The 72,089-nt window shown below is 45.9% G+C and overlaps 2 protein-coding genes and 1 pseudogene across 3 annotated transcripts; 2 read left to right on the top strand and 1 right to left on the bottom strand.

Moving 5' to 3' along the window:
* Positions 1-2,211: 2,211 nt before the first annotated feature.
* On the bottom strand, positions 2,212-6,503 carry LOC148518979 (GTP-binding protein RAD-like). Its single transcript, XM_088476786.1, has 5 exons — positions 6,365-6,503; positions 4,847-5,203; positions 4,136-4,209; positions 3,588-3,792; positions 2,212-3,016 (listed from the first exon to the last, which is right to left on the bottom strand). Exons 2-5 carry the CDS (start codon positions 5,199-5,201, stop codon positions 2,739-2,741), a joined length of 912 nt encoding a protein of 303 aa, XP_088332912.1. The 5' UTR covers positions 5,202-5,203; positions 6,365-6,503; the 3' UTR covers positions 2,212-2,738.
* Positions 6,504-13,072: 6,569 nt separating this feature from the next.
* On the top strand, positions 13,073-22,156 carry LOC148518978 (uncharacterized; annotated as a pseudogene).
* Positions 22,157-38,268: 16,112 nt separating this feature from the next.
* Positions 38,269-69,145, top strand: LOC148518977 (uncharacterized). Of its 2 annotated transcripts, XM_088476785.1 has the most exons (11): positions 38,269-39,367; positions 43,437-43,615; positions 45,052-45,270; positions 50,228-50,365; positions 51,377-51,621; positions 54,569-54,725; positions 58,750-58,897; positions 62,984-63,103; positions 67,616-67,686; positions 67,944-67,946; positions 68,999-69,145. In XM_088476785.1, the coding sequence occupies exons 1-11, from the start codon at positions 38,319-38,321 to the stop codon at positions 69,088-69,090; spliced, it is 2,421 nt and encodes an 806-aa protein (XP_088332911.1). In that variant the 5' UTR covers positions 38,269-38,318; the 3' UTR covers positions 69,091-69,145. The 2 variants fall into 2 exon arrangements, with proteins under 2 accessions (XP_088332911.1, XP_088332910.1); XM_088476784.1 differs by lacking the exon at positions 67,944-67,946.
* The last annotated feature ends 2,944 nt before the right edge of the window (positions 69,146-72,089 follow it).

Here is a 72,089-nt window from a genome sequence, read left to right as displayed (position 1 = left end):
GCTCGTCATCTGAATGAGCCCTCAGTAGGTAAAGTGGAAGACTGGCATCTTTACACCTTGGTGGCACATACAATAGTGGATGTTTGGGAAACTGCTCCTAACATCACAGTGCTCGTGGTCTGAATGAACCCTCGGTAGGTAAAGTGGAAGACTGGCATCTTTACACCTTGGTGGCATATACAATAGTGGATGGTTGGGAAACTGCTCCTACCATCACAGTGCTCGTCGTCTGAATGAGCCCTCAGTAGGTAAAGTGGAAGACTGGCATCTTTACACCTTGGTGGCATATACAATAGTGGATGGTTGGGAAACTGCTCCTACCATCACAGTGCTCATGGTCTGAATGAGCCCTCAGTAGGTAAAGTGGAAGACTGGCATCTTTACACCTTGGTGGCATATACAATAGTGGATGGTTGGGAAACTGCCCCTACCATCACAGTGCTCGTAGCCTGACTGAACCCTCAGTAGGTAAAGTGGAAGACTGGCATCTGTACACCTTGGTGGCACATACAATAGTGTATGGTTGGGAAACTGCCCCTACCGTCACAGTGCTCGTAGCCTGAATGAACCCTCGGTAGGTAAAGTGGAAGACTGGCACACCTTGGTGGCACATACAATAATGGGTGAATAGTGGACAGCACTAATCTGCTATACAGAAACTTGCAGCATTCTCGCTTTTTCCTAGATACAACTAAAAATTCCACAAACCAGAAAGGGAAAAAAAAGAATAAAATGAATTGCTTGGTGGTAATGTTATACACACAGACATCATCACTCCTACAAAGATGAATGTGCAGCATGGTGGCAAAGTAGTAAGTATTACTGCTTCACATCACTGTGGTCCTGAGTTCAATTCCCGCTCAGGTCCTGTCTACGTGGAGTTTGTATGTTCTCCGTGTTTGTGTGGGTCTACTCCCACACGCCCAAAACTGAATATATTTGGACTGTATTTTTAATTTATAAGTATGGGGGGGAAATGTATCAAGCCTTTGAGAGAGATAAAGTACCAACCAGTCAATCAGCTTCTTATTAATTTTTCAAACACAACCTGTAACATGACAGAAGCTGATTGGTTGGTACTTTATCTCTCTCCAAGCCTTGATAAATCTCCCCCAGGAGATAGAGCAGTTAGTGTTGAAGGTATTGTGCATATAACAAGGTCACGGGAGGCTTGCTGGAGTCCGCGGTTCAGATCCCTGATTCAGCTGGTTGTGACCTTGGAGAAGTCACTTTGGGAGAGATGAACAGTATGAAGCCTTCTAGAGCTTCAACCTATCATTTTACAGTATGTACTTGATTTTTGTTACATAAAATTGGATATAAAAAAAAAAAAAATCAAAAAAGGATTTATTTGATTTAAATCAGTTTTTTTTTTTATTTAAATAGGATTTTTTTAATTACATTTTTATTTCAATTAAAACGTTTTAAATTCTTAAACGTTTATTTAAAAAAAAAAATATTAAAAAACCTTTTTAAATCAAATCAGTTTTTAAAAAAAAAATTTAAAAAAAATCCAGTATTGTAGAACCCTGTGAAAATGCTAGTGAGAAGGTTCCTCTGGGCAACTTCTTCATTTGTCCACTCTTTACAAGGCCTGATACATCTCCCTCTTTGTCTCCCTGTGTGCCAGACACTTCACACAGGAATGTATATTTGCTTGTGCAGGAAAACGGTATCTCATCCACTGTATATACATATGTGTCTCGGGCAGGAATCTCCCAGAATTTCTTTACTTTTGACTTTTCTTCGAAACACAATATGGAAGAATTTCTTGCTTCCGCTGACACAAACAAAAGGCTACAAAATGTCTAAACAACACAAAGGGTTAGGCACTAGGGGGAGTATTAGGGTTAGGCACTAGGAAGGGAGGGTTAGGGTTAAGCACTAGTGGGAAGGATTAGGTTTAATCACTGGGGGGGGGTAGGTTAGGTTTAGGCTGTGGGGAGGCAGGCTTAGGTTTCGGGGTAGAAGAAGGATTAAGATAATTACCGACAACTGTCGGTATCTTAACCCTGTTGGGATGCTGGCGCAGGTATCCCATACCCAACCCAGCTAGACAACTACTGTATTAAAGCTGGTCTTAAAATTAAAATTGTTTGTAATAAAAAAGAGTAAATGTAATAACATTGGTAAGTATATGTTCTTACACACTGTGTAATATTCATTTATAATTTAAGAGCATTTTCTTAAGATACGAAACCGAGTTTAATAACAGTAAATAGTTTATTATAAAATCTGCATGTAAACAAATATTAAATCCATTTGATAATAATTCATTGAAGTGCAATACAGTTCAAAAATTTGAGTACCTTACATGTCAATACAGAGGTCTCTGTGCCAAGGTGATTTCATGTACATGGAACCTTTTAAGTAAAAAAAAATTGGGACGAGTGTACGAGCCTGCGTACAAATAATTTCAAGTTTCAACACAAAACAAAAATAATAGAAGATGATGTCTTTCCCGTCTTTTGTTAAAGTCCAAGCAAAACCAGTTTCCATGGGGCACAGTGGAGGCACAAAGTCACTCGCCGCAAATTAGTCCATGCGCAAATCCCTTCTATCGCCGATTTTACACATTCCGGTATCCTAATGCAACCCTCTAGTCCTGCTGATTAAGGCAAAAAATTTGAAATGAGAATCTGAGTTCTAGATTTGTATTAATCTATCACTGTGTACATCTCCATTTCATAAAGAGTCAAGTAGTTCCTCCAGGTAACACACAGCCTCTCAGCGGCTTTTCACAGCACCGATAAGTCATGACACGATTTGGACTTCTGCTTGAATGCCATTTTCTTATTATTTTTGGCTACAATCTTCCCAAGGAATCTCTTGGCTTTTTTCCCGATGCTCTCTCGCCTCTTGCTGCTGGCCATTCTCCTGGCGTTGTCCTCTTTGCTGTCTTTGCGGAGTCTGATCTGACGGACGATGCCTTCAAAGAGATCCTTGACGTTGTGGTGGAGAGAGGCAGAGGTCTCGATGAATTTGCAGTCAAATACTACAGCACAGGCTCGACCCTCTGGAAGGAGAATATGGGATGGGTTATTTATCTCAAGATGCAGATGTAGACATTAGTATCGTTAGTATATTAAAGATACATCCATTGTAGGAAACGATGGTCTCCACAACATATAAAAGGGGATGTGTTATTTTTGTTGGTGGTAGGAGACCCCATTGCTATCCCTAATAATTCCATGGAATAGAAGAGCTGAACTCCCACCCTGTTCTACTTCTGACCAATAAGACACGTTCAGCTCACTCCCTATTGGCTATAAAAGCACTGTGGATCTGCACAGTAATTGGATGCTGTGGACGCTGCACAGTAATTAGATGCTGCACATTAATAGTCACGTTTGTACAATATTGGGGTGCTCCTGTTTTTAGCTTTGCTAAATATTGACAGGTTTCCTTTTAAGAGAACAAGGATTCCAGATTAGTCCCCTCTACAAACTGATTATACAGACAAGAGTAAATATATTTTTTGTGTCATTTAATTTAATAGCCTGTATACTAATTGTATGTAATGAGGAGGTTTGTGGGAAGATTCCATCTATCACCACGATTCAAAATGAGCAGTAACCTCGTCTCACCTTCCACAGACACTTCCCGCGATCGGACCAGGTCACTCTTATTTCCCACTAGAATAATAGGGATGTCTTCGGTTTGGCGTGCCCTCCTCAGCTGAATTCTGAGTTCAGACGCCTTCTCAAAGCTGGCCTTGTCAGTCACCGAGTACACAATGACGTAGGCGTCCCCCATCTTCATGCATTGATTGTGGAGCCAGTGGGTGTCATCCTAGAAGCACAAACAAGTGAGAATGTTCATTTCGGGTTGAACTGCAGCGATGAGCGTATATCAATCACTTATAATCTATGGTGATTCTAATAATAGCTACATACATTGAAAGCACATTACAATTTATTTCCAAGGCATGTCTTTACGAGACAGTGTACGTCCTTACAGAAATGATAGGGATATTAGATGACGCATTAGAGCTTTATGCAGGTTATCGGAGTATGCAATGAGTTTTATACCTGCGTCAATTTCCAGCGGGGGCTTATTACTGTGTATAATACACATATTAGCAGCACTTGTACAGTATACAGATTAATAGTGTTTTATCAGGTTATTAGCATACCTGCTCCCAAATATCAAAGATGAGAAGGCTAGCTTCCTCTCCATCCACCACGATTGATCTGTCGTAAGTATTTCCTATGGAGGAAGATAAAAAAAAAGACAAAAACAGTTATGATTTGTGACACTTTTTAGGCCCCAGAATTAATACAGAAGTCAAAAGCTAAATGTTTTCCCTGAAAGGAATCTCGCAGCAAAATACGTTAACTCTCTGTATAATGGTTTCCAGTAACATTGGGATTACACTCTTCGGAGAGTTAAGCTGTCAGACAATGAGTAACAGCTCAGCGTTCACTTCAGTGTAACTAAATATAACCTGAATCAGGAACGATTGTGTCATCTGATTGCACTGAATGAACGGTGGGATAAAGCCTGCAGATATACCTGCAATGTATGCTGACAGTCGTCATGTAACCAGCTACATCAATGTGTCTTCCAGTAATGCTTCAACATACTGGAGATACAGCAGGCATCACCAGTTCACTAGCAGAAGAAAAAAGTACAACTATAGAGGAAGCATTTTAACAATGCATGCCACACTTCCTGCCAGGCAGCAGTGAGCTTTTAGGAACCTCCAGCGGATGACAACAGAGGACATACTCTATAAATCTGGGAGTGTGGTTAGAAGCTTTTTGGTTATTTAATCAAATTTAGTGACCTTTTCAGTGATGCTCCCTCAGTTCTACTGTTGCAAGCCCTCAGCATTGTGTCTTACCTGCTTCTTCTACATCCTGGAGGTCCTCCACGCCCCCGAAGATCCTGGCCAAGCTGGACTTCCCCACACCATGCTCCCCAAGGAGAATGACTTTAAACAGGTGATCTTCAGAGTCGCTTCCTGAGGAGATAACGGAGTCTGAGGAGTCGGAGGCCCAGCTCTCCCGGTGCTCGTCGGTGGGGTTGTACGAGGGACAGCGGAGAAGTTTGGAGAGCTCCCCAGCTGGGGAACTTCCATGCAATTCCTTGTCATCCACCGGCATGCTCCTCCGGTGGAGCTGCTGGTGGACCGCGAACGGCATGCTCCCCCTCCTCTTCTCCAGGCTCTTGATCCGGTCGCTGCGGTTCAGAGTCATATCTGAAAGAAGAGAGGAAAACGCAGCAGCCATTAATATCTGGAGCTCAGCAAGAACCTGTGAACAGAATGGTATTGTCCATGCCCATTGTCTTCTGTCCCTCTGGATGCCATAGTGGCATAAGATAACCTTATTGACCTTTATTTACTTGTGCGTGTGCTGGTTTACAGATTTACACATCTTAGTTCAGTTTCTGGAGTTGTAAACACATCTGCAAAACGATGCTGGGAAATCTTTCAAATACATTTCTATTTTGGAACACTGTACAGGCAATTATGTTTTTCTTTATCCTGGAGATAACTTGATAGAATGCATTAGAGGCAATCTGCATGTCAGGTATCGCTCATTATGAATGCATCAGTGTCATTCCACCGTTATTATCTCTGTCACTAATTTAGACGGCTAAGCTCTTTCAGGAGCATCATTACCCCTCATGGATCAAATTCAACCTCATGAATGAATCATGGTGCTCAGAGACCTCGCTCCCTTCTGTCCATTCAGTTACTCCCCTGTAAAACATTAGCATAACCGGGGCACGGTGATCTTCAGCGGACAGTTTTCTGGGATTTCCTGGGGAAGATGTTTAACCCATTGACTGCCAGAGGCTGCACGAGGAGCCCGCTCACCACAAAGCTATTTAAAATGAACTACTTGGCACCGATTTGGAGCTGCTGTTAATGTTTTAAAAGCAAAATGTATAGCTTGACTGACTGCTTTATTATACTGATTTGCATTTCCCAGCGGGGTATTATATTTGCACAATATTCCGGTTGATTTTTTTTTGTAAACATTAAACTGCTCAACCAAATTCATATAAATGTCACCGAATACTGGTAATTGAAGCTTATAAAGGTATAAAGAGAAATAAATGATGACAGCTTTAGGGTAACGAATTGTCGTTCTAGTCTGTACCACGGTACTGGGATAAACCCATCATTGTACAGCATTGCAGTATACGCAGGAGTGACAGAAATTTGACCCTAGTTACAGGTCTGATTTGGTACCTGCATCAAAATATTTGGACACTACTGCATGTGCTGCAAATGATTTTGATACAGCCAGGCTATGTATTAATACACATTGATAAGTCAAACCTATTTTAATAACATTAAATAAAAAAAAAAAAGAGAGATATCCAAAAAATACAGAAATAATAAACTTACTTCCTTGAAGTTTCTTAGCTGAGCTCTAGGATGCCAGGGAAAAAATAATGTCCAAATCCTTGCAGTAAAGCTTCTGTGCACTTGTCCTAGAGGCTGCGATCGGCTCTCTCTGGAGTTCCCTCTGTGTGGATCATGCTGTAAGCTGGTCCCCTTATGTATGCCTGGGGGGCTTGCACTCTGCGTGACGTTACAGTCAGCCCAGCATATGGTAGTTCAGGATCCTCCCCACTTCCATATCGGTGCAGAGCGTGACATCACAGGCTCCCCTTGCTTAGTCAGTCTCTGCTTCTGCTGCAGCAGCGCTTCCCCATCCAGCCTGATGGCACAAGAGGGTTGGCATTCCGGGGACCCTGGATATATGCCACCCTTTGCGAGCAGGCCTGGCATGAACTGCATCCATGCAGGGCACATGCCTTTATTCCTTCTTATAATTCCTTACCCCAGTGGGGCTTACAATCTAATTTCCCCTACCATATGCACACACACTCACACATACTGTATATACTAGGGTTATGTTTCTGGCAGTAGCCAATCAGCCTGCAGTATGTTTTTGCATTGTGGGATATAATATATATATATATATATATATACACACAGAGTATTATGTTTTATTTGACAATGTATTTTTTTACACAAGCAGAAAGGTGGATGGAGAGTACAGCTTGTGGCTTTGCACGTCCCTGCATTAATTTACTATGCATGAATTAACCTCTCCACAGGCATGACATGCACGGCTGGTTCCTATTAGTGGGTATGTGAGGGTTAATAGACGAGAGGTGCTGTAATGAATTGTCATTAGATTAATGGTGCTCTGGGCAGTGATTCATCTCATGTGATAATAACACTGAGCTCAGGGACTTCCCAGCCTGCAGAGCTTATAGTCACCCTATCTGCACAGGGCAGCTCTGTGTTGGGTGCTGAGCTGGGGTTGTTGGTGGTGTCGGTAGGGAGGGGTGGGTGGGGGGTTCCTGGACTCTATTACAGACAGTGACGTGAGCCCGGATTGGGTTGCAGCTGGGCCAAATGTAGAAGCTGGAAGTCATACAAATAGCAAGGTGACAGGGCAATCCCTTCCTATAGATTTATGTGGCATCCCCACAGACATCCCTGTGACGTGTCCCACGCAGGACAGGTGCCTGCATGTAAATGTCTAATAAAAGTTACTAACTCCCAGCATTTCTATGCGATTAATGTACCACCTCCACAGGGTGCCTGCCCTCAGCTCTGTAACGGTACCCGCCAGTGATACAGGGGCATGGTTTTATAACTACAACATTTGTAGGGGTTTTTGTATGGTGTACATTTTATATTATTTTTTTGCTAATAAATGAGTTTACTAAGCTCCCTGACCCGCGGCATTGCATCACTAACACTGCGTTACGCCTGGAAAATAAATAACCTGCAGAGCATCTCACAATCGCCCGAAAGTGGGTTTATTTTTACCCTCTTCTTCCTGAACATTTGCAGGTTAATCCCCTTCCAGCAACTTGTTTACTAGATGCGTCGTTCCCGCCTCTTGCCCGCATGGCAGACACCTTTCTGGGAAGAAATAGCAGCAGTCCTAGCTGATATGTTTCCATCCTATTAATAACATTGGCACTAAAGTCCCATCTTTACCGTCCAGGCCAATAAAATACTGTCCAGGTGGCAATCCCAGTTCCCTTTACTGGCACCATTAACATCAGCTGGCAAAATAAACCCGTTGCCAACTGTCACTAATACTCCGGGACAGTGTTCAGGTCTTAAAGTATTGTCCTGGGATTGTCCCTGATTTTTAGTGTTGGATAAGTGCACCTTATTCTGTATATTAATTCATATTATCTATTCAAATTCTATGGGCTTTACAAGTAATTAACATGCAAAAATATACATTATAACACATTTCCTTATACCTTCTGACCATTCCGCTTTTCGGGCACTTTTCCGCCTGCGTGCTGCAGTTTCCTGCGGGGAGGGGGCATGGTGGGGGAGCACTCCATCAGAGGGTGAAAACTGAATAGATGTTGTGCGCATACACATGGCATCTATACAGTGCGGACAGTGATCCTTGGGGCAGGCTAACTGCTTGCGGAACTGGGCACACCCTCGGAGTGAAGGAAAAAGGGGCGTCCTTTCCAGTTAGGTAACGCCTCCGTTTCGGGGATACATGCCTTCGGCGCACGCAGAGTCTTGATCTATAACTCTAAATGTTGGGAAGTAATCATTTCAGTAACACAGGGGTTCATGCAAACGATAGGTAGTAGATTTCTGACTATTGTTGAACTACAGCTCCCAGCATGACTTGTAGTTCCACAGCAGCTGAAGACTCTCAGCGAAACATAGACTCTGTTGCACATGATGTAGTGTCAGATTTCTGTAGATACAAGATGCATATTGTATGTTATCTGTCAGGATGCGGTCTGGGATCGGCCGCTACTCACCCCCGTGCCGGTGTCCTTGGGCTTAGGTGTTCAGTTGCTGGGAGTGGAGGTGAGTGGTGACTGAGTATTCTACCCAGAGTCTTCTAGTACTTCCGTGCATGCGTTTTTGTTCCCGGGGTGCCGGGCATGGGCGCAGCCATGTTGGTCACTCAGCTGATCCTCTGATCCAATGACCAGCTACCCAAGAGTATTTGGTCTGAGTCCTGGAACACGGAATTGCTGTTCAACTTTGCTGTTCCAGTGATTGTTTTGCTCTCCGGTGTTTACCACAAAGTATCTACAGTGTGTTGTTTCAGCTCTCATGCTGACCACCAGTGTTACTTGTATTCGCTCCCATGCTAATTCCCAGCGTGTTACTCCAGCTCTCACAAAACTCCAGTGTTTCTTGTAAATCCCTGTGTTGTCTTTTAGTGTGCTGCTCAGCTCTCTAACTGCCTCCCTGTGTTCCTGTGGTGTCAGCTTTCATGCTAATTACCAGTTAGATCTCAGCTGGATCTCTAGCAATCCCAGTACTTTCCTGTATCCACATTTCTCTGTGTTTCTCTGTGCAAGTCAGCACCTGCATCTCCTGTGTTCAAGTATTCAGTTCATTGCTGATCTCCTGTATTCAAATATTCAGTTCATTTGCTGATCTCCTGTATTCAGTTCATACCATGCTCTCCTGTGCTCAAGTATTCAGTTCATTTGCCGATCTCCTGTGTTCAAGTATTCAGTTCATATGCCGATTTCCTGTGTTCAAGTATTAAGTTCAACCCTGATCTCCTGTGCTCAAGTATTCAGTTCACTCTGATCTCCTGTGTTCAAGTATTCATTCTAATATAGTTCCGGTTTTCCTGCCACTCCCAGGTACCTGTCCAGAGGGCCGCGACCTGCTCACTTGGTGCAGCAAAATCCATTTCCCAACTGGAGGGGTCACTGGTGAAGACCACCAAGTGAGTTAGACTCCACGCCTCTGGGTAGGTCTAGCCAAACCTGTGTTTGGCTGCAATAGGGAGACCTAGCACTGTGATTCACCTGCTTGTTCCCTAGCCACCCTAATCCCCTGGCTTTTTCCCACACAGTTCCTGACCATCTTTTTAATTTCACTTGCAGTAGAACAGAAATGGAAAACGGGTGGCACTAGGGCCACTTTTGACTCTCTGAGCATTCTCCAGAATACCCAGCTCCTTCCTGCTGTATTGTCAGATTTGTGTGTTATGGTGTCTACCTTGAGTATAATGCCGGCTGACACTAGCTGGGATACCCGGCATTGTCCAGATTGAAGAATTGACATTGAAGTACATCTGCAGTCTTCATTTTTTACATTGCAGACCAACATTAGAGACCATGGCATATGTAAATGTTCTTGGAGGAAATGAGTAACTGTCAGTGCAGGTGCAGTGTGACAGTTGATCCTCTTACGCACTGCTCTTCTGTCAGCCTGTGCCTTCAGATCAGTGTAGTTTTAGGCACTATGGGGCCTATTCATCTACCGATAAATGGCCCGGTAACCATGAGGAAACGATAGTTTCCGCATATTTAAGTTACCGGGCCATTCATCATCAGGGGTCCCAAATGGACCCCCTGATATTCAGCAAACTCCGAAAACTTTCAGTTTTCGGAGTTTGCTGCCGAGAACAAGCACCATCTTCAGACGGCGCTTGTTCTCGGATCCCCGCACCTTCCTATGGGAAGGAGTTCCGGGGATGCACTGCCTCCTCACTACCTCCCCGGCCCTTATTAACTTCAAACGTAGCCAAAAACCTATTCCTGGTCATACTACACCACCATACCATATTTGGTGGAGCTAGGTACAATACTAGTTAGCAGCCCGTCAAAATGATAGGACACTGTCACGCGCGCGAAAAGTCCCGTTTCATTTCTGCACGGGGGCTGGGAGTAGATATGTCAGTGCCGGCGTTTGTACGCGCATGAACGGAGCAACAGTTGAATTGCTCCATCGGGCGCCACTTTAATTCCCCCCATTGAGGTGAGGAGCAGCGTTACCCTGAACATTGTCGCGGACGTGAAAAGTCACGTTTGAGCGCTCAAACGGGTCACTTTTCAGTCATTTCTGCTTGCCAGCTCGGGGGACTGCGGGTAGAAATGTCAGCACCGGCAGCTGTGCGCACCCGAACGGAGTAACAATTGAATTGCGCCATCTAATGGCAGCCTGATATATATATATATGTCTCATTAAATGTTTTATTTTAACTTTCTGCCGAGATTAAGGGTAATGTGAGGCTCTTTTATAGCCGCATAGGTCCCGATTTGTTAGAAGTATTTATCCTGCTACACGCGAGAGGAAAAATAATAAGCCACGTTCTTTCCAAACGTCTTTTGGGTAAAGATCCACCCATATCTGTGTAAATCCCTGCCCCTTTCCATATTCACAGTTGGGAGGTGTGCAGGTGCACTTTGTAATAAATACATTCAAACACACAAATGTGAGACCCCTCGGTCATGATCCGTTTACAACTTAGGTCCGGATTCAATCAGAGGCGAAAAGTGCCGTTTGGAGAAAAGCTTCCGCGGATTCGGACTTTCCGCCTGTTTTCAAAGTATCTCCATATTCAATTCCAGGATGATTTTGCGCAATCGGAAACTCAATGCAGTGTAATAGGCGGAAAAGTATCTCCTACGAATAGCAGGAGAAAAAAAGTGCAAAATCGTTATTTTGGGGTGCGAACGTGGGGAAACGACTCAGAACCCTTAGGACAGCTCCCTAAAGGACAAATCAACCAAAAAAATAAAACACATTTACCTCAGAACACACCGAAAAAGTACTTGCGTTTTGGGGATGAAAAAGTAAAAAGTGGGGGGACAACTATAAAAACTAGACTTCTTGGGGTGCTGTATGGAGGGCCCAAGTGTTTTGGGGATTGAAGGTTGCATGTATGAGGGTGGTTTTTCAAGTTTTTTTAAAAGTTCACTTTAGAGACATAAAAATATGCTAGCACCCATTTTCAAGTACCCTAAATTTGACTGTACTGCTTATTATCACCAAAAAATACAGCTTTATGCCATTCTTCACCACTTTTGCAAAGACGCTCTTAAGAAGCAATTTAACCTACTTAAGTACCCCAAACACTTTTATTAGGGCTATTAGTACACATCTACATTGATTCCCTATGTTAGTGCATCTTTATTTGGGATACAGAATGATTTCCCCAATTCTGACAGTACTTTCCACCTGTTCCGCATCCGCCGCTTTCCGTTTTCACGTGTTTAGGAATTGAATAGGGCGAAAAGCCTCTGAAACAGGCGAAAGAGGCGGAAAGTCGGACAGGCGAGACTTTTCCGACTTTTCGCCTCTAATTGAATACGGGCCATATTGTAGACCGCACAGCATTTAGGAGGAAAATTGAAGCATAAATTAAATGCCCATCCAGCTTTGGAGGCTTCCGATGTTGGGAGGTATGGGCAATCCTTAAATCAACACAAGGTGCCCATCCACTTGCAGTCATGAAAACAACTGTACGATTACGACATTGTAATCGTGCAGTCGTTTGTCTGTCTGTGATGAGCCTGCACTGAGCGAGCAGTCGTTCAGTGCAGGCTCATCAATCATCTGCAAACATGCTCAACCTGACGATATCGTCAAGTTGTCCAGCATGTTTGCACGATGATAGATGTCTAAACGACCAGCGGGCACGCGCATCACTGGTCGTTTTAGACATTTTTGCAAACGATTGAACGATCGTTATCGTTCAATCGCTCAACATAACCGTCTAGTGGATGGGCACCTACACAGCTTGACATGAACTTATGCTGAGAACGCCTATAGTTTTGTCTTAACATACTCCCAACTTCGGAAGCCACCAAAGCTGGACGGGGCAGTGGCTGCAGCACTTTGGGGGCCTGATTCTGAATAAACGAGGTCCATGTAGTTGAGCGATTTTTGGCAGCTGTGAATGCGCTAAAATTTCCGAAAAATCCTATGGCGCCTGCGCTACCCTGTGCTTTTGCGATCGTGACAGGTGACTACTAGTGCACGCAAAAAGGTTCGTTCAGTGGGTGTATGGAAGTGTCGCGAGTGCGTCAGTGAAAGCAGCTGCATTCTCAGACGCACAGCCGCTGATATAGGAGGCCATAGTCAGACGGGGAAACTGCCCCTGCCACAGGGCTGGTGCAAGTTTTGATGGCGCGACGGTGGCGTCTAACGTGGCACCAAACGATATTACAGGGTGTACTGGTACTAAAAGTGTGATTCGGAAACATGTCCTGAGGGTTTTTTTTTCATGAAATTTTTTATGCTGCACCCCATGGAGCCGCCTGAAGAGTCGCAACATGTCCCAACCCACTGAGGATGAACGTCCCATTCGTGGGACTGCGAGATCGTCCTCCAAAATCAGGACTAAAACCAGGACGGTTGGAAGGTATGTTTCATTCATTTTATACGAGCTATTAACGCTTCGCTATTTTTTTTTTTTTTTTACATATTTAGCAATACAAATACAATATATAAATATTTCCCTTGTGCTCATTGGTTTCCAACCTTTACATGAAAGGGGCCCCTTGTTGCTATGCTCACATTGTGATGGGGTCCATGGTAGTACTAGGCCTGAAAGCCGTCAGTGCCCTCACCACAGGAGCAGCTCCGGTTCTGGTTTCACGTAACCTGAGGTCTCCACAAACAATTCTTACTAATAGATTCCAACTTAGAGGTAACGTAATCCCAGCGGTGCCTGTCTGACACTATGGTGACAGTGGCTTCTGAGGTTACCATAATAAAAAGACTCGACTTAAAAAAAAACATAAAAACAAATATTTAAGACCGATAACTTACCGATAGCGTTGTAGGATGCAGACATCGGCTGTAAATGACTGAACTGTGAGGAAACACTGAATGGATGCTTTACTGTAAGTGATGAATATTATAACTCCCCAGGAGGGGTGGTGAACGCACGCTGTATGTACATATATACTGTATATGTACAGTATCGGCAATTCTAGCCAGATTCCGACCTGCTTAGGCCATAATGTCGCTGAAGTGCACATAAGGTTTGTCAAAAAATGCAGAAATCATTGATTAAAGTTTATCTAGGAAAGATGAGGTCTCGATTCAGAGGGGAAAGTATAGAGGTGAAATATTGAATTTATTTTAATGTACATGATACTGTAATACGATTTATTTTTTGCAATGCACTGTAAGTTGCATAAGTGTTACGAGCAGTTATTGCGTTGATGACATACAGATGTGTCCTCTTTCATCTTTGCCGCTTCGATAGCAAATGTGCGCACGCATCGCGACTTGTACGTGATACGCCAGGCCACAGCAGCGTTCGCACCATGAAATCCTATGGATCGCTGGTGGCGCGACTTGCCCCCGCCCCTAACCCTCCCTTAGGGGTGCCTAACCCCCCCCCCCCAGTGCCTAACCCTAATCCCCCCTCTAAGTGCCTAAACCTAACCCCACCGTCCCTGCTGCCTAAACCTAAGTCTTCCGGGGGGTTCCTAACCCTAACCTCCCCCCGGGGATGCCTAACCCTAAGACCCCCCCAGGATCCCTAAACCTAACCCTCCCAACCCCCCCGGCTGTCTGCGCCCGGCTTACCTTCGATCGGGGTGTCGGGCTCCCGGCATAGGTAAAATGACAGGCGTTGGGATTTCGACGCCTCTCATTTGTACCTTGCCGGGATTAGACAGTCGGGAAGCCGGCGGTCGGGATTGCGTCCGTCGGAGGCTGATGCAGCCTTAGTGGCAATATAGGAATCAATAAATTACTATTTAAACTAAAATGGGCAAACAAAAATAGCGTATTCCCTCCCATACGCAGAGCTCAAGATGTGTTCTGGTTGGCAACAATAGTATATGTGTCTGGTTTATGCCAAGCACACGTCCAAGACATGTATGTACCACGTCTTGTAAGCCATTTATTTTATACGCATCCAACGCATTTGACAAGTTCAATATAATTATTCGATAAGGAATTAAATTCACATTATTCTATGGAGCACTTCAGAATAGAAATGATATAGAGCTAGTTTTTGACAAACTAGCAGTTGTGGTGCAAGCAGTTTTTTTGTTGACCTAAGCAAACTTTGGGCCTGATTCAGAGCCGCTCGTAAGCTCCGAGCGATGTTCGCACAACTGCGCATGCATATGGGTCGTAATGCGCATGCGCAAACCAGTCACTGCGGTCAGAAATCGAGTGCTCGCAAAACAGCGAGGGGCTGCTAATTTGATTGACAGAATGTACCGTTTGTGGGTGGTAACGGGGAGGTGCTTGAAAACGGGGGAGTGAGGATCTGAACGCAGGCGCGCCAAACGGTAAAAAGGGCGTTTAATGGGAGTGCATAATTAGTAAAGCAGCGTCATCGACCACGTCACTTGGTTGTCTTTTAGCCTGAACTGCTCGCAGTGATAGCGGGAAGAAAATCCTACCACAAGCACTGCGAGCAGTTCAGATGCCTTTCGATGTACACGATTAATCAAATAAATACCGGAGATGACGTGTGATGCGAACGGCAAAGGGGCGTCTTTACAAAATAGCGAGCGCATTTTTCGTTCGCTCGGTCAGACATAGAGGCATCAACAAACCGCAATGAGCGAGCGCACAATTTAAATAGACGGTCCCTTGTTTTGAACGAACGTCCGCAAATAGCGTCCGTGTCTGAATCAGGCCCTTTGTGCGAATGCAGCCACCCGATTCACAGGGAGCACCACTGTGGCATGAGGCATTTTCGCTTTGTGCCTCATGCCTCAGTGATGTTCCTAGTGAATTGATAGTCTGGCTATTGTCTCAGCTTCTGAGCACTTTAATGGCGACTGGGCTTTTTAAAGTCACACCATCGTCTTCTGGCACATATATAATATGTCTTCCTGTCAGGAATATATCAAGGGAGCTTGAACACCGGGCTTCTTCCTACCCTTGTGGTGATTTCTGCAAAATGGTCCACGTGTGACAGACATTATTCATGGCAACTTTTCTCTTTGCAGCATAAAATGACACTGTCAAGGTAAAGCCGGGAGTTTAATACCCTGACAGAGCCCAACGTCAGCCATAACCGGAGCCGAGAACAGCACGGATGAGAAACCGTGTGTCTGGTGCAGTCTGAGATGTCAGGAGGATCAGCAGTTTCCAGGGCAAATCGTCACATTTCCATTTAAATGAGGTTTAGCTAGCGCTCCTGGTTTACTGACCGTACAATACTATGTACTAAAGAAAATTTGAACAAGAATTATTTTCTAGTCCGGGGCGGATTTAAGGCAAGAAGCAATGTAACATTGGCTGCAGCTTAAAGGCATTGGGATTTAATCATTTATTTTTTTAAAAATCTATTATATCATGCAGTTTTTATTAAAAATAAATAAATTATTGTAATTACTGGGGTAGACAAATTTGCCCTAATTCACAATGCGCTCATGAAAACAACCGCTTGTATTTACTAAGGCTGGGGAGCCTGGACAGAGCTTCCGCTATCACTTTGCTACTGTTACCACTTTGCTTCCAGAATCGGCATAGGCACGCATACTGTGCGTGCACGATCGTTGGCCGTCGCATGCGTCAGTGGGGCCGCCATCTTTGGATGCCTCTCCGGTAAATTTTGCGAAAATGTAGCCCATTCCCGAGCTTGGTAAATCCAACTTGCGTAGTAGCCCGAAAGGAGGGAACTGAAAGTCGACAAGCATGCATAGAGTTGGCGGGGCCGACGTGACCAGGGAGAAGAGAAGTGCAGATGCTCCAGGCAACGGTGCACACTGTAGCATGCCATTGTAGGTACCCTGCAAGTTAAATGCAGATGCCACGGAGCAACAATGGTGCCGGCCCCGCGCCCTGGGCGGCAGCCCCACTCGCCTATCCCTAATTATTTCCGTGCATCGGACCTTGCTGTGCATGGGGCAGGCCAGTCAGAGTGCCCATGCTAACCCCTGTCCTCCATATTAAGCTCCTACAATGGGCATGAGAGTGTCAGAACTGGGCTTGGATCGAAGGATCCCTTTGGGCCAGTGAATGAAGGTTTCTGCGGCACCATGTAGACATCATGTATGTGTGCGTCGTTTACCTGTGGAAGAGATGGCACCAGGATGCATTGTAGGAAGAAACCAAGACGATGGTGGGAGTATGATGAGCTGTTTCCACGGCACAAGGAGGAGCAACAGCATATTAGTGAGATGGTCATAATGTTTTGTCTCGTCTGTGTATATTACAATCTTTAAAGGCTAATAGTAACACTGACCTCTGCAGGCTAGGCGAAGGTATTATATTCTCCATATTCTATAATAGATTATTATTATACGTATTTTCGCCACCGATTTTGAAACTGTGAAGTGAAACAAGATGTCATACAGTACACTAACGCCAGCAAGGCAGATATATTCCTGTCTGCCAACAATGCAGGTATTGTCCATGAGGTTACAAATACGTATGCAAAAATCTTGCGACAGAACTGAGAGACTTATCCACATTGTATATAATAATTTGTCTGTTAACAATGAAAACGAAACATATATATTCAGAGATGGACGGATTTGCAGAGCCACACACAAGCGTCCATCTCTTACTGCATTTGCGACCCCAGCCTGGGATCACCATCGGAACCCTTTGTCCAGGCTGCGGTAGCTGACGCTTACCGCAACCTGACCAGCTCATGGCGGCTTGCGAGGCCAGAAAGTCTGCGTCCATGGACGCAGTTCCTGGCCCCAGCACCCCCAGAAAACAGGGTGACACGCCCCCGTTTCCAGGAACACAGGCCCTCCCCACTCCCCAAACACTTCTGCCTGTCAATCAGCCAAAGGCTTTCAGGAACTCCGTGCGGCATCGCAGGACCAGTTCTGCACATGCGGAGATCGGATCCTGGGCACGCACAGAGTAGGAAACATCAGGGTTGTGCGCTAACCATCGGGTTAGCGTATATCTCTGAATAAGGCCTACGGTTACTAATATTTCTGTGTAATTCAGCAGTTGAAGAGTATTATATTTGTAAAACACCTTTTTACAGCCTACAGGCACCCAGGATTATTGGCGTATATGGATCTTACTGTACAATCTATATTCCCTATCACATGGACACACATAAGCACTAGGGTATATTATTTTTTTTTACCAGAAGCCAAGTAACCTACGTACATCAATATTTTTGGAGTGTGGCAAAACCCACACAAACATAGGGAGCACATACAAACTCCACACAGATAGGGACTTGGTCAGGAATGGAACTCATGAGGCAGTAATGTTTACCACTATGCCACCCATGCCGGCACTTATATATAAAGTAATTGTAGGGTAAACAATGGTGATGCACTGCATTAAATTATTCGGGTGGGTGAACAATGAAATGCATGTAATAAAACACTATAGAACAGTCGGCTTACAACCGAACAGTTCTGCATAGTTATTTAAAAAATATATAATATATCGATCAATCGATACTGTAGTGGCCCAAGTGATGCCTCTTGTGGAGCAAGTTTGTAAGTACAGACAGCCTCATGCAGGCGAAGAAGGAGTTAATATAACTACATCCAGTTACAGAGAATTGGTCCCTTTCAATAATATATACAGTATGTGTCATCATTGCACAGCATTGCCATAAAAGTACAGGATTCTCTGTACACAGGGAACCCCTACTGCAAGAATATTTCATCTAATTATACCTGCATCTGTATGTGGGTGTTTTATATGCTAGCGCCTGTCTTTGGATGCTTGCAAAGCTTCACTGCAACAACTTGAAACATGAAAATGAGTTTGAGCTTAGAGAACATTTACTTTGTTCATAAATAGCACTGGCGCCACCCAGTGGCAGGTGAGTCTAACCATATACTGTACTATTACATCGCAAGCGTAAGATAGCATAAAGAGCCATGTTGTTATTCGGGCAATTTAAAAAAAAAGTTTTAATAAATTGGTACATAAAAAAAATACTCTCATTTTTATTTGAAATTACATAGGGAATGCTTTTGAAGCTTACAAGTTATTTTATACCCCTTTCACATTGCAAATGCCGGGTTGCACAAGGGATTTGTAGACGCGTCGATACCAGGTGAGACCCGGATTACACCCCTTTCAGACTGGTGGCCTGATCCGGCAATAATGCTGCGTTGATGACGTCACCGTCATCACTGCTGAGCCTGCGCTTGGAGATGAGATAATTTCCAAGTGCCGGCTCTTCCTTTGCAGTGAACGGGACCCAAGTCGCCTTGACCCGAGTTACCCGTTCACAGTCAGGTGGAGCAAGCTGTGGCTGTTTGACTCTGGCCGCGAACCAATCACGGCTCGCGGACCAGCCACTAGCAGGTGACCGTGGCGAGCCAATCACGGCTTTCCGTGTCATAGCCCCACCCACTCGCTGCATCTTATAATACACGCTGCAGTGTGGGAACAGGAGGTCCGGCAGCAGAGAGGGAGGAAAGAAGACCTCCCGAAGAGGAGGAGTGTCACGGCAAAAGTTCCGACGACCGTGGAAGAGGCCAGAAGATGTCGCGATCAAGAAAGATCGGCGGCACCGGCTGGCCAGGACGGGCCAGCGGCAGAAGAATGTGGCTGAGGACTGCGGGGGTTGAATGCAAAAGAGCTAACAAAGCTCCCCTCCAGCAGCCTCTCCCATCATACAGGTAGGCCCTCTGGAAGGCCTACCATTAACCCCTCCCTAGACCACCAAGGTGTCAGGCACTAGGCCCACGGGGGCACAGTCAGGCATTAGGCCTGTGGGCATATTGGTGGGCGCTAGGCCCGAGCACTGTAAGCGGGCATTAGGCCCTATAGAGATTAATTGCCCCGATAAGGTGCAAGTGACCTGGGTATTGGACCCAGGTCATTAATCAAGAAAGTAGGTGGGCACTACAGGAGGGCACCAGGCCTAATTGATTAAAAAAGAAGCCCCGTTGTTAGGCAAGCCCGTAGGCCTGAGCCCTCATTGAAGTGCTCTGAGCATTAGGCCCAGATCACTCAGTGTGTCCCCACCAGTAGGCAGGCTCAAAGGCCTGAGGCTGCATTTTAGAAAGGGACTCTGGGCATTAGGTAAAAGTCCTTTCTGTGCCATGCAGTAGACAGGCTAAAAGAGTGAGCCACTAGTAAGACCCTGGGCATTAGGTTCCGGGCACTGAGCCCTCGAGAGTGGCTGGGTAGTAGGCCCAGGTCACAATAATCATAACTTATAGGTGGGCCCCCCTACATAAATATATATAACAGGTGTGAGCAGTTGTGCGACCCTCACCCTCCAAAGTAACCCGTAGAGAGCTGTCAGGCTCCTGCCAAAATAATGTGTAATTCCCAGTCACCTAGAAGAGGAGGTGGCCAGCTCTAGCAAGGCAGGTAGCAAACATTTAAAGGGACGGTACCGTGTTGTACTCTTGTGTGATTACAGTCTGTAGTTGTTCTGTGCAGGGTAAAAGTTGAATGGTTTATTGTTATACATACCCCACTACACACACAGTAGGTTGAGGGCGATGTTGTAGCATGTGTAGTAGCGTGACACACTTAGGTTAGGTTTAGGCTCTGCACGGCTGTGGTGTTTGATTATCTCCTTACAGGGACCTGTAGACGAGTGAGCAGATGAAGAGCAAGAGTAGACACGGTCAGCAATATCTGTGTGCGTACTATCTCACTGTATGTTTGTCTCTGTCTATCTTCCTTCTGGGCAGACAGTGGACCACCCCGGTGCAAGTTCAAGTTTTCACCTGGTGCGCGAGTACCTATAGATAAAACTCGGGATCTGAGACCAAAAGAGCGCCGAGAGAAGGGACTCAAGAAAGTCGCTGTGACCCCCTGCAAGATGTGTCAGCGGCTGGGTCATTATGCCAGTGAATGTCCCTGGCATGAGGTTGTGAGAACAGAAGACAAAGAAATGTCCCCGTTGGAGATCACATGGTCTAGCAAGCGGTTCGAAGATACAGTCATAAGGACCATGTGAAGAGAGGACCCTGGTGTATGCTTTGTGGAACCTATGGGCATGACCATAATAGCTGTCCACGTGATGAAGAGTGGCACCAGAAGAATGGAGAGTTCCGGTGTGAAGGATGTAGAGATCTTGAGCATGAGCTCCCGAATTGTCCCTAGGCCAAAGAGCAGAAGGTGGAGTATCACAGAGAACTCTGACATAAGGTGGCTGAAGAGTCGGTGTGTGAGCTCTGTAAGGAGAAAGGACATGAGCTTCAAGACTGTCCATGGGATGAAGACCGGATGATTGCTGACGGCCGATCCCAGAAATGGCTGGAAGAAACCAGGAAAGTGGAGTGAAAGACCCTACTAGAAGAGAGTTCACAGGTGCCCACTGTTTCTGAGCAGGAGCCGAAGGGTAGAGATCCCTTTGTGAAAGAGGTGGCTACGGAACGCCCGTTAAGAAAAGTGGCAACAGCACCCCCATGCTGGAAGTGGCGGCGACAGGGACACTTGGCCCATGAGTGTCCCTGGGAAGATGCAGTGGCACTGTTATGCCCCAAGAAAGAAGCCCCAGTGGAGAAGAATCCTTGCCCGCAGAGTACAGATGTGGATGACTGAGAGGTGAAGATGCTGCTGTATAAGGAAGAGCGTGAAGACCTGGTGGCAAAGACCTCCAGGATCTCCCCATGCTAGAACAATCTGCGGCCTGCGTATAATGTGGAACAGGAGAAACCTGGAGATACCTGCGGAAGAGATGGAGTACGTTGAGGAAGAAAATTGTCACCTGGTGCAGGACTCTTTGGAGAAGAGTTCAAACTCATGGGAGACATCGGCCTTAACTGAAGACCCTGGTGAAGATAGTGCCCAAGAGTGTGAATGGCAGGATCTACTGGAGCTGTGCTCGCAGGCGATTGCCCTCTGTGAAGAGGGTGGAGAAGATCCAGGAAAGTGATGGCCTGCCATTAGTGATGGTCTGTACGGACAGGGAAGGAGATGATTGTGATGCAGTGGGAGGACCGGTTCCTGAAGAGGATGTGGGACCGATGAGGATGCCCCACAATGACATGCTGAAAATGTCGGCAGACACCCGGGAGGAAGAGGATGCCCCAGTAGAATCCACTGTTGGGTGGTGGTTAGTACCACACTCTGAAGACAGTGAAGACGCCCCAGAAGAGCTTTAAGACGAAGAGTGGGTGGCTGCTGCACCCTTAGAAGAAAGTTCCCCCTGGTGGCCCATCGTGAGTGGCCCTATCGAGTTGCCACTCCCACAGAGGATCAGCAGACCGAAGTCAGGAGGTACAAAGATGGGGAGCCCAGAGCCAATGAAGCAGGAATGTGGGGGTCACAGTCAGTCCCGGCTGAGCCATCGAACATGTCCTCGTTGGAGGGAACATAGAACACCCTGACCCGCAGACGATGAAGGTAGAAGAGGTCTTTGTAGGGACTACAAAGGAAAAGGGGGGGGAAATGAGTGAAAGCCGTGCTGGGATCAGGTGTCTGATACAAGCAACGGCACAGCAGCAGGGGCAAGCAGAGATGTGTCCTCAGTGGGAAATATACGTGGCCGGCTAGGGGACAGTGTGTTAGGTGAAACTCGGGATCTGAGGCCAAAGGTGCCAGTAATGATCTTCACTTAAAACCCAAATCAGGGTCTCGGTCCGGTAGTGTTGGTTGACGTTGAGGAAGGGCGGTTCTCACATCATCTCCTTGCTCCTAGGTCATTGTGTCCAAGTCCAGTCTGGTGTACCAGGACCGTCTGTTCATCATACGGCCTGAAGGTGAAAGGGTGCAACGCAAGGTAAGATAAGGAAGTACACCTGCACGGTAGCAGGCACCGCACCGCACCCCTCTTACATGTGCAGCAGGCCTTACACCAATTATCTCTATCTCTATCCCTTCCTCTTATCCTGATGCTATTCTCCCTTCTCTCCCTCCCCCTCTCTCCCTGGGGTATATTTACTAAATTGAGAGTTTTTAGTAGTGGAGATGTTGCCCATAGCAACCAATCAGATTCTACTTAACACGTAACTAGCACCTTCTAGAATAGGGATGGGCAATAAGCGGCCCCTCAGCTGTTGTGGAACTACCCATCCCAGCAGGCCCTGCCACAGTTTTGCTATTTGGCCATGCTAAAACTGTTGCAAGGCAAGCTGGGATTTGTAGTTCAATATCAGCTGGAGGGCCGCTTATTGCCCATTCCCTATTTTCTCTCTCCAGTGTTTCTCCATCAGTCTATTTTTCTTTCTATTCTCTTCCTCTCTTTCCATTACTCTCTGGGCAAAATTTACTACGTGGTGGTTTGACGGCGGTTTCTATTCTATTCTAAAATGTGTTTTGACTGTGGTTTGGCGGCGGTTTTGCTATCTGCAGATTTACTAAGGCCAAAACCGCTGCAAAACTGCCATCAAAACACATTTTAGAATAGAATAGGGCTGTCGTTTAGAAACCACTGCAAAACCGCCACCAAACCCCCGGGGTTTAGAATAGAATAGAAACCGCCAGCAAACTGCAGAGGTTTAGAATAGAATAGAAACCACCGTCAAACCGCCGCTTAGTAAATTTTGCCCTCTATCTTTCCTTTAGAGTCTTTTTTATTATTATTTGAACGTGAAACAAAGCAAGGAGTAGACATCTAAGATTCGCCTTCATCTCATCAGTCAGAGATCACTCATAGGAATGATCTAATGCCAGCTGGCACACTATGACAATTACTTCTTGCTACAAACACATGAGTGATTCCTAGGTGCATAACAGGCCTGATAATAACAGCAGCGATTCCTAGGTGCATGACAGGCCTGATAATACAAGCAGCGATTCCTAGGTGAATAACAGGTCTGATAATAACAGCAGCGATTCCTAGGTGCATAACAGGCCTGATAATAACAGCAACGATTCCTAGGTGCATGACAGGCCTGATAATAACAGCAGCGATTCCTAGGTGAATAACAGGCCTGATAATAACAGCAGCGATTCCTAGGTGAATAACAGGCCTGATAATAACAGCAGCGATTCCTAGGTGAATAACAGGCCTGATAATAACAGCAGCGATTCCTAGGTACATGACAGGCCTGATAATAACAGCAGCGATTCCTAGGTGCATGAAAGGCCTGATGATAACCGCAGCGATTCCTAGGTGCATACCAGGCCTGATAATAACAGCAGCAATTCCTAGGTGTATGACAGGCCTGATAATAACGGCAGCGATTCCTAGGTGCATGACAGGCCTGATAATAACAGCAGGGATTCCTAGGTGAATAACAGGTCTGATAATAACAGCAGCGATTCCTAGGTGCATAACAGGCCTGATAATAACAGCAGCGATTCCTAGGTGAATAACAGGCCTGATAATAACAGCAGCGATTCTGGAGAGTTTGTCCTCTCTCCATTAGGAAGCTGTGGGAGCCTGAAGAGGTTTTATTGTGAGGTCACCCTGACAGACATTAATCACCATGAGATTATAAGGACTTCCCACCACATATCACCTTCTCTTTACCAGGTTCATGTTAGACTCACTATTGCCATTATCTTTCCCATATGATTACGCTAATGTCTCTGTAAAGAAATATATTTATATAAAGTTTGTACAAAGGGCTGTGACTGTGCTGGCTGCATCCAGCGGTTGCACCGACCGTTCCAAGCGCATCCATTGTTCTACTTTTCTTTCCAGATATGTAAGCGGTCAAATTTCCTCTCCCCATTTATACTGCAAATATATATTTATCAGACATTTGCTTATAGGGGAGGAGGATGGGAGAGAGATGAGAATAGGAGAGAGAGCGGGATGTAGTTATGAGTGGGGTGAGGTTAGGTTTTGGCACCCCCTAGGGGGGAGGGTTAGGCATTAAGGGAGGAGGGTTAGGCACGAAGGCGGGAGGGTTAGGTTTAGGCACTAATGAGGGGGTGTTAGGGGGGGAGGGTAAGTATACTTACCCGACTTCTGTCTGGATACCAACCATCAGGATGCCGTTGATGGTATTTTGACAGGAGGCATTACATACCCATTCTGAGAGAGCAAGCGGAACCACTGAGGACCACTCATGGCGGTATGTATTCGGGAAACCGGCTGCCTTAATACCGACAGTCAGCTTCCTGGTTGCTTTATCCCGGCGTGGGATAAATGACCGGCATCTATATCTAGACGCTTGTCATTTACCCGACGCCAGGAGACTGGTGCCCGGCATCCCGATCGAAGGGATGCCGGGCGCCGTGAGCGGACAGCCGCGGGGGGAGGGTTAGGTTTTGGGCACCCAGGGGGGACTTAGGGTTAGGTACCCCCCCGGGAGGGTTAGGCACCCCCGGGGGTTAGGTTAGGGTTAGGCACCCCCGGGGGATTTAGGTTTAGGCAGCGGGGAAGGGGGGGGTTAGGGTTAGGCACTTAGAGGGGCGATTAGAGGGGTGGGGGGAGGTTAGGGTTAGGCACCCCTAAGGAGGGTTATGGGGTTAGGTTAGTTTATATTTACCTTAGGGATGATCGGGATTTCCAGCGCTGTCGGGCTTCCGCTGCCGAGCTCTGCTGATCTGTCGGGCTGCCGCTGCCGGGAATCGAACTGCTGGCCATGCGGCAGCCGGGATTCCATACCGATTCCCTCATGGCTACTCGCTTTGTACAATGCAAATAAAGATAACTTTACACTATAGTCCAGCGGTTCCAAATCTTTCTTGAATCGCGGCGCTCTAGAGTATCAGCATTTTGTTATATGGCGAAACGTTTCTTATTGAGAAATTCAGGAAAAATTGTTTCATTAAGTAAATTGCGCTCATATGTCATCCTTAGGGTCAGTTATGTGCTGGTAGCCAGGGCCGGGCTTCCGCTTGTCCACATATATTATGATTAGCATCCGCAAGCCCTGGTTGCCCATCACATGGAACATAAATAATTTGGTGGCCCTTTCAATATAAATCCAGTCGGCTTCGACATTTGCTTTTTTTCACATAGACGCTGCGTTCAAATTCATGGCTACCGCAGCGGGATTAGCATTCATCTCTAAATCCGGCCCATTGTCTGTCCTTCAATAGAATAAAAACCCCAATCTCATTGTTCTGCACTGAGGCTGCTACTGTGCTTAATGCTACTTTGAAGTAGTTTCATATTTCCATAGATGGTACCTGGGGGTACAGTGTACTAGCTACACTCCAAGGTACCTGTTAATCTCTGTACAGACATTTTTAATCCTAGTCAATTAACCGTAGATGTTTCCTTTGTACAGCCGCCAAAGCACATGAATGTAAGAGCTACAGGTTCTTAGGAGAATAGAGGAATAGTTGTCAAGCTCTTTATCACCTAGAAACTCTCCCTGCTATACCAGGAGGCATCGTGTATTTACAATACAGGCTATTCCTGCCCGTGGGTCCCATCCAGCGCCCGCGGCTGTGTCTTTTGGCGGTCGCACCGTCTGCGACTTTAAGCAACTGCCGCTACAAAGCCCCTTCCCCTGGTGTACATCCATGCATATGAATGTGCAAGGACTCACATGCCCACTTTCAGTGTCCTTAGATGCTGTTATACTGCCGTTCCCCTTTAGATGGCGCCATCGGTTGCACCAGCTCTATGGCAGTGGCATATTGTCCATCTGAATATGGCCTCCAGTGTGACCAATTGCGCCTTGAGTAATCAAACCCAACAACCCACCTACTACACTCTCATAAGACGGACCATCTGCGTGCACCACTGCCCAGGAACGCCCACCATTTTCCTGATACAGTGCGTCTCAATTGCATAGGGGCCTCTGGGGCTGATTTAGACCCTCTTGCAAGCGCTTGAGCACTCGCGAGCGGGTCGATGGTGTGCTCTGCGCATGTGCAGCAGCCGCACTGCGTGTGCGCAAGCCCCTGAGTGAGAAAGAAATTCTCTCGCTCCGTGGCTCACTACAAAAGGGGCGGCTGTCGATGTTGATCGCCAGCTCACCCCGTTTTGTAGGCATGGTGGGGGGGTGGCTTCACAAGCAGAGGCGTTCCCAAGCGAACGTCTGCCGTTTGTGGGCGGCCCCACTGACATCACCAGTGATGTCAGTGGGAGAGCTTCTGGCTCTATTAGAGCCAGTAGCTCTCTGGGCATACTTGCCGACAATCAGCTCCAGCCTTCCGGGAGGGAGCTGATTGTCGGCTAACAGCGGGGGGGGCGGGGGCGGTTATTGGGGGCGGAGCCGGGGCGGGCCAGCCAGAAGGTGGTATATTGGGGGTGGAGCCGCACGATCGCGTCATCGTGGCTCCGCCCCTCTTCACAATGCCGTTATTTTTGGCAGTGTGAAGCAGGGGGCGGGGCCGCGATGACGCGATTCAGCGCGAATCGCGTCACCGGCTCCCCCGCTGCGGGGGTTTCTAAACTTTTCAGGGGGGAAGACGGGAGGGTCGGAGGCTTCCGGGAGGCTTGCCTGCCTTTCCGGGGGGCCGGGAGCGGCACCCGAAAATCGGGAGGCTCCCGGCCAAATCGGGAGGGTAGGCAAGCCTGTCTCTGGGGCTTGCAGCCACGAGACCCTACCACAAGGGTCTCATCGCAAGCCTGATGGTCGTGATGGTCTTGACCATCGCGACCATCATCCTGGCCGCTCGCATAGCTGTGGGTGACTATTGTGGTCACCCACAGCTATGCGAACGGCCAGGAGGCCGCACAAAAAAAACCGCCCTGATTCAGAGCGAGCGCTCTTTCAGAGTGTCCGTCTCTGAATCGCCCTCTGTGCATACACTCTGTGTAACGCATGCACCATAGGAGTATTTAGGAATTTTTGCACACTTGCATAGCAAAAGATCGCTCAGCTCAATGAACATTGGCCTCGCGTGTGGCTCTGCAGTGAGGCCACCTGTGTTAATGATTGGTCCTTTTAGAACCATACTATAGTCTAGAACAAGCTGCATTAATGTACATAGAGAAAAACATTGCACTAAACAGGCGGATATACCATATCTGGGGGGACAATGCTGATAACTTGCGCACAGGTTACTGTGGCTGCTCTGATCAACTTAATGGTCTTTCACAGGTGCATGAAAGGAAGGGGTTTCATCTAGATTAGGAAAACAAATGTACCCCAGCAAACTGCAAATAGAAATCCAGAGATCTTTGTTGCATATATTTGCAAAGATATGTTTAGGCCATCCGGGCAGCATGAAGGCATCTCTGTACCGGTGGACCCTAACGCTACATGATAATAGCACCCACTTTGGGTCATATAATTGCATACCGTTATGCTACATGATAATAGCATATACATTAATATATCTAAGTTGAAAGCCAACTCACCTGAAGGTACCCCAGAATCCTCCAAATAGCACTAAGAGAGCCAGCACACCCCCCTAATGCTGGTCCCATCCATGCCTCTCAGAACAGTAATATAAAATCGTGGTTGCTAAGATCAACTTAATGGTCTTTCGCAGGTGCATGAAAGGGAGAGGTTTCATCTAGACTAGAAAGAAATGTCCCCCAGCAATAAGATTTGATTACTACGTAATAATAGAAATCCAGAGATGTGGAGTAACAAATCACTCTATGAAAAAGCCCCCATACTGCAGTGCGAAACGCGTCAGCCCGATATACTGGACCCACTGTGGATACTCGTTGAAACCTGTTATTTAGCTGTGGAGCCCTGGAGAGTTGGACGCTACATTACACAGCTGAACACGCTGTTGCTAAAAAGGTTGAGGCTGGGCTAGAATACGCGACTTACTGGACTGTGCACATCTGACAGGTAGCCGCTACCCGCTATCTCCGTCTGGAGAACTGCCTCCCTTTGTCTTTCCCTGTTTTCTACTGTGTGCATATTGCATGATATACGCTCTGGAAGCATCATCTTTATTGCGGAAATCCGCAGGACTATACAGATCCTATGATTGAGTTCTATTGTACAAGCTACGGGACTCCAATGAAATTGCATCTATTACAAGTGTAAACTACAATCCTCGAGTATCACATATAACTATTTTTTACTGATATTACCAGGTTTTTTAGGATCCACCTCCTTCAGGTTTAATATAGCTATTTTAGTGTAACACTATCGATCTATGTATCAAAGATATCTTTTTCTGTGCAGTATTGCTACATATGTGAGATGTTTAACTTTTTGACCGGTCTAATTGCTGTTTTAGGATATTACATTTATTTTTTGTGATACACTTTGATTATACGATTCTTTTCAACCAGGTCTCTTTTTCTTTTAAATTAGCGCAGAGATTAATATTAAAGTTTTATATTTCCAAAGATATGTTTAAGCACTGGGCTGTGTCAAGACGTCTCTGTACCGGTGGTCCCAACACCTTGGAGCTGGGATCTCATACTTCAAGAATAGACAAAAGGTTAATTCTATACTGACAGGTTACCTCTTATATAGGGAGAAAAACCCATGATTAAGCAGTTTAACAAGTACAAAGGTCATGTTAGGAAATATAAGTAAATGAAAGAGGAAAGAATAGACAGTAGGGAGCACTGTTGCCTCAATTAAGAAAGTTGGACATGTTGTAGACATGTGACTATGTTTATGACTTGTACTTAGCTTAACTGAAGGTAACACACTGTTGACGGAGGCTTGCATAATGTATGGTCACATCTCTGGAGACAATAAGACACTATTTGCTTAACTTAAACAACACAATAAGACACTAGTTGCTTAACTTAAACAGTGAACTTTGGCCCTCATTCAGAGCCGGACGCTCTGAGCAGAGCGCTCCCTCTGAATGAGGGCCGTCCTCCATAAAAATGGAGCGTCCTCCTGGACGCTCGTATAGCTGTGGGTCACCACCCACAGCACATACGAGCGTGCAGGATGATGGTCGCGATGGTCTTGACCATCGCGACCATCGCCAGTGCGACCAGAAGCCTGTGGTCGGGTTTTTCGACCACAAGCCCTGGAGTTATTTTGGCTCTATCAGAGCCAAAATCACTCCCACTGACATCACTAGTGATGTCAGTGGGCCGGCTTCTGACGGTAGGCGTTCCCTTGGGAACGCCCCCGTCTGGGAGGCACACCCCCGGCATGCCCACCAAAGGGGGCGTGCTGTCAATCAACATCGACAGCACGCCCCCTTTGATCAGACACAACGAGCGAAGGAAAGTCCTTCGCTCGTCGCGTCTCGCGCATGCGCACAACGGAGCTCCCTCCGTCGTGCGCATGCTCAGTGCACACCATCGACCCACTTGCGAGTGGACAGCCGCTCGCGAGTGGGTCTGAATCAGGCCCTTTGTCCTGTCCTTGGGTTCTTTCTGTCAAGAACCCCTTGTACAATGTATATACGTATACATTTCAACATAACTATCCCTTCTAATGTCTGACACAGATATCTATTACCTTTATACATTTAAAATATCACACAACAATATGGCTTCCAGCAGCCATATTCTGTATTCCTACCACAACATTATATATATATATATTATATATGTATTGTGGCAAAGACGGTACTTTGCCACCTTCTGATGTCCAGTACAGTACTCTTTGCCCGGGAAAAGGGGCAGATAGGGTTAAGAATCCTGCTGTCTTCTACAACATAGGTCTTGCATACACACGGTCAGATTTGTCAGACTTGTCAGATTTGTCAGATGAACGATTGAACGATTAAACGATCTGAACGATTTGAACGATTTTACCAAAGTTTTGAACGATTTGAACGATTTGAACGATTGAACGATTTGAACGATTGAACGATTTTTGACTGCATTAAAATGAATGGAATCGTCCAAGTCTGACTGCAAACCCATCAGATGTCAGATATCGTTATCTGACAAACGGGAACGCGCATCGTTGATCGTCCATCGTTCAGGCATGTCAGATATGAACGATTTTCCTTCAGATATGAACGACTGAACGATTTTTAAATCGTTATCGTTCATATCTGAAGGAAAAATCTGATCGTGTGTATGCACCATTACACACAGCTGCACTACCTGTGTGTGTGAAGGTATAAAGGATTGTGGGATCCAGTGGGCGGGGCTTCCGACAGTGATGAGCAGACAGACGATAGAGTAGGGCTGTTGTGTATAGCTAGTGTCAGGAAGCCATCTCATGTGACAACATTTGTGAAGAAGTAAAAGAAGCCACCTGTCTGTGTCAAGAGTCGTTCCAGTGCATGCAACTGTTAGGGACCGTGGCCTGGCAGCCATTACTGATGGACGAATTTCTCTGTGACAGAGTGCTTCCTTCACCAGCACCATTGGTCTGGGTAATCTGTGCCCACTCCCCTTCATTTTCTGCGCCCCTGCTGACCCCCACCCATGTAACATGTATTGTAAGTGTCTAGTGCTATTTTTAAAAAATTCTATTTTATATCTTGTTAATTTCTTTCAGTGTAAAATATAACGTGTCCTGGTTTTTTGTTCTGTAAAAACAGGAATGCCCGGCCTACCAAAATTCACTTCCTTTCCTGAGTGGTCCAAAATAATAGTTCAATACCTGATGTAGACTATTGGCATTGGGTAGCATGTTGCTAATGAATTAATTTAAAGCTGACAGTTTCACTGGAGTGACTGGCTGTTTGAGCATGCTGGTATTTATAGTTCCGCAGTTGCGAGACTGCCTACCTGTGGAGTGAGTGCACTCTCCCGCTGTCATGGAAGCAATCTGCACATGTTGAGTTGCTAAGTGCCAGCAGTGTCATTAATCACTGCACTATGCACACAGGATCACAAGCCGTACAGCCCAGTAAGGAACGTCCTCTGCTCTGAGCTGCTCCAGCTCAGCAGTCACTGTACAGGATCCTCTGACTTTCTCCTATGATACAGCACATCCCGGGGATAACAGCTGCATGCAGGTGAGAAGCAGGATTAATTTATATTACAGCACATGACGGGGATAACAGCTGCATGCAGGTGAGAAGCAGGATTAATTTATATTACAGCACATGACGGGGATAACAGCTGCATACAGGTGAGAAGCAGGATTCATTTATATTACAGCACATGACGGGGATAACAGCTGCATACAGGTGAGAAGCAGGATTAATTTATATTACAGCACATCCCGGGGATAACAGCTGCATGCAGGAGAGAAGCATGATTAATTTATATTACAGCACATCCCGGGGATAACAGCTGCATGCAGGTGAGAAGCAGGATTAATTTATATTACAGCACATGACGGGGATAACAGCTGCATGCAGGTGAAAAGCAGGATTAATTTATATTACAGCACATGACGAGGATAACAGCTGCATACAGGTGAGAAGCAGGATTCATTTATATTACAGCACATGACAGGGATAACAGCTGCATACAGGTGAGAAGCAGGATTAATTTATATTACAGCACATCCCGGGGATAACAGCTGCATGCAGGAGAGAAGCATGATTAATTTATATTACAGCACATGACGGGGATAACAGCTGCATGCAGGTGAGAAGCAGGATTAATTTATATTACAGCACATGACGGGGATAACAGCTGCATGCAGGTGAAAAGCAGGATTAATTTATATTACAGCACATGACGGGGATAACAGCTGCATGCAGGTGAGAAGCAGGATTAATTTATATTACAGCACATGACGGGGATAACAGCTGCATGCAGGTGAGAAGCAGGATTAATTTATATTACAGCACATGACGGGGATAACAGCTGCATGCAGGTGAGAAGCAGGATTAATTTATATTACAGCACATGACGGGGATAACAGCTGCATGCAGGTGAGAAGCAGGATTAATTTATATTACAGCACATGATGGGGATAACAGCTGTATGCAGGTGAGAAGCAGGATTAATTTATATTACAGCACATGACGGGGATAACAGCTGCATACAGGTGAGAAGCAGGATTAATTTGTATTACAGCACATGACGGGGATAACAGCTGCATGCAGGTGAGAAGCAGGATTAATTTATATTACAGCACATGATGGGGATAACAGCTGTATGCAGGTGAGAAGCAGGATTAATTTATATTACAGCACATGACGGGGATAACAGCTGCATGCAGGTGAGAAGCAGGATTCATTTATATTACAGCACATGACGGGGATAACAGCTGCATACAGGTGAGAAGCAGGATTAATTTATATTACAGCACATGACGGGGATAACAGCTGCATGCAGGTGAGAAGCAGGATTCATTTATATTACAGCACATGACGGGGATAACAGCTGCATACAGGTGAGAAGCAGGATTAATTTATATAACAGCACATGACGGGGATAACAGCTGCATGCAGGTGAGAAGCAGGATTAATTTATATTACAGCACATGACGGGGATAACAGCTGCATACAGCTGAGAAGCAGGATTAATTTATATTACAGCACATGACGGGGATAACAGCTGCATGCAGGTGAGAAGCAGGATTAATTTATATTACAGCACATGACGGGGATAACAGCTGCATACAGGTGAGAAGCAGGATTAATTTATATTACAGCACATGACGGGGATAACAGCTGCATACAGGTGAGAAGCAGGATTCATTTATATTACAGCACATGATGGGGATAACAGTTGCATACAGGTGAGAAGCAGGATTCATTTATATTACAGCACATGATGGGGATAACAGCTGCATACAGGTGAGAAGCATGATTATTTTATATTGCAGCACATGACGGGGATAACAGCTGCATGCAGGTGAGAAGCAGGATTCATTTATATTACAGCACATGATGGGGATAACAGCTGCATGCAGGTGAGAAGCAGGATTAATTTGTATTACAGCACATGACGGGGATAACAGCTGCATGCAGGTGAGAAGCAGGATTAATTTATATTACAGCACATGACGGGGATAACAGCTGCATGCAGGTGAGAAGCAGGATTAATTTATATTACAGCACATGACGGGGATAACAGCTGCATACAGGTGAGAAGCAGGATTAATTTATATTACAGCACATGACGGGGATAACAGCTGCATACAGGTGAGAAGTGAGATGAACTTACATGCACCAAATCTTATAATACTGTTATTCATTAAGTAAATCAATGCGGATATGAATCTGTTAATATTCTATATCAGCCTTCCAGCTTCTCGTCATCCCATTTCTTCTTTCTATATTTCTCCGTCACTTTCTTTTATGTGTTGATAATAAGACAAATGGACAGAGAAGTGTATTTCTGCTGAGAACATGAGCAGATAATATGAGGGATAAGGGAGCAGGGTGTTATCAGGAGCTGTTATTACCAATTTATTGCCCAGCTACATACTGTGAGCTGCCTGTAACGTGTATTTCTTTCTGGTTATGTGAATCAAGTCGGCTTGTAAAAAAAAAGTAAGAGAATCCTAGCATTGTGCTGTCTCACTGTTACCAGGTGCATGTATTAGCCTGTACTATTATGCCTACTCTCCAGGACTGTCTGGGAGACTTCAGAATCTTCCCGGCTCCCAAGAGAGTAAGGCCCTGATTCAGACCCACTCGCAAGCGGCTGTCTGCTCGCAAGTGGGTCGATGGTCTGCACTGAGCATGCGCATGACGGAGGGAGCTCCGTCGTGCGCATGTGCCAGACGCGACGAGCGAAGGAAAGTCCTTCGCTCGTTGTGTCTGATCAAAGGGGGCGTGCTGTCGATGTTGATTGACAGCACGCCCCCTTTGGTGGGCGTGCCGTGGGCGTGCCTCCCTGACGGGGGCGTTCCCAAGGGAACGCCTACCGTCAGAAGCCGGCCCACTGACATCACTAGTGATGTCAGTGGGAGTGATTTTTAGCTCTGATAGAGCCAAAATCACTCCGGGCCTTGCGGTTGAAAACCTCAACCGCAGGCTCCGGCTCGCAGTTTCGATGGTCGCGATGGTCACGACCATCGCGGCCATCAAACTGCACGCTCGTATAGACTGTGGGTGGTGACCCACAGCTATACGAGCGTCCAGGAGGACGCTCCAGAATTATGGAGGGCGGCCCTCATTCAGAGCATGCGCTCTGCTCAGAGCGTACGGCTCTGAATGAGGGCCTAAGTCAGGCTCCTGGATTCACTCTAGGATTCCCCAGTGAAGTGGACAATAGGGTGGCTGGATGTCATAATTCGACATCCCCTCCCCCCCTCATGTACCTCCCACCCTTTCCTGTCCTGTGGTATCTCCCAGGCCTATTTTTTTAATATTGGCAACTATACTTCAATGCACAGTGCTGCGCTACATGTCTGAGCTTTATAAATACAGGATAATGGCAGTTATTAGTTACATGGCAAAATCTACGACCACACACAAGTCCTTACTATGGGAACCAAGCCCCCATCTCTGTTATAGACAGAGGGCCTGATTCAGACCAGGACGCTATTTGCGGCTGCTCGCTGGCTTAAAGGGTCCGGCTATTTAAATCATGTGCTCGCACTGTGTCGCTTAAAGCCGCCCACTAAGTAATTGCGAGCGGCCGCACTATGCGCTCGCACCTGTATAAAGACGCCCCTTTGCCACTCGCAACACACGTCATCTCCGGCAGTTGTAGGATTAATCGGGAACATGGAGAGCCATCGGAGCTGCTCGCAGCGCTTGTGGTAGCCTTTTCCCACCACAACAATGCGAGCAGTTCTGGCTAAAATACAACCCAGTCCCGTGTGTAATGACGCTACTTTGCTAATTATGCACACCCATTAAGCGCACATCCACACCCCCATTTACAAGCACCTTCCCCTGTTACCACCCACAAACGGCACTATCTGTCACTCAAAATAGCGGCCCGACTGCGGGCTACGGGCGAGCACTTTCCCATCGCAATGACTGGTTCGCGCATTGCGACTCATCCGCATGCGCAGATTGCGAAAAATCGCTCAATGCGAGCAAGCGCAGCATAGCGTCCGGGTTTGAATCAGGCCCACAGTCCCAGCCTCAGTACACATGTGAGACATGGGGGAAGGGATTAGAGGTTCCCCACCACAGCACCCCCTTAAAACTGGGCACCCACTGACTGCAGCGGTGGTAAAGCGTTGAGCAATGCTGTCAATTAAGTTTCATATGACCTATAGAGAGAGTCGTTGTGCTGCTATTTTTGGTGTATTTTATTTTGATACTTCTCAGAGCACCAAGTTGCCTCATAGATCCCTCCTATCACTAATCGGGCATTGTGCGCCCACCTCTAGAATGAATCATTTCCAAACCAGTTTTTTTTTTTTTTTTAGTTAATTCAGAAAGCTTTGAATGTACGTACGCTGGAAAAGGAAATGTTACACTTATTTTTCTGTGGACACAGTTCAAGGATTCCTGCCTCGCTTAGTGTATAATAGGCACTCATCCCATACATGCGTGCTGATCACCAGTCACATGCAACACGTGACAGGCATGAATAGTGCAGGTCAGGAATGCTGCTTCATGTCTGCAAGGACAGTATCATCGCAGCAGCAGCACCAGACGCATCGCTCTCCAGTTCCCCATCAAGGCGTTCACTGGTTCTGTCCATAATAGTTACCGTCAGTTGTGATGTAACAGCGGAATGTCAGTGAGCTTCTGCAGACATTATATACTGAGTTGGAGGTACATCGGGGATGTTTCTAAGCCCTGGGGGGGTACCTGGGGTCTAAGAGGCTGAAGCAGGGTTGTCCGCAAGAGCTATGGAGGAACAATGAGAGATATGAAGGGGCTGTGAGAGGCATGGAGGGAGGGGTCAATGTGAGAGACCCCTGAACACTAATGCTTTCCGTTGCTTAGTGACCAGAGGAGATGGCTTATGTATTATGTAAGAAGACAAATGTGTCAGAAAAAAAAAAAAAAAAACCTGTTATTCCGATGTGTCAGGGTATTATCACGTCTAACAGGGTCAGCTCAGCAATACGTATCCTGCTGACTATCATAGAGGGTGTGATATGTCTTCTGCCTAACCAAATGCCAGCGAGTTCCTTTGCAAAATGTTCCACTTTTTGGACTCAAAGTTCTGTCTTTCTCTCCTGAATTGCCCCTCTTGTGTTTGTCACATAATAATATACAATGTATGATATTGGGACTCTTCAATGTCTAGTGTTAGCAGCTTACTGTATCACAAAACCTGCAAGTACAAGATTCAGGGGTCTATTTACTAAGCAGTGTTAGGAGACAGAGTGAAAAGTGATAAGGTACCAGCCAATCAGCTCCCAACTGTCATTTTTCAAACACAGCCTGTGAGATGACAGTTGGGAGCTGATTGGCTGGCACCTTATCACTTTTCACTCTGTCTCCTAACACTGCTTAGTAAATAGACCCCACAGTGTCACTTGGTACTAGTGTGAAATACTCGTATGACCATTTGGCACTTCCCTGGTTCTGTTAGATGAGGGAGAATGAGTAGGGGCAGTGGTGGCAGGCACTAGTGGTGGCTTGGGGCGAAAACCTAGCTTTGCCCACGTGCTTCTTCCCTCCTCAACATGTTCCTCCAGGTGTATCAGACTGCAAATCTACAAAGGTGCATATGCGTACGGCGTCTTATCTCTGAATGCGCAGAGCGATTTTATGTATTTTACACTATGCAAATCAGCGTAAGCCTCACTCTGCCTCAGCGCCCCAGGCTCATTGTTAAAACCAATTTGTATTAGTGTAATTGGATTAATAGCAACTTATTTGATGTACTTTAACACCAGCAGGCACAGTGGTTAGCATCGCTGCCTCCGGTTTCCTCCTACAGTCCGAAATCACACTGGTAGATTGGCTTCTGGTACAATGAGTCCCTGTTTGTGTACGTGTGGAGCTGGGAGTTTAGACTATAAGCTCTGGTGGTGCAGGGACTGTGCTGTACAGTATGGTGACACTAAGCAAGTAAACAGTAACAATAATATGTTTATACCATTGGCATATGCGTGGTAGATTTATTAAGAATATGGATATTGTTGCTGTTTTCCTTTATTATAATGTGCTATGCAAGGAACAAGATCATGATACAAATAAAGGACATTAAATGATGTAAAACAACATATAGATGATCTGCCCAAATGAGCTTACAATCTAATAGGTGTGGATTTGCTGCTAAGGCCCGTATTCAATTAGAGGCGAAAAGTGGGAAAGTTTCACCTGTCCGACTTTCCGCCTCCTTCGCCTGCTTCAGAGACGAAAATTTTTTCGTGCACGTCCCCGCTTTTCGCCCTATTCAATTCCTAAACACGTGAAAACGGAAAGCGGCGGATGCGGAACAGGTGGAAAGTACTGTCAGAATTGGGGAAATCATTCTGTATCCCAAATAAAGATGCACTAACATAGGGAATCAATGTAGATGTGTACTAATAGCCCTAATAAAAGTGTTTGGGGTACTTAAGTAGGTTAAATTGCTTCTTAAGAGCGTCTTTGCAAAAGTAGTGAAGAATGGCCTAAAGCTGTATTTTTTTGTGAAAATAAATAGTCCAGTAAAATTTGGGGTACTTGAAAATGGGCGCTAGCATATTTTTATGTCTGTAAAGTGAACTTTTTTAAAAAAGTGAAAAACCACCCTCATACATGCACCTGCAATCCCAAAAACACTTGAGCCCTCCATACAGCACCCCAAAAAGTCTATTTCGCTAGTTTTTATAGTTGCCCCCCCACTTTTAACTTTTTTGCCCCCAAAACGAAAGTACTTTTTTGGGGTGTTCTGAGGTCATTTTTTAACATTTTTTGTTGATTTGTCCTTTAGGGAGCTGTCCCAAGAGTCGTTTCCTCACGTTTGCACCCCAAAATAATGATTTTGCACTTTTTTTCTCCTCTTATTCATAGGAGATACTTATCTGCCTATTACAATGTATTGGCATTCCTCTTAGGCGAAATAGTCCTGGAATTGAATATGGCGATACTTTGAAAACAGGCAGAAAGTCCGAATCCGCGGAAACTTTTCTCCAAACGGCACTTTTCGCCTCTAATTGAATCCGGCCCTAAGTCTAAATATACTGTATTGCAGATAAGTACAAATGACATGGATCCAGTATCTGACAATGGATGGTTTCCAGTTCACCATGCAGCATATAAAAACCACCTTTATGTGGTGGAAGAAGTCATTGAGTCTTCAGGAAAGGAAAGCCTCGAGACCAAGACAGATGACTCTGTTCAAAACACACCATTGTTGTTGGCCATCAGAAGTGGTAGTCTGCCGATGGTGCTTTTATTGGTCAAGCTTGGTGCCGATGTTACATATCTGAACCGTCACAGGCAGGGAGTGATAGAGATTTCGGCTCTTTACGGTCATCTCGATCTCCTCAAATACTTTATTAGTCTGGACCATCAAAACTTAAATGTATATAAGAAACTTGTCACTATGCTGGACTGTGACACAGACGATGAGGTCCTTGGCGCTTGCTCATCCATTTCACAGTTGACCAGTCCGTCTAACGATGGGTCATGTTGCCATTTGAACAGCTTTGTAGATAAAGGTCTGGTATCTGGGTTGATTGAAGTGCTTTGCAAGAACTTGATTGACGATTTGAAGACCCCGGCCTTAAACTTACTGAAGTGTGTCCTGAGAGCTGAAAAGGCCAAGAGAAAGATGATAGAGAACAATGAGATTGAAGTGCTCTTGTCGCTGGTCTTCACCGGATCCAGACTGCTGCTTACCGACGTGATGGACTCAATATGCGAGCTAGCTACCGAGAAGGACTTTGCCGAGGAATTCTCAGCCACTCTCATACCAGCCTTCAGAAAAGTGGTTTCCAGCTTAGAACAGGAGGACCAAGAGGATATTATAAAACCAACTTTAAAAGCCTTGGGCGTACTGGCTGCTAGATCATCGGTGTTTAAGGACACTGTTGGGAAACAATCAGGTCTTCTTGCCATTGTGGTAAAACTTTTCCAGGTTTGTCAGCCCAAAGCCTTACTTCTTGTTTGGAGTGATGCGGTAGGAAGGATTGCGGAGGAGAACATAAGTAACCAGAATATTTTCCTGGAGGAGAACATCGGCTCATGCCTTCTTCAGATGTTAAAGTCCAAAACCAAAGAGGTCCAGATGTCTGCAGTAAAAACCATATACAGGTAATAATTCTGATACCGAAGTGTGCAAGGTTTTTGTTTCTTTCTTTCTTTAACCGTAGCTTACCTCTTGAGTTCAATCGTAGTGTCTTACCTACTTGACCGACCTGTCACCTCCAGGACTAGTTAAGCTCTGAGCAGACGGGATTCTTGCCACGTTTTCCGCAGCGTAAGCACAGACTATAAAGGTGTATGGCTCTATGAAGTGGGCGAGTCACTCCAGGAACACTGCCAGGGTGTTTAATAAAATATTTAAACTTTATTAACATTGTCTTTCGTCTGTCACAATAGCAGGTGCTGAATTCAGTGCACATCCCTTAGCATCACTCATGTGGGTTTTAAATTAACCCTCTTACAAACACAATGTATATTTGAAAAGCTTAGACCCTAAGGCTCATTTATATGAAAGAATAACCACCTTTGCTCAAAACCTTTATAAAAGAAAAAAGTTAGACTTGTGCCAGGCTGCTTATAATGCTGCACATTTTCCCTGCAGGAAACAAAAACACAAAACATAACTACACCGGTGGTTCCCAAACTTTCTGAGTTCGAGGCACCCCTAAGCCAAAATAATTACCGAGCAGTCCTGTTTTTTAAGTAGTTGGGTGAAAATAACATAATAAGTAGTTACGAAAGAAAGCAAAAAACAAAAGAGAAAAACTGCTATTCTTACACATTGCCCCTTCCGTCTCTCTCCCATTGCCCCCTCCGTCTCTCTCCCATTGACCCCTGTCTCTCTCACTTTGCCCCTTCCGTCTCTCTCCCATTGCCCCCTCCGTCTCTCTCCCATTGACCCCTGTCTCTCTCACTTTGCCCCCTCCGTGTCTCTCCCTTTGCCCCCTCCATGTCTCTACCATTGCCCCTCCATGTCTCTTCCTTTGACCCCCATGTTTCTTCTTTTGACCCCCCATGACTCTCCATGTGTTCCCTCCATTTCTCTCCCTTTGCCCCCTCCATGTCTCTCCCTTTGCCCCCTCCATGTCTCTCCCTTTGACTCCTCCATGTCTCTTTATTTGTCCCCTCCATGTCTCCCTTTGCTCCCCTCCATGTCTCTCCATTTGCCTCTTCCATGACTATTTCTTTGCCCCTCCATGTCTCTCCCTTTGACCGTTCTGTCTCTCCCTTTGCCCCTTCCATGTCTTTCCATTTTCCCCCTCCATATTTCTTCCTTTGTCCCTTCCATATCTCTACATTTGCCCCCTCCATGTCTCTCCCTTTGCCCTCTCCATGTCTCTCCCTTTGCCCCCTCCATGTCTTTCCCTTTGCCCCCTCCATGTCTCTCCCTTTGCCCCCTCCATGTCTTTCCCTTTGCCCCCTCCTTGTCTCTCCCTTTGCCCCCTCCATATTTCTCCCTTTTCCCCCTCCATGTCTCTCCTTTTGCCCCTTCCATGTCTCTCCCTTTACCCCCTCCATGTCTCTCCCTTTTCCCCCTCCATGTCTCTCCTTTACCCCCTCCATGTCTCTCCCTTTACCCCTTGATATCTCTCCCTTTGACCCCTCCATGTCTCTCCCTTTGCCCCCTCCATGTCTCTCCCTTTGACACTTCCATGTCTCTCCCTATTCCCCCTCCATGTCTCTCCCTTTACCCCTTGATATCTCTCCCTTTGACCCCTCCATCTCTCCCTTTGCCCCCTCCATGTCTCTCCCTTTGCCCCCTCCATGTCTCTCCCTTTGCCCCCTCCATGTCTCTCCCTTTACCCCCTCCATGTCTCTCCCTTTACCCCTTGATATCTCTCCCTTTGACCCCTCCATGTCTCTCCCTTTGCCCCCTCCATGTCTCTCCCTTTACCCAATCCATGTCTCTCCCTTTTCCCCCTCCATGTCTCTCCCTTTACCCCCTCCATGTCCCTTACTTATCTTTAGTTGTGATCGCCAGCACTGTTCTGCAGCATCGCTTCTCAGATCAAATCAGACACTTCTTATCTGATCTTCCACAACACACGGCATTGTAGGACCCCATTCTGCAACAGGCAGCCTCAGGATTCACTGTCTGTTGCTTTACAGTTCGGGGGCAGCGCTGTTACTGTAAAGCAACAGGCAGTGAGTCCTGAGGGTCATTGCAACCACCCCCTCCCCACACACTGCTACGCTCCACTTCACGCCGCCAACCCCTCTCCCACCTGTGCATTAAAAAAAAGTTATAAAAAGAATACACTAGCCAGCATCTTTAGGCCACTGGCCGCCGCACACCACAGTGACAGCGCCACAAGGCCACGGCTCACTGTTTGGGAACCACTGCCGTAAAAAATGAGCCTGATTCAGAGCTGTAAGCAAAACCAACAACTTTGATGGTTGCCGATCGGCACATGCGCAGGATCTGTACAGCGCATGTGCGTGTCTGTGACAATGGTCGTAGTGCTAACAAATGGATTTCTACAGATGTGTCCACATACATCTATCCTCCATGCGCTACAAGTCGCGCCACACATAACACGGGAGCTCTGTGTGCCTTGGTAGAGCTGAGCGTCTTTCATGCAATGTTTTACCTTCCAATGCATCTTATTCACACAGTGATGTGAATAGATAGCACAAGCAGCTTCTGCTGATTAAAATGATATGCAGCATGCCTATGTTCTCTGTGTGTCTGCGGGTCTATCTGCATGTGAAATGCTACGTTACAGTGTCAGCGGCTATAACACTGTAACGTAGCGTTTCGCATGTAGATAGACCCGCAGTCTCACACAGAACATAGGCATGCCGCATATCATTTTAATCAGCAGAAGCTGCTTGTGCTAACTATTTGCATCACTGTGTGAATAAGACGCATTTGAACGTAAAAAGTCGCACAAAAAGACGCTCGGCGCTACCGAGTCACGACACTGCATGGAGCGATTAGAAGGGCTGTTTAACGCGCAAGGAGGCTAGATGTATGAGGACTCATCTGTAAATAGTAAGGAATCAAATGCTGTTATTGTATCTTATTTTATATTAATTAGTAAAAAAATTGGATAATTTAAACCTCGGTCCTTATATTTTGTAGAGTTTATTATGTTAAGATAGATGTTATTGGTGCGTCCGGTAGAGAACCGATGGTGCTTCTAAAGATGCAACATGATGGATTTGCACCGCAGCAAGATACTAGTAAGATACTACTTAACATTTAACTAGCACCTTCTAGAAGATAATAGCTAGAATCTGATTGGTTGCTATGGGCAACATCTCTTCTAAAACTCACTTCTAAAAACTCTCACTTTACTAAATTTACCCCTAGATGTCTGAGTATTGAAGAAATCTCCTGCTGCATTTGAATAAAGATACAGTTGCGGCAGGGTCCTCGTGCAGCTCAGAATCAAGCCCAATGTGTGGAAGCCCTTACAAATATAGGGCCTGATTCAGAGCCGGACGCAATTAGCGGTCGCTCGTCCAGAAAATAGGGGTGGCTATTCAAATGAACCGTTCGCTCTTTGCGGTCTGTTCACGCCTCTAGGTCTGAACGAGCGAACAAAACTTGCGGTCGTTTTTTGAAAAATACGCCCCCTGGCCGCTCGCATCCTACGTCATGTCCGCTATTTATTAGATTAATCGAGTACATCGACCAGGGTATGAACTGCTCGCTATTCTTGGGGTTGGTTTTTGCTACCACAATTTTGCGAGCAGTTCTGGCTATAAAATAACCCAGTGACGTGGTCAATGACGCTGCTGTTTTAATTATGCACACCCATAAAACGCTCGTTTTGACCTTTAAGCACGCCTGCGTTCGGATCTCCACTCCCCGTTTTCAAGCACCTTCCCACGTTACCACCCACATACGCCTCATTCTGTCACTCAAATTATCAGGCATTCGCTATTTTGCGAGCACATGAATTTCGACCGCACTGACTGGTTCGCGCATGCGTATAACGATCCGTACGCATGCGCAGTTGGGCAAACATCGCTCTGAGCGAACGAGCGGCCGCTTACGAGCGGCTCTGAATCAGGCCCATAATACTGAACAATACAAGAAATAATTTTTGTATATTTGCAGTTTTCCTTTTTTTTACATAGAAAACAGTTATATTTCAGCATTTACAGGGTAGAGTAGGTAAAGTCACAAACAGATAGAGGATCGGTGACCCATCTGATTATTTCCTAGACTTGTAGAAGGAAATTCTCATGCACAGAAGAGGATAATAGAGTCGAAAAGCTTCTCTCCCCTCGTACACCTGCTTAAAAGAAGCAAATCGCAGCTCACACAGGAAACCGTTGGCACAGCAGTGTGGGTCCTGGCTGGATCGGATACAGAGACCCAGAGAACGGTGGCAGCCAGAATAGGTCGGTATCAGGTGACCGATTTGTCTGTAGAACTTGTATTTGTCTCATTGCTGGGCGCCAAGGGTCTGAGTATTACATTTCTGCTCCAAGAATGGGGTATTAAGTACAGAATTGCAATAAGAAGAACTTTGAGCTTCTCTGTGGTGTCACCTGTCACGTAGTGTAAGAATTACAAAACACTTACAGTAATTACATATACTTGTAATGTTGGCGTCAGAGATATGCAGTACATTGTTTTCATTGTTATCTTTTAAATAGCAGTGAATTGTATGAACATATGTACTACATGGAGAAAATAAGCTGTTATCTAATTTAGTGATAAGTATTGGTAGAAACCTCTGTAATTGCCCTTATCAGAGATAATGATCCTTCTGCTATATAACTCTTATGGGTCACATATATCAGCAATCAATTGGGACAATTCCCCATTTTGCTGATGATTGTGTAAAAATATCTGCAATGTTTGGGGTTCACCGTTGCCGATCCTGACCAAAAAGTGATCAGAATCAGTCATTCAGGTTGTCCAATATGTTGGATTTCACCGACCAATCGGGGCTATAGACTGCTAGTGTATAGTAATGATCAGCCAATTTGCCGACCATTATTAATAATATGATGGTCCTTTCATGATTGGCAAATCTGTTATTTATTGTATGGGTGGTCAAACCATTGATGGTCATCCTTTGCATAGTTGGTAGTCATCGATGTCTACTTGCTATTTTGCCATTGATGGTTCCTATTGGTTTCTTTGCAACTGAGCATAGATCTATGCAATGTAAAGAGAAGGGGGAGAATGGGCTAATGGGGCAGGAGTGGCAGGGATAGGGCATCCGCCACATCTTATGGGCTGGCACACTCTACACTGTACTACTCTTGTAGACTCATATATCCAGCAACCACGGACGTGCAGTCAGGGGAGGCAGAGTCATATTCCTAAGAGTTGATATAAAAATGATTAGAATAATACAAATAAGATATTAACACTCACCAGCTTTGTGGAGCTCCCTGGGACTGCAGGGAGATGAGGCAGCAGCAGCTCAGCCTCGCTTCTGTATAGTCAGGCACTGCTTGCAGAGCTGGGGGCGGGGTCACACCACAGGCAGTAAGCTGCACAGAAAGAGATCTAATAGAGGCATGCCTCTGAGCATGGGGGGTGTGCCCTTGAGCACTGATGGACACCTTGGATGTGTCATGTGACCAGGAAGTGCACTGCGGTGTTTAGAGAAATAGCTCAATCAGCAGCAGCAAGAGAAGACACAGTGATGCAGGTAGGAGAATAAATGGACACTCTAGCTTAGTGTAGTGAGGGGAGGGTTACAGTGAGGAGGGGGTGAGACAGGCTTCCAGCACTCAGACCCATCTCCATGTGTGCCTCACCATCACTGCCAGCAACAGCTAGCAGTTATGGCCAGAAAATCATCATATTGTTTTCCCAGGTATAACTTTGCTGGTTGAGTTTCTCTCCTCCCCGTCTTACGTACTAAATCTGATTGGAGCCAGAGGTCTGACCGTTCTAGTACAAGGACCCTACAACCTGAGGAATGCTGTGATGTCCGCTAATGGAGCCCTCCATCTTGTACGCCTCCTGAGAGGTCACCGGGAGGATGTGGTGCTGGGTGCAATCCAAGCTCTTCAGCACATCTGTCTGGGAGTCGGTATGTGAACTCCATATAATAAGTGTTTATTTGTGATGTACTGAATGCACCAATTCTCCTCACAGTAACAAATGTAGGGACATCATAGAACACAGCCTTATACTGGAGGTTATTCACAAGTACAAATGTGTAGCAACCACTCAAAGATTTGGGGGCGGATATATTATTTGCAGGCTGCCCCCAAAAATAGCGATCCCTTATCACCGCAATTTGCAGCCATAAGGAATCTTTATTTGCTAGGACATACCATTCGTGAGTAACCGGGACAGGAGCCCATCCCGGCGATTACCAAGAAGTAGTGTGACCGCATTGCCCTGTCAACTGCGCTACGGACCTGCAAAAAAACCTGCAAAGGGAAGCTCATAGGCGATTCTAGGCTAACGCTATGAGAAATGGTGTCAGCAGCACGGGCCAAGCACTGGAAGGCATTGCATGCCGGAGCTTTGTACATTTGGTAGCGCATCAGCCCCCATAGAGACCTATCAGGGCGGCGGCTGATGCAGGAAACGGAGGGATAGCAGCAGATATTATTATCATTTATATGGCGCCACAAGTGTTCCGCAGCGACTTACAAAATATATAAACAATTATGTGACCAAAGACCTATAGTATAATACAATAGAATACAGGACCAGGACATGGATAATATACATTGCTACATTAGCAACCACAACACCCACATAAGCAGCCGAGCATAAGCCACCAAGTGTTAGGTGCCCTAGTGGGGAGTAAGAAGTAGATGAAAGTAAAGTAGGGAGAAGCACAAGAGGGTAGAGGGCCCTGCTCCTAAGAGCTTACATTCTAAAGGGGAAGGGCAGACAAAAAGGGGGGATGACACAGAGTGGTAGATGGGGAGGAAGGAGCATATAGCAGCAAGTTAGGATGAGAGCTGAAAGGCTTTAATGAAGTAGTGGGTCTTGAGAGCCCGTTTGAATGGGAAGCCGACTGCCTATATACCGGCAGCTAGCTTCCCGACTGTCTTATCTCGGCATGGGTGAAATGCCGGTTGTCTAGATGTAGACGCCAGCATTTCCCCGACGCCGGGAGACCGGCGCCCGGCATCACGATCGTAGTGATGCCGGGCGCCGCGGGGGGGGAGGGTTAGGTTTAGGGCTTCCGGGGGGGACTTAGGGTTAGGCACCCCCCCGGGAGGGTTAGGCTAGGGGGAGGGAGGGTTAGGCACCCCCGGGGGGGACTTAGGTTTAGGTAGCGGGGAAGGGGGTGGTTAGGGTTAGGCACTTAGAGGGGGGATTAGGGTTAGGCACTTGGGGGGAAGTTAGGGTTAGGCACACCTAAGGAGGGTTAGGGTTAGGGGGGTTAGGTTAGTGGATACTTACCTATCCACGATCGGGATTTCCAGCGCTGTCGGGCTTCCGCTGCGTCGCACTCTGCTCCTGTCGGGCTGCCGCTGACGGGAGCATTATTTCATACCCATTCCGTTTGAATGATTGTAGAGAGGTATTGGAAATATCTACTGCAGTCCCTCATTGTTATGTCTTAGGGATATTGCGGGTATCCCCCGAAAAAGTATGTATTCAGGGAATCTGCTGCAAATATACTGTGATACATAGGCCCCTAAGTGTCATTGTCTACCATACACCATACTGATCAAGTCTTAGTGGCCTGTTTATCTCAGTATTTGTAGCATATACCCTGAACACATGCATTTTCAGGGGATACCCGCAAATATTAAGTATCACCCGAATGTAACCTGGAGGAGCAGTCCCCCCATTACTGACAGCAGCCGCAGCCCATATCGGTTTCTATGGGTACTGACCATAGGCGTGCGCAGACTCCGGCACAGGGGGTGCCCCTCCACCAGGTCATGGACAACCCCATCCACACCTCTCAATGGGACATAGACTTCTCGATGGATGGCCAGGTGAATCCAAGTGAGAAATGTATGCCCCGGTGTGAGGGGGGGGGGTAGTCCATGACCCGGCAGAGGGGGAACCTCCTGTGCCAGTACTTGCGCACGCCTATGGTGCTGACACAGAATCAGGCACTATATATGTAAGCTAGGAAGGAGGCAGAGGGTCAGGTGCCAGGCACGGTCTGCAATGACTTGCATCGGCACATGCGCAGTGTGCTGATAATGGCGAGAGGCGCCCACTTGTGGACTTGTGTCCGGCTCAGGTACAGGTGCTATATATGTAAGCTAGGAAGGAGGCAGAGGGTCAGGTGCCAGGCACGGTCTGTGATGACTTTCACCAGCGCAGTGTGCTGATAATGGCGAGAGGCGCCCACTTGTGGACTTGTGTCCGGCTCAGGTACAGTTGGTAGATATGTAAGCTAGGAAGGAGGCAGAGGGTCAGGTGCCAGGCACGGTCTGCGATGACTTTCACCAGCGCAGTGTGCTGATAATGGCGAGAGGCGCCCACTTGTGGACTTGTGTCCGGCTCAGGTACAGGTGCTATATATGTAAGCTAGGAAGGAGGCAGAGGGTCAGGTGCCAGGCACGGTCTGCGATGACTTTCACCAGCGCAGTGTGCTGATAATGGCGAGAGGCGCCCACTTGTGGACTTGTGTCCGGCTCAGGTACAGGTGCTATATATGTAAGCTAGGAAGGAGGCAGAGGGTCAGGTGTCAGGCACGGTCTGCGATGACTTTCACCAGCGCAGTGTGCTGATAATGGCGAGAGGCGCCCACTTGTGGACTTGTGTCCGGCTCAGGTACAGGTGCTATATATGTAAGCTAGGAAGGAGGCAGAGGGTCAGGTGCCAGGCACGGTCTGCGATGACTTTCACCAGCGCAGTGTGCTGATAATGGCGAGAGGCGCCCACTTGTGGACTTGTGTCCGGCTCAGGTACAGTTGGTAGATATGTAAGCTAGGAAGGAGGCAGAGGGTCAGGTGCCAGGCACGGTCTGTGATGACTTTCACCAGCGCAGTGTGCTGATAATGGCGAGAGGCGCCCACTTGTGGACTTGTGTCCGGCTCAGGTACAGGTGCTATATATGTAAGCTAGGAAGGAGGCAGAGGGTCAGGTGCCAGGCACGGTCTGCGATGACTTTCACCAGCGCTGTCTGCTGATAATGGCGAGAGGCGCCCACTTGTGGACTTGTGTCCGGCTCAGGTACAGGTGCTATATATGTAAGCTAGGAAGGAGGCAGAGGGTCAGGTGCCAGGCACGGTCTACGATGACTTTCACCAGCGCAGTGTGCTGATAATGGCGAGAGGCGCCCACTTGTGGACTTGTGTCCGGCTCAGGTACAGGTGCTATATATGTAAGCTAGGAAGGAGGCAGAGGGTCAGGTGCCAGGCACGGTCTGCGATGACTTTCACCAGCGCAGTGTGCTGATAATGGCGAGAGGCGCCCACTTGTGGACTTGTGTCCGGCTCAGGTACAGTTGGTAGATATGTAAGCTAGGAAGGAGGCAGAGGGTCAGGTGTCAGGCACGGTCTGCGATGACTTCCACCAGCGCAGTGTGCTGATAATGGCGAGAGGCGCCCACTTGTGGACTTGTGTCCGGCTCAGGTACAGTTGGTAGATATGTAAGCTAGGAAGGAGACAGAGGGTCAGGTGCCAGGCACGGTCTGTGATGACTTTCACCAGCGCAGTGTGCTGATAATGGCGAGAGGCGCCCACTTGTGGACTTGTGTCCGGCTCAGGTACAGGTGCTAGATATGTAAGTTAGGAAGGAGGCAGAGGGTCAGGTGCCAGGCACGGTCTACGATGACTTTCACCAGCGCAGTGTGCTGATAATGGCGAGAGGCGCCCACTTGTGGACTTGTGTCCGGCTCAGGTACAGTTGGTAGATATGTAAGCTAGGAAGGAGGCAGAGGGTCAGGTGTCAGGCACGGTCTGCGATGACTTTCACCAGCGCAGTGTGCTGATAATGGCGAGAGGCGCCCACTTGTGGACTTGTGTCCGGCTCAGGTACAGGTGCTATATATGTAAGCTAGGAAGGAGGCAGAGGGTCAGGTGCCAGTGAAATGTTTCCAGCGCACTTTCAGCTGCTGTGTGTGATACGCGATTGGCTGCCGGCCAGTATTTGTGTACAATCCTCTTGTTTGCATACTTGTCCCTTTATTGCATTGTGAGTGTGTGACTGATGCTGTTTACACTCACAAAGCTGAGCTTTATTAATGGGAATCTATCAACGGACACTGTTACTGTGTCACAACTCCTTAATGTATAACGTTATGTCGTTAGATTGTAAGCTCTCATGAGCAGAGCCGGCCTGTCCGCCTGTGATCTTGCCTGCTCCCACCTCGGCCACCTGTGGGGATTGGAGGAATTGGGGGGGGGGGACACTACAAATGAGTAGTAACCTGGACTATACATGAACAATTAAGGGCATATGTATCAATTATTGTGTTTTAGACCTGATAATTGTAATTTCTTATCGCTGCTATTCGCGTCATCAATAAATTATGTACCGCCCGAATGTATCAATAATCACATCTAGGGACAGAGGCTCCTTGTCATGTGTAAAGCTGGGTACACACTAGACGATATGTCGCCCAATCCGGCCATATCCTCCACATCGGCCACCGTGTACCCATTATGTCGCTGACGATGCGCGCTCGCCAGTGACATCCCACGTCGGACCTGCATGCCGATCCGACGGGCGACACCGTTAGCGGGGGGCCATGCGGCCGAATGCAGCATGGCCCCCCGACTTCGTTTCGTCGCTGCCGGCATCTGCAAGTGTGTATGCACTTGCTGATGCCGGCAACCCCGCGGTTACTTCACTTCTATATCGGGATCCCGCAGCGCATGTGCAGTCCGCTGTACCCTCTTCTGGAAATTTTTGGGAAATGGAGCCCATAGGACACAGCGGCTAACGCCATCTTTATTCTGGGGCTTGGTAAAGCTGTACTGAAAATACTCCAAAAAAAAAGTGGATTTGAAAGTGACTTAGTGATAGGAGACACAACCCCCGCAGCAGCACGCCTACAGTACATACTCCTCAGTGCTATATATACGCAACCGAATATCTGATATCTTTTTAGGTTTTATGCCACATGCCAAAAACCAGAGCGCCGTGGCTACGTCTCACGGGCTGAAGTTCCTGGTAGCGCTAATGAGACACGCTCAGTCTGAGCGCATACAGGTAGAGGCGGCGCTGACAATCGCAGCATCCGTTCTAGGTAAGGTCTCTAAGGACACAACCTTCATATGATAGAGCATTTCTGAAGTTTTGCTCCGTACATGTAAAGACAATCAGACCAATACCATTGTAACCACAGGCAGTCCTTGTCTAGTTTGGGACATTTCATATATATACAGTATATGAGGCACATCTAATTTAGGGGACTATTTATCATTACTGTGAAATATCCCCCCATTAATTATAAACCCTCCCCCTCCACCCCAGCATGGTTTTACCAAGGTGCATAGTTACTTGTTTGTTTGACTTTGTTCCCAACTGGGAATCAGCGCCCGTGTCCTCTGAAACTACAGAGCAGCAAACACCATCTACAGTCTGACGTAAATACATCTGACTGTAGTCCCTATTGAGAATTAGAGGGACTGTGGTCTGCAGCATTATTCATCCTAAGGCCGGGATGTACTAAAAGGGAAAATGCAGTAAAACCCCTGAAATTTTACCGCATTTTCCATATGTACTAAGCACCAGAATGCAAAGCATTCAGGGCCTGATTCAGAGTTGGGAATAGAGTGAGAATTAGCACTTAACTGTGTACCTGGACAAACCATGTTGCAATGCAAGGGGTGTAAATACATATTTTTTATTTTTTTTGCATGTAGGGTAAATACTGACTGCTTTTACATGTAGCCCACAAATACTGCAAAGCTTTATTATTACTCTACATTTTAGATGTCAGTTTGGAAACTCCTCCCAAATCTAAATCTCTCTGCACATTTTAAATCTGCTCCACCTGCAGTGCAGCATGGTGTCACCAAGATGATCAGTTGAGAGAGATATCTCACTCTATTCCCAAGTCTGAATCAGGCCCTCAGTCCCCACCAGAATGTCAACATGGTCTGAATGTCGACATTTCCAAACTTGGACATAATGTTGATATTGTGAATATAGAATGTAAATATTTGTACTCGTATTTTTAAACGCGGATCTGAGTCTCTTGTGTTTGTGCGAGTTGGCTGCAGCATGTAATTACCATCTTCTGTACATTGAACAGGGCATAGTGGAAACCTGGAGCTGCTTGGCAGGAACTCAGAGTTCAGGTACGGGCACATCCTCCTCTTGTTGCATTCGTCCAATGAAGAGGTTCGTCTGACCGCAGGATCCGCCCTGGCCACCTTCGCCTTCAACAGCACAAGCCAGCAATCGGAAATTGCCCAGCGTGGAGGAGTGACATGGGGTGACTTTGGCCCATTCCTACAATCCGCCAATCAGAATCACAGGGCTCTTGCGGCATTTCAGGTACAGGAGATAAGCACCGGAATATCACCGGTGTGTTTTGTCCCACGGTCCTACCTGAACACTTGTTAGAGCTGATGATTTTTTTCGGGGCTGCAGAGCGCCTGTATCACTGCAGAAAGGGGAATGAAGGGAGAGTCTAATAAATCCTGTAGACTAACCTACACAGATCCCATGTCACAAAAGTCTGTGCACCCCTGGTGTAAAGCACAATTAGGGGTAAATTTACTACAGTGAGAGTTTTCAGAAGTTAGTTTTAAAAGTGATGTTGCCCATAGCAACCAATCAGACTCTAGCTATTATCTTCTAGAAGATGCTAGTTAAATGTTAAGTAGAATCTGATTGGTTGCTATGGGCAACATCACTTTTAATGCTCACTTCTAAAAACTCTCACTTTAGTACATTTACCCCCTAGTCTGAGTGATTGGGCTGCAGTATCTGTACAACACAGAAATGCTTTGTATAGATTGGCAAGTCCACACTGATCAATCCATGTCTGGATGAAAGTAACTGACTTGCAATGCTTTGCTTCTTGCGATTTTTGCCTCATTAATCAGCCTTCTAGATATGGGCAGGAATCTGTGATGTGTGTTTGCTGTTTAAAACGGAATCGGTATGATTTACCGCCGGACCCATGCCCGGCGGTTGGAATCCCGACAGCGGCATCCCAGCAGAGGAGGAAATCCTGATCGTCCAAGGTAAGTATTCTCTAATCTAATTCTACCCCCTAACCCTCCCTTAGGGGGGTGCCTAACCTTAACCTTCCACCCAGTGCCTAACCCTCCCGGGGGGGTGCCTAACCCTAAGTCCCCCCCGGGTACCCTAAACCTAACCCTCCCCTCCCTCCCGGCTATCCGCGCTCGGTGCCCGGCATCCCTTCAATTGGGATGCCGGGCGCCTGTCTCCCAGCATCGGTAAAATGACAGGCATCTAGATTTAGACGCCTGTCATTTAACCCTCGCCGGAATTAAGCAGTCGGGAAGCCGGCTGTCGGGATTAGGTCCGCCGGCTTCCCGACTGCATACCTTTAGGACAGAGAGGGGAGGACACACCCACATGTAACAATGATGTACAAGAAAGTCAGATTACGGTAGGGTTCACCTCCCCCTCGGCCTGATACAGAGGGGAAAGCTAAGCAGTAGCAGCTGCAACTCCTGCCGCAGCTGCACCATCGGACTTCTGGGCAAGTCTGATGGTATTTGGCTGCCAGTGTCACTGAAGCTGCATCTTCCTACGCACCCCCCTGTTACTGCACAGGGACGCCTATCGGAACTGCATGGATCTGAATCTGACGGCGATAACCATCTTCTCCAACGTCATCGTCTGGGACGTATGCACATAAGTGAAACATTGGGTGCTTGCGCCCTATGTTTTACTTGCGTCTAACTCTGAATCAGGCCCTCTGTTCATATAACTCAGTGAATGTGGTGCATTAACGCCATACTGACCCCACATACGGCAATGAGAGTAGATGCAGTTGGCTTCGGGAATATTGATCCTCAGGCTGCAGTACTGTCTCGGTTCCCTCTGCAATAAGTGGGCAAGCCATGACAAATTAATTTAACATGTATTGTTCTACATATTTAAAAGGGGATACGTTCAGTATCCCGACATGCGGGGTGCTGGAGCTTAGACAACCGGCAGCATCCCGAAGGTCAGTAGCGGGCTTAGGGGGAGGGTTAGGGGTTATTGTTAGGCACTATAGGGAGGGTTAGGGGTTATTGTTAGGCACTATGGGGACGGTTAGGGCTAGGCACCGGGCAGGGTGAGGTTAGGTTTAGGCACTAGTGGGGGGATATTAGGGTTAGGCAGCAGGGGGGGAGGGTTAGGGGTTAGGATACTCACCTCTCCACATCGGGATTATAACCTGGTCAGGATGGCGGCTTTGGGATCCCAAGCACCGGCATCCTTTACACAACCCATATGAAAGATATGTACTAGATATACACATCTGGGCTTTATGGCTGAGAATAATGTAAGTGTCCCTTTAATTCAGCATGAACATTCTGAAAAGTCACCAGTCACCTCCTTATGAAGCTTCATAGCCCTTTACATCCATAGCAACAAAGGCTGTGTATCCTGCTGACCTATAGAAACAAACATAATATCACCGCTATATCTATCTCTAGGATCAACGGGCCGGAGAGCAAAGGAGAAGGGAGATTAATGGTGTAAATGTCACGGTCTGTTTAGCGCTTTATCCATTGAGCTCATAAAATGCACAACCCTGTGAGATTGGTTCACTTTCTGTATTATTTCCTTTAATAGGATTGTACAGCTAAATACACACATCATGGGATGGGAGGGGGGGGGGGGGGTATTGCTTCAATACAAATAGTTCTCTATAAAGAAAATAAAACTTTGTAGCATAAAGGTGCTGATCAATTAATCTCAAGGCCCAATAGGAACCTGGTGCAATGAGACCCCGTTGGATTTTGCCTCAGTAATGTTATTCGTTCCATCTGGCTTCTGGTGTAAGTGATGGGAGAGTGATAGGAAAAAACATTCTACATAGTTGTCCCAGCATTGGAATACGTTATGGTAAAACCTATGAGGTCTCCTGCAGATGGGCACCATGACTGCCTTCTCTATAATCATTAAATAATACTTTGTTATGTCTGATGTGGCTTTAATGTTTTTCCTTTGTCTGGTTTGCTGTAAAAATTTTACAATTTTATCAGCTTAATATAAAAAGTACTTTATTCAAAAATAAAATACTTTGTGGAATAAAAAAAAAAAATGTTGTTTCACTGTTATATACTGTACGTTCTCATGTTCCCCATGAGAAAATCATCACAACATAGGCACCGATACAGAAGCACTCCAGATGGTCTCAGCCACGGCAACATATCGGGAAGCCATTCCTGGTTTTGCCACCAACCATAAAGTACTGTACTGTACCAGTAACGTGTGTTTCTATGTATGTGTCACGTATGTATCTTTCTTCCAGCTGGTGGTGTTGGCGCATATAATTTCTGATAAGGATCCATCCTGCACCTGCGCTATTGGTATTCAAACTCTGAACGGTTTGCTGGAAACCGCGCAGTCTAACGACACACTGGCACTGGCCGCGGATTGTGTAGCCAGATTAACCCATGCCAGGACAGGTAACCCACATCCGCTCACTGGATCACTGATTAACAAAAATAGAAGCTGCCACACCAGAGACAACCACTGGTCCGACAATGAAGTAGGCGGAGTCAGGGGGAGATGTATCAAATCTTTCTAAAGGGGACAAGTACAGACGTTCCCCATAGCAACCAATGAACTCCTAGCTATCATCCATTGCATCCTATAAAATAATAGGTACTGTAGAAGCTATGGGCAACTTCTCCACTTATACACTTTTATGTCTCCCTCCAAATCGCTATATAGGTCTCCTGATTGGATGAGTAATAGGGACCAGTGAGTGACATCATCTGTAGCTCCACCTTATGAAAGGCTCCGGTCTGCCATCGTAAGGATTTCCAGGGCAGCAGCAGTAGGTGAAGAATTCAGGTTCAGAAACAGGAGGAGTTCCACTGCTGTTGTTAGTTAATATATCTATATATTATATATATGGAGGTTCTCAGAGAAGCTGGGGGCCACTTAATATACCTTATAGGACACCATCTGTTTCTCACCTCCTCCACTTCTCACAATAGGCCCTTGATCATTTTCAGCATCAGGGTCATGTGACCCATACACCGGTCCTGAGCCTATTCTCTATGTCATTATACCAGTGTCCAGCCCACAAGCATATAGCTCTGTTGTGTCCCAGGATAGCTGGTTTAGAATGACACTGGATACGACTGTTGATAGTGTGAGTCTCTTTTTACAATAATGCATATCTTCCAAGTGCCCCAATTTATGTGTGAGAGTCCCAATTTGCCGGGAAGAGCAGGATATTCTAGGGGAAGGGAATGGGGGTTTGTGGCAGTGTCCTCAGTTTATCCTCCTTCCTGGCTTTGCGACAGTGTTGTGAGGAATGTTATTGTAGTATCAGGCCAGAGGATTAATGTGTCCAGCGTCAGTTATCCTGTTACTTCCACAATAATAGCCAGTGGCTTGTGTGATTCCACCTTTAATATTATTATAGCCTGTCGCTTATGTGACTCCACCTTTAATATTATTATAGACAGTGGCTTGTGTGACTCCACCTTTAATATTATTATAGCCAGTGGCTTGTGTGACTCCACCTTTAATATTATTATAGCCAGTGGCTTGTGTGACTCCATTATTATTATTATTATTATTATTATTATAGCCAGTGGCTTGTGTGACTCCACCTTTAATATTATTATAGCCAGTGGCTTGTGTGACTCCATTATTATTATTATTATAGCCAGTGGCTTGTGTGACTCTACTATTATTATTACAGACAGTGGCTTGTGTGACTCCACCTTTAATATTATTATAGCCAGTGGCTTGTGTGACTTCACTATTATTATTATTATTATTATTATAGCCAGTGGCTTATGCGACTCCATTATTATTATTATTATTATAGCAAGTGGCTTGTGTGACTCCACTATTATTATTATTATTATTATTATTATTATTATTATTGTAGCCAGTGGCTTGTGTAATTCCACTATTTATTATTATTATTATTATTATTATTATTATTATTATTATTATTATATACAGTGGCTTGTGTGATTCCACTATTATTACTATTATTATTGTTATTATTATTATTATAGCCAGTGGCTTGTGTGACTCCACTATTATTATTGTTATTATTGTTATTATATACAGTGGCTTGTGTGACTACACTATTATTATTATTATTATATACAGTGGCTTGTGTGACTACACTATTATTATTATTATAATTATTATTATTATAGCCAGTGGCTTCTGTGACTACACTATTATTATTATTATTATTATTATTATTATTATTGTAGCCAGTGGCTTGTGTGACTCCACTATTATTATTATTATATACAGTAGCTTGTGTGACTCCACTATTATTATTATTATTATTATTATTATTATTATTATTGTTATTATTACTATTATTATTATAGCCAGTGGCTTGTGTGACTCCACCATTATTATTATTTTTATTTTTAATGTAGCCAGTGGCTTGTGTGACTCCATTATTATTATTATATACAGTGGCTTGTGTGACTCCACTATTATTATTATTATTATTATTGTAGCCATTGGCTCGTGTGACTCCACTATTATTATTAATATTATATGCAGTGGCTTGTGTGACTCCACTATTATTATTATTGTTATTATTATTATTCTATACACTGGCTTGTGTGACTCGACCATTATTATTATTATTGTTATTATAATAATTATTATTATTATTGTATACAGTGGCTTGTGTGACTCCATTATTATTGTTATTATTATTATAATAGCCAGTGGCTTGTGTGACTCCACCTTTAATATTATTACAGACAGTGGCTTGTGTGACTCCACCTTTAATATTATTATAGCCAGTGGCTTGTGTGAGTCCACTATTATTATTATAGCCAGTGGCTAGGGTGACTCCACTATTATTATTATTATTATTATTATTATAGCCAGTGTGACTCCATTATTATTATTATAGCCAGTGGCTTGTGTGACTCCACTATTATTATTATTATTATTATTATTATTATTATTATAGCCAGTGGCTTGTGTGACTACACTATTATTATTATATACAGTGGCTTGTGTGACTACACTATTATTATTATAATTATTATTATAATTATTATTATTATTATTATTATAGCCAGTGGCTTGTGTGACTACACTTTTATTACTATTATTATTATTGTAGCCAGTGGCTTGTGTGACTCCACTATTATTATTATATACAGTAGCTTGTGTGACTCCACTATTATTATTATTGTTGTTATTATATACAGTGGCTTGTGTGACTACACTTATTATTATTATATACAGTAGCTTGTGTGACTCCACTATTATTATTATTGTTGTTATTATATACAGTGGCTTGTGTGACTACACTATTATTATTATTAATTATTATTATTATTATTATTATTATTATTATTATAGCCAGTGGCTTGTGTGACTCCACTATTATTATTATTATTGTTATTATTTTTATTGTAGCCAGTGGCTTGTGTGAATCCATTATTATTATTATATACAGTGGCTTGTGTGACTACACTATTATTACTATTATTATTATTATTATTATAGCCAGTGGCTTGTGTGACTCCACTATTATTATTATTATTATTATTATTATTATTATTATTATTATTATTATTATTGTAGCCATTAGCTTGTGTGACTCCACTATTATTATTATTATTATTATTATTATATGCAGTGGCTTGTGTGACTCCACTATTATTATTATTATTGTTATTATTATTATAGCCAGTGGCTTGTGTGACTCCACCATTATTATTATTATTATTATTATTATTATTCTATACAGTGGCTTGTGTGACTCGACCATTATTATTGTTAGTATAATAATTATTATTATTATTCTATACAGTGGCTTGTGTGACTCCATTATTATTATTATTATTGTTATTCTATACAGTGGCTTATGTGACTACTATTATTATTATTCTATACAGTGGCTTGTGTGACTCTATTATTATTATTATTATTCTATACAGTGGCTTGTGTGACTCCACTATTATTATTATTGTTATGATTATTATTATAGCCAGTGGCTTGTGTGACTCCACTATTATTATTATTCTATACAGTGACTTGTGTGACTACACTATAATTATTATAATTATTATTATAGCCAGTGGCTTGTGTGACTACACTATTATTATTATTATAGCCAGTGGCTTGTGTGACTCTACTATTATTATTATTATTCTATACAGTGGCTTGTGTGACTACACTATAATTATTATAATTATTATTATAGCCAGTGGCTTGTGTGACTACACTATTATTATTATTCTGTACAGTAGCTTGTGTGACTACACTATAATTATTATAATTATTATTATAGCCAGTGGCTTGTGTGACTACACTATTATTATTATTCTGTACAGTAGCTTGTGTGACTACACTATTATTATTATTATTATTATTATTATTATTGCCAGTGCCTTGTGTGACTCCACTAGTTCTAATAATAATAAATTATATTTTGTAACAACTGATTTCCTGACCTCCATCGCTCCCTCTTAGGACTCTCCGCTGCTATGGTGTCCATAGATGTGGTGAACTTGTTGTGCCCGCTCCTTTCCAGCCCATCAGACCAGGTGAAAGGATCGGCCGCTATTGTATTATCTTACTTAAGCTTCAATCACCTGGCAGAGAGGCAGCTGCTACAGAGGTACTGGGCAAATGTGTATTGGGAGCTATGTGGGGACTGTGTGTGTTGGGGGGACTGTGTGTATTGGGCGCTGTGTGTATATTAGGGGCTATGTGTATTGGGCGCTATGTGTATTGTGGGACTGTGCATTGGGGAGGACTGTGTGTATTGGGGAGGACTGTATTGGGAGTGACTGTGTATTGGGGGTGACTGCATTTGGGAGCTGTGCGTATTGGGGAGCTGTGTGTATTGGGGAGGACTGTGTGTATTGGAAAGGACTGTGTGTATTGGGGGTGACTGTGTGTGTATTGGGGGTCTGTGTGTATTGAGGTGCTGTGTGTATTGAGGTGCTGTGTGTATTGGGGGAATGATCCATCTTACCTGACTGATTACCGTACATGCACTGTGTATTGTAGTGTGTATTGGGGGGCTGTGTATTGCAGTATGTATTAGGGAGCTGTGAGTATTTGGGGGACAGTGTGTATTAGGGTGTTCTGTGTATTGAGGGTCTGTGTGTATTGAGGTTCTATGTGTATTGAGAAACTGTGTGTATTGGGGGGGACTGTTGGCCTGGTTCAGTGATTTTCACCATGCTGATACTTGCGCAGAGCGAGTGGTTGTTTGCCATTGCGAATGTGCAGCGATTGTTTTGCGACTATGCTTGCGCAGAAGATCGCAAAGTGAGTGACGTAGTCAGCGTTTAGGGGAGGTAACGGGAGGTGGCTAGGCAAACGCAGGCGTGTCTGACTGTTTAAACGCGATTTCATGGGCGTGTATAAATTAGCCACTGTGATCTCCTTCGCAGCATGAGAGCTCTCTGCATGTCAGTAGAGACGCAGTGTTTGAGACAGGTCAGACTTTCCGCAAATACTACATTGCTGCCCATTCTGCGTTGAAGTTACCGCTGTTTACACTGGGTGCGCGACATCGGACCGATAAGAGAAGGCAGCGGTGGGTGTCCCGGGTAAGCTTTAGAAGCATTAGCATATTTTCGCAGCCGCGATTGCATTAGCGTAAATCTCTGAATCAGGCCCTCGCTGTATTGGGGGAGCGATCCATCTCGCCTGACTGATTAGCGTACATGCACTGTGTATTGGAGGGGACTGTGATGTGTGTATTGGGGGGACTGTGATGTGTGTATTGGGGGGGACTGTGTGTATTTGGGGGTGATCCATCTCACCTGACTGATTACCGTACATGCACTGTGTATTGGGGGGGACTGTGATGTGTGTATTAGGGAGAACTGTGATGGGTGTATTGGGGGGGACTGTGAGGTGTCTTGGGGGGACTGTGATTTGTGTATTGGGGGGGACTGTGTGTATTTGGGGGAGCGATCTATCTCACCTGACTGATTTATCATAAAGGCACTGTCGCAAGTTCCTATATAAATAGGCAGGGCCACCTTTACAGCATCCATGTTACTTATGTAATGTTTATCTTTTTCTGTATTACTTGTTGCCTTGCTAACCCCCTAATTACTGTATCACTGTAAATAGAATTATACATTATATGCTCTCCCTTCTCATTGTACATTGCTGTATACTGTTTCCCTGACGGCGCATGTTAGCACTACATTAATATAATATAATACTGATGATGGTGGAGTTGGGGGTGCTGGATGGAGCGGCATGAGCAGGTGGGGTGCACAATTGCTAATTTTGAATGCAAGTTCTAAATACAGCATTCTTCAGCCCATTAAATGGTCCCCGGAAACTAGTATATCTCCGGTTCCAGATTTATTTTCTTATAAGTGATGCTTTGTCACCTGTTTTAGTCATTAATAAGATTATATAGGGGCCCATTTATCATTATATATTTGCGGCTATATCTCCGAAAAAACAGTTTTCGGAGGTTAACCACAAATATTACATTTTCCCCAGACGTATGAAGGAGGAACCGCAGCAAGTACCGATGGGGTATTCGATGCATTCCGGATATTGGCCCCCAAGCTGCTGTAGCCTATGGGCTACACTTCACATAATTAGCCGGAAGAGGGTTCCTCCCCAGAAATTGGGGCCATGCATGCGCAGTCAGCGTGACTACGCATGCGCCGTAGCCTGGGCAGCTCTCGGGAACCCCTGTCCCTGCGTGTGCCAGATGATACATTCCAGCGTAAGGTTCGCGTCTTGCAATGCGATCATGGGCGGTAATGTCATGCCCAGATCATTAATTAATGGTGCCCATAGTGTTAAAAGCTTCCAAAAGTAATTGAGATAAAATAATTTTTAAAGTGCCACTAAATTTAAAACAAGCTGCCTTACATAGAGAAGCTGCTAATAACACTCACAGATATACATGGAGAGGTTCCCATACACAGAGGGCCTGATTCTGACCCGCTCGCAAGCGGGTCGATGTTGGGCAAGGGGCAAGCCGTCGCTCCGGGTCTCGCACCAAAGGGGGCGTGCTGTCGATGGTGAGTGACAGCACGCCCCCTTTGGTGGGCGTGCCGGGGGCGTGACTGCCCAGAAGGAGGCATTCCCATGGGAATGCCTACCGTCTGGGGCCGGTCCCACTGACATCACAAGTGATGTCAGTGGGTGGACTTCTTGCTCTGTAAGAGCAAGAAGTTTACTGGGACTTGCAGCAACGAGACCCTATCACAAGGGTCTCATCGCAAGTCCGATGACCATCATCCTGGCCGCTCGCACTAGCTGTGGGTGGTCACCCACAGCTATGCGAGCGGCCAGGAGGCCGCTCTAAAAAAACAATAGGCGGGCACTGAAAGAGCGTCCGGCTCTGAATCAGGCCCAGAGTACTTTATACACTCCGCACTGCATAACCAGGGCCGTTGAGACAGCTGCGGGGCCTGGGTACTGATGGGAGCATTGCAAATCGGGAAACAAAATAATGAAAGCGGAATCGGGAAGAGGCGCCACACGGTGCAAAGGGATACATTTGTCCCCCTCAGCAGCTGGCCCGGCCCTTCCAACAGATCTCAGTAATTAGTAGCCTTCCCCCCTCTTAATTATTATTCTCTGTTATCATCAATTTAGTTGAGTAATTTTAAACTGAGGGCCTGATTCACTACTGTACGCAACTGCGATTGTGCACGCAATCGTCCGATTGTTGCGCACTGCACATGCGTATGCATCGGGACTGCGACTGCAGTGACTAATCAGACCAATCGCAGAGTGATTGACCGGAAGTGGCGTTGTGGGTGGTGACGGGGGGGGGGGTCAGGAGAACGCAGGCGTGGCAGTGCATTACAATGCTGTTACATAGATTATCCACTGCGATGCCCTGCGTAGCCTGAGGCCTGGTAGCGTTACTGTAGCAATTTCTGAGTAAGGTCAGAGCTTGGGCAAGTGTACGTGAGGCTACGATGGTACTCAATTGTACCGATGGTTTCGCAGTCTTGCTAAACATTACGGATGTGTGTAAGGTAAAGTGGGGCGTCCTTATGTAGTGCTGCGGTGGCATAGCGATAGATATGGATTAGCATACTGTCCCCGTTGAACTGCGTGCGTAATCGCTATTGCATTCGCAGGTGCGTTCCCTAGTGAATCAGGCCCTTAGATAACAGTAGTATGCCTTTCTTCTTCGGGGTCCACAGGGATACCATGGGGATATTATGGTTGGAAGACCAGGCACCAAACAGTTAAAGATTCTGCTCCCAGATTGCTCCGGGTCCTTCCCCATATATACCCAGGGCCGGACTGGCCATCGGGCACTTCTGGCATATGCCAGAAGGGCCGATGGCCTTAGGACCGGCCTCGAGGAGGGGGGGGAAGGAAGAGTCCCCCGCCCTCCATCCCACGGCTCTGGAATCATTATGATCTCACGGAGACGGAAGGGATGGAGGCATGTATGGGTCGGCGGCGGCTGTGCTGGACCTGGAAGAGACAGGGGCGAGCCACGCCCCCCCCTGCACAAGCGAGTGCAGGGCGGACTGCCAGGGCTGATATACAGCCCAGTACATCCCTGTATATACCCCACCCCTAGCCATAGGACTTCAGTTGTTCGTTTGGTGCGGCAGGATCAAGACGCACCTTTGTAACAGGAGGACTGCTTAGAGCAGTCCTAAGCTTTTATTTTATGTTTTATGTCTTTTATTAGCCAATGTCTTTACTCTTTAGCTACAATTGTCTGTTTTTGGTTTGATAATAGATGCAGGAAAGATCCCGACCTCATGAAGGTTTTAATTTACTACAATAAGAAGAAGAGATTGTCGGCGAGTTTCCTGGAGAGATGGAAGCATATGAGAGAGCTGACTCTGCCTCCAATCAGGTATTTATATCTTCCTGTCTTTATAATATAAGTATCATGCTGAGTATAGTAACAGTATGCTGAGCAGTGACACGGGTGTAGCATGAAATAACTGGAACATTTATAATTATTATTAACATTTATTATCAGCTATTTATATAGCGCCTCCATTTTCCGCAGCACATTACAGAGAATATATCAGTCACTCACATCAGTCCCTGACCCAGGGGAGCTAACAGTCCATATTTCCTATTATTTTGTCAGGTGCTTGGGTACCCGGAGGAAACCCTCGCAAACACGGAGAGAATATACAAACGCCACACCATGTCTTGGTCAGGAATTGCATTATTGACCTCAGAGCTGTGAGGCAGCGATGCTAACCACTACGCCAATTGTCTGAAGCTAGGTTTAAATATAGAAAGGAAATATCCCTTGTATTTGATGATGTCAATAAATGTTGTTCTTGTTATTGCTCAGCTTTATCTGGACGGATGGAGATGAAACAAAGTGCCGGTTATTTCTAGGGATCTTCATGAAAATCCGTTCAGTAGTTTTTGCCCCAACTTGGAACACAGCGTTCTTATAATATTAGTATAGATAAATGACAAAAAATAATTAAAATGCACCAATTCTCAATTAGGAGGTGTAATTCTTCAGATTATTGCTTGGGATATTTCATAAGGTATTTAATCACATTAAAATAACTTCAGATGCTATGGGGCAAATGTAACAGTCTGCGCGTTGCAGGCACCGGCGAGTTCCCGGCGGTATCTGTTTTGTATGATCGTATAGCTAGTACATGAGCCTCCCACTTCCCCTCTGCCAATCCTGCCACTTCCACCCCAGGACCAGGCTTCCTCACCCTGGAAGCCGCTAAAACTCATTCATGGCCTTATTGATAACTGTCACCACCTGCTCTGTGGCCTTCCAAACTCCTACCTCTCCCCTCTTCAGTCTATCCTCAGCCATGCTGGGTAATCATATATTTGCACCAGGCATCTATTATAGAAAAACCAATGCTGTCTGGAATTCTCTGATTTGCTGGGTATACTGTCTTTAATTAATATCTGTAAACACCAGAGTAACTTTAAATTTAATTATATAGTCAGATCTTATCTCCTAGCTTCATGGGATGCTGTTTTGGCCTTGCTTGTTTGTATTAGAATTTTATGACTTGTATCTGGTGTGGGTGAGGGTATTGAGGGTGGGAGTAATCAGTGACTACACATGTTATGCTCAACTATATAATCAGTAGGTCACAAGGCTTTAGACTTGTACAAGGCTGCTAGGTTTTATTTCAAAGTGGTTTTTTTCTAAGTGGGACTACATGTACAGCATAACTTAAAGAGTTAGTCAGGAGTTCTGCAGGAGGAAGACAGGAGGACAATATTTTAAAAGAACTCTCTATAACTTGGAAAAAAGCAAAGGATCTTCTGAGCTTCTGGAAACCCTGCTACTCAGCAACCAGCTTCCATTATAACCTGGACCCACCTTTTGCCAACACCCTGCTTCAGCATTGCAAGCAACTACCTGCTCACTGAACATTTAATACTTGTATGTTTGCGTTTCTTCTCTACATTGTTTAAATCATTCCAATACCACTGTCAATTTATCTTTATACCACTGTAGTATCTGCCATTGTTTCACACCTATACCTTTTATTTATTTTTTAATATATTCATACTTTATACTAATTCTCAAGTCTTGCAACTTGAACACCTCTAGACTCCTCCTTTTTTGGTTATAATATACTATTGTAGTTGTGCCTTTACATCTTCCAGCACTGTTCTTTCTTTTATCTGATTTTGACCTTTGACCTGTACTGCTCCCTCATCTCACACTCATCACTACTACTGATTTCCCCCCCCCCAACTGCCTCATCTGCACGATGTCTCTTTTCTTCTACTCCTCCCTCACTCAGCTGCTACATTATTTTCTCCTCTACCACCAGTTTTCACCTCTTTTCTCCATCCATAGTCCCCTCTACGTTCTCCCCCTCCTTCCCCTCCCCTGTCTCTCTTCATCACATATGATTCTCTCCACTGCATCTCCCACAACTCCAATATTATTAACTTCTCTTCCACCATGGTCCTGCTGCACCACCACTAAACTCTGCACCCTCTCTTTTCTCCAAGTTACCTATCCTCAACCCCCCCCCCACATCACACTAAACCTCCACCTTACCCACCACCTGCTGTCACCCTTCCTCATTCAGAAGCCAGCCACATATCCCCACACTCCTTATCCTCCTTCTCTAGATCAATATCACCTCCACACTACATCAACCCTAATAATCTCATTCTCTTCTCGCCTCTTAACTCTGTCCCTCTCTCCTGTTCCCTCTGGAAAGCCAGTTTTGTCTATAATAAACTGGTCTCTGTTCATGAGCACTTCATCTGCAATGCCTTGATTCTCCTTGCCATCACCAAACCCTGGATTTACCCCTCTGACACCACTGCTCCTGCAAAATTCCTCCATCACTTGGCTTCCTGGCTCTTAATCTTCAAATGGGCCCTCAAGACCCATTTCTTCCTCAATGCTCTCCAGCGCTCATCCTAACCCACTACTCTATGCTCCTTCCTCACTATCTAGCCCATCTGTGTCACCCCTGTTTGTCTGACCCTCCCCTCAGAATGTAAGCTCTCGCGAGCAGGGCCCTCTTTCCTCACGTGCTTCTTTTTGCCTTACTTTTACTTTCATTCACAATGGCACCTAAAACTGCTTACTGACACCCTGCTGCTTATTGAGGTGTTATGCAGCATTGTTTATAAATCATGTACTTGTCCTGCATTGTCTGTACTGTTAATAATTGTTGTCTTGTGTGCTCATTTGTTTCTGTACTTTGTAAGGCGCTGCGGAACCCTTGTGGCGCCATATAAATAAAGGATAATAATAATAATGCTGCCCCCCCTCACTTTCCTCTTGTTGCTCTACTGCTGCCCTCCCCCCCTCTGCCAGTCTCTACACTGGCTCCCTGTAAATGTGCCAATCTGTCAAAGTTGTACTTACATAGTTGGTGTGGTTTGTTGTATCCCCTATGTACAGCTCTACAGAACCCTGTATGTATGTGTGTGTATATGTATATATATATATATATAAGACTAACACTGCTCCTCACCTCTATGGGGTGAATTCAAGTGTATTGCGCACCGGCAGCCACTAGGTGGCACCAGTGGAGCAATTCCATTGTTGCTCCGTTCGGGCGCGCACAGCAGCCAGCACTGACATTTCTACTCCCAGCCCCCCGAGCTGGCTATCAGAAATGACCAGAAAGCAACCAACTTGAGCGCTCAAACGGGACATATCGGGGGACAATGATCCGTTGTTTTGACAGGCTGCTAAATAGTACAGTACATAAAAGAGAATAATATGTTTGTGTATATTTTACCTTTGCTATCTGACTGAGTCATGCTTACAGTATGAAGCTCTAATCTAATACAGGCTGTTTCACTCGCTAATGGCCCCAAAGTTTTTCTTATAACTTTTAAAGTAATTGACGTAATTTAGTGAAATTTGACAATGCCCCACCTGGTGTCTGTGTGTTATGAACCGGTACACAGCTGAGAATGCGCATTTATTGCCCAGACGTACTGGAAGAGTCGATAAAGTTTCATAAACGGCACATAACACAGACACGATGAATGTGGACGCCACAGTACACAACACTACTGTCAGAAGCTGGAATACCTACTGATTAGCAGTGGCGGCTCCAGAGGTGGGGCTGCAGCACAGTTCAAAATTCAAATAGGGGAACCCCACCAACTGCCATCCTCACTGGCATCACACCAACTGCCATCCTCACTGGCATCACACCAACTGCCATCTTCACTGGCATCACACCAACTGCCATCTTCACTGGCATCACACCAACTGCCATCTTCACTGGCATCACACCAACTGCCATCCACACTGGCATCACACCAACTGCCATCCTCACTGGCATCACACCAACTGCCATCTTCACTGGCATCACACCAACTGCCATCTTCACTGGCATCACACCAACTGCCATCCTTACTGGCATCACACCAACTGCCATCTTCACTGGCATCACACCAACTGCCATCCACACTGGCATCACACCAACTGCCATCCTCACTGGCATTACACCAACTGCCATCTTCACTGGCATCACACCAACTGCCATCTTCACTGGCATCACACCAACTGCCATCTTCACTGGCATCACACCAACTGCCATCCTCACTGGTTATATCTTCACTGGCAGTTGGTGTGGATCCCAGATTTGAATTTTGGACTGAGCTGCTGACTGGGGTGGTGAACAGTTGGCCTTACACTTTGCGCATGCGTGACCAGCTGGCCTGGATGCTAATGGTGAACACTTTCAGCACTTGCTATGAATTCCTCATGTGTCTCATAGACCAAGGTATGTCTGTTTCACATTTCACTAAATTACATCACTTACTTTAAAAGTTTTAAGAAAAACTTTAAGGCCAATAGCGGGTGAAACACCCTGTACATTATCCCGTTTAGTTAATATAACTTTTTGTAATGTCATTGTTCATGTTTTAGGCGTACAACAATATTAAGGTCATCTGCTGGTTGTCACACACAGAACAGTCCTAAGTTCAAGAATTCTGCAGGTAATGTAATGGCCATTTCACCATTATTATCCATTAATAGGCCATGAAAAGAATTCCGCACAGGAACTAAATTAAAAACTTGTGTCGAATAATCTTTCCAACACTTTGAAACAGTAAAAAAACAATGAATAATTATGTGATCTCATATGCGGTTAATGACCAAACATATGCTATTTGGTTAACCATTATCATCCATATAAACTGTAATGACTGTATTTTATTTCTAAACCCTGAAGTCAATAAAAGTGATTTACAAGCAGGTCCTCAGTACAAATGACATCTTGTTACATGATGCCCATGTTTACAGAGGGAAGCGCACAACTTTGCAGATCAGCAAGGCAGTGTCCGCAGGGGCTGCAGAAGGGAAGTTAGTTGGAAAAGAGCTAAAACGGGGCACAGAGTACCTTTATGAGGGGCGTTGCTGAGTTTTTCCTTGGTAGAAGGGTTTTGAATATATACTGTACAGGTTTTTGTTCTAGCTGGCAGCGAGCACACCCTATTACACATTCCAGATGTGCTTTCTGCTCAATCAATGGAATGCAAAATGCTGCAGTGTACAGTGGTGATACATGTAATAAGGGCAATCCTTGTGTGCTTGCACTCTAATATAGTATAAGACATAAGAGGTTTAATGATGCATCAATTAGAATAGTGTATTTCGATATGGATGTCACAAAACAGATCTCCGCTACAGCTTACCGGGTCCAGCGGTGTGGAGTGTGCCCCCATGGGGTCTCCCGCTCCAGTGTCTTCCTGCACGCTTGCTGGCTCCTCCCCTAGGAGTGTCCGTGGCTCTGTCTTAGAGGGGCAGCCACGTGATCAGCAGCTGGAGGAGTGTAACTGAAACCTAACATCTCTCATTGCCTTCTCCAGCATTCCCTGTTCTTTTATTGATTGACACCTGTGTACCAGACTCCTGAGTTGTTCTTTGTTTCCTTGCCATAGCACTTGATCCCATTCTGTGCCCGTGACCTCGGTTAAGTTGGACTATTCTGCCCGCTGTTGCCGCACTTCTCCTGGTTACATCTAACTCTGCTCCCTACTTGTCACATCTGGGGGGCAGCGAGAGGGTCATGATCTGCGGGATCCCTACAGACTCTGCGCCTAGACACTGCCAGTGCCAGTCTCAGACTGGCAGCATATTCTCAGCTCATGGGGCGGGATATAATAACACTGAAATGCCGTCAAACCTGCCATTTTTGAAGGTTTCACCGCGTTCTCCATAGGCATCATACGGCACATAGAGCGATTGGCGTACAGTTATGTGCGTGTGAATTCCTGTTACTGACACTTACATGTCTTCTCCTTCTAGGGCGCCATTTTGTCACTCTTCCATCTGAAGACTTGTTATCCGGCTATCACCAGAGAGAAGACACAAAGCAGAATCCCTGGTTATCACTTTGACAATGTCCTGGCTGCTTCTATAATGATATAACGCCGCAGCCTGTAGCGCAAATCAGAAAACGTACCATTCCGGTCCATCTGTGATGAAAGCGAGTACGGTTATCTTGTGGCGCCCTCCAGTGTGGACGGCTGATGTCTTCCTTTGTGCTAGCCAGCAAAATTAGATTGCAAGCTCCATTGGTCTGCATATATTTGGCTGATAATTGCATTGCTATATATAAATAATAAATATTCTGCTTAATATGGTTATAAGGGATTACATTATAGAGAGACAGGACCTTTGTGTGTCAGCGCATCGCACGTTTGCAGAAACACAGATGCAGCGGGGAAGCAGTATACTGTAATTGAGGTGGGCGCCAATCATTAATGGGGCCTCATTTAGCATTAGACGGGAAGATCTTTACGCCAGGTCTGAGCAGCTGCATAAACGGCATGTCTGCTCGCACGCAGCGGGCTCTCAAGCTGCGTATGCTAATTTATGCACGCCCAAGCATGGCATTCAAACGGACAGGCACTCCTGCGTTTTTCCGTCCACTCCCCCGTCACCACCCCAAACGCTCACACAGCGATCACAGCACACGCACAGCGCGGCTTATGCGCAATGGCTAACAATCGCTCGGTCTGCGTACGTAGCTGCATTTGCGGTTGCTTCTGAATCAGGCCGTAAGGCACTATTGTATTGCGCATGGGGGAACTGGTATCAGAACTCAAAAGGAGAAGCGGTGGGCATTCATGGGTGGAGCCTGGCAGGTGACCTGAAGGGAGCGCACACGGGGGCATGTTATGTGAGTGTCACAGGCGTGTCACTGCAAGACGCAGAGCCACTGTCACAGAGGCCATGTTCAGACGGAGACACTGTACCTGACATAGGCAGGTGCAAGTGTGGATGGTGGATACAATAGTGGACTGTCTAGAACCACAGGCGGTGTTACACCGCGCATGGAGGCAGAAAGTGGGCATCTCACGGCTTGCACATTCAAGCGCACGCTATTACACAAGGGGAAGACTTAAACTAGCATTTGCATATTATCAAACCCGTTCGCGGTAGGCGGCGGCACATGCATGGACACATAAAAAGCTCTGTCCCTGCATGCCAGCTGTCAGAATCCCGACACGGAAAGCCCGACTTGGCATTAAAGATAGGCATTGAAATACCGACGCCTATCTTTATACTGACGCCGAGATCCCGACAGCCAGCATCCCGAATGTGGGGGAGGGTTAGGGTTAGGCACCACCGGGGATATGTTAGGGTTTGGTACCACTAAGGGAGGGTAGGGGGAGGACAGGGGAGGTTTAGGGTACTTACCAGCCCCAGTCGGGATATAGAGCCTTTGGTCTTCTGGCATCGTTATTTTATCCAGCGGCTAATCAGCCGCCAGCATTACATACCGATTCCGTTGTATACAAATATCGCATTGCGATATTGGGTGAATTTATCACAGCCACTCCGCATCTCCATAGGGGCCTATTCATCAAACGATAAATGGCCCGGTAACCATCCAAATATGCTAGTTTCCGCATGTTTTAGTTACTGGGCCCATTCATCATCAGGGATCCGATAGGACCCCCTGATATTCAGAAAACTCCGAAAACTGATGTTCACGAGAACAAGCGACATCTTCAGACGGCGCTCGCTCTAGTAACCCCGCTCCTTCCTATGGGAAGGAGTTTGGGGATGCACAGAGGGATCCAAGCGGATCCCTCTGCCGCCTTCTTACAGATTCCCTGGCGGCTGTGCACATGCGTGACCTCGGGTCACGCATGCGTAGCCGGGGAAACGGGGAAGAGGCCCCATATTCATAGACCTTAATAAAACATTTTTTTTGTCCAGTTTGTTTAACTAGTGTCTACCATGCGAATATATGTCAGCAATTATGCTGCCACCTAGTGACTGAATGGAGCTATTTCAATACTTGCGTAAGGATAAGTGATACTGGCCTGATTCTAAGCTGGATGCCATGCTAATATTTGCGCAGCTGTCTGATGTCTGCGCGTGCGACCTAATGGTTACCACCAGGAGACGCAGCGAGGCAATTTTGGTGGTTGTTCCTGGAAGGTAACGTGGGGTGGCTAGCCAGAGCTGAGCGTATTGCAGCCAGCAACTGCGTCAAAGTACGCACTTTTACTGGCACCGGCGGCCATTCAGACCGACATTCTGAGCAACCGTAGGGCTGCTCTAACGTTCGATGCTGCAGCGAATATGCGGCCGATGGTGCGACTTTACGCACTATGGCAGATTAGAGAAGCAGGCGGTGGGCGTCTCTGTACGGATTCCATCGGCTGCGCCATTAGCATAAAAGTGCAGTGACGCTGCGTAAAAAGACACAGTCACACCGAGATTAGCGTCGACCTCTTCACTGTACTTATACCACCAAACATTTACACTTGGCAAATTGAAACAAAATAGGCCCCTGATAAACTCCAGCTATATTCACCCAGGAACACTCATTTGTGTCTGAACAATCATTCCCTGGAGTCATTTACGAAGTGCACCCAGTGCAGTGACGTCTCACAAGGGGTGCCGCCGAGGGGGTGACATCAAAGTGCCGACTCCCGCTCAGTGACAGGACCCGGGTGGTACACTGTAGCATTAAGTGCAGCACTCGGCTCCTGTCACAGTGAGGGAGCCGGCACTGCACACAGGGCAGACCGCACCTCCGGCACTCACCACCACTACCAGGCCCCGAGTAATAAGAACACTGAACGGGGGTTTGTCGGTCAGGCCACGCCCCCTTCCTTTAAGGCCATGCCCCCTTTCTGTCAGCATGCCTGCGGAGCCTACGTAAGCTACACATGATTAGCGTCAGCACAAACAATCTCCACCTACCTGGCTAGAACCACCCGTTTCACCTAAATAAACGTTTCCATTATTTTCCGAAAGTGCTGTTTGTTTATGGACTCATTTGTGGTGTCAATTAATTAGGAGAGTGAGCCCCATCGGCTTTTCCAGGCACACTTGGCCCCCTGTGTAATGCTATACACGAGTAGGGACAGATGGA

The sequence above is a fragment of the Taudactylus pleione genome, unplaced genomic scaffold (genome assembly GCF_031769625.1).
Source record: "Taudactylus pleione unplaced genomic scaffold, aTauple2 ptg000194l, whole genome shotgun sequence".
Classification (NCBI taxonomy): domain Eukaryota; kingdom Metazoa; phylum Chordata; class Amphibia; order Anura; family Myobatrachidae; genus Taudactylus; species Taudactylus pleione.
This window is presented reverse-complemented; position numbering and strand designations above follow the sequence as displayed.

Bases quoted from the DNA above. Each gene is read 5' to 3' on its own strand.
- LOC148518979 (XM_088476786.1), bottom strand. From the start codon at position 5,201: ATGACTCTGAACCGCAGCGACCGGATCAAGAGCCTGGAGAAGAGGAGG. The intron at 4,210-4,846 runs GTAAGACACAAT...CTTCCTCCATAG, and splicing joins CCAGGATGTAGAAGAAGCAG to GAAATACTTACGACAGATCA. The intron at 3,017-3,587 runs GTGAGACGAGGT...TTCTCCTTCCAG, and splicing joins GCGGGAAGTGTCTGTGGAAG to AGGGTCGAGCCTGTGCTGTA.
- LOC148518977 (XM_088476785.1), top strand. From the start codon at position 38,319: ATGGATCCAGTATCTGACAATGGATGGTTTCCAGTTCACCATGCAGCA. The intron at 50,366-51,376 runs GTAAGGTCTCTA...TACATTGAACAG, and splicing joins AATCGCAGCATCCGTTCTAG to GGCATAGTGGAAACCTGGAG. The intron at 51,622-54,568 runs GTACAGGAGATA...TCTTTCTTCCAG, and splicing joins GGGCTCTTGCGGCATTTCAG to CTGGTGGTGTTGGCGCATAT.